Genomic DNA, 68,932 nt, shown 5'->3' with positions numbered 1-68,932 from the left:
TGCAGAAATGATTCATGGGCTTGAGGAATTTCCCATCAAAACCTCCCAAGGGAAGCGTTGCTAAATACGAATGATCAGGTGTGTTACAATGGGAACTTCTGAATTATACAAGAATAGTAACATGAAAATGGAAGCATGATGCAGGAATCAAGATCCAATGGCTACATTCCTATCGAAACTGGAGAATATAGACAGCGGAAAAATACTTCACCAACTATTCGACTCAATCACTGACAGGTTTACACTAGGGGCCAAACATAGGCGTTTGGATTGACAACTCTCAAAACCAGAATCAGATTCTCTGTTCAGATCAAAACCCGAACCACACACAAACTATTTTATAATAAACATTCGTTTAGGGAAAAAAAAAAATTTGGTCGTCTTAGATACTTCATGGAAATAATTTTAAAAAATGATCGCAACATTCGATGGAAAAGAATCAAACAGAGAGTACTACCGGTAAGTACAGAACGCAGTGAACAATCAAAACCCTTCATAAACCCTTGACAAGAGCAATAAAAACGAAAATCAGCGTTTGCACGCTCGTATGTGGAAAACATGGCGATTCCAAATGAGAAACTGAAAACCCAGATGAGCTACTCACCTGACAACCCCGAACAATCGAAAATCCGACATGGAATTGAACAGGGAGAAAAGACGTTGGCCCAGTTTAAGTCTACTTGATAGTAACTTAAAAAGAAAGACAGATAAACCCAGCGTTTGGATCGTGTGGAAAACGCCAAAGGCGAACAGGAAGCATCTGCCAAGTGCGAAGAAAAGAACAAGATGACAGCCAATTTGATTTTCACGTGAGAGAAATGCAAGTGGGAATTTTATTTTACTTCGGGGAAGAGACAATTCCTAATCTGAAATTATTTTCCACTTTCCGATAGCTGATGTGACATGGTGACTGTACGTTACCCATTTTGGCATGAAAATTCCAGGTAACGCCTCCGATCATGTCCATCCAAGTATCCATGCAATGCATTCATGGGTGCGTGGGGTGGGAAGAAACCAGTGACTTTCATTGGCGAGCTACTGTTTTGTTTCCAACTCTCCCCTGAATTTCCAAAACAGAGGAAGAAAAGAAAAATAAGAATTTTATTTATTGTGTTTGGTTATTTTGAATTTAAAAAATATTAAAACATATATTAAATTAATGAATAAAATTTGAATACATACGATATCAGATTTTATTTTTTCTTAAATATTAATTATGCTAAAATTAATTTTTATTCTTGATGGTATTCAAACAAGGATAAAATAAAGTTATATTTTTTATTTTTAAGTTCAAATCTTTAATCCAAAAGGAAATATTCTATCAAAAAGCACGAAATAACGATTTCTTTTGTTCTAAAATTAAAATAAAAACATTATTTAAAAAATCAATGCACCCTTATTGTATATTTGGGATCATAGATTTCGATTTTTTGGATTTATATTTATGAAAATTTCAACAAAATATAATATAAAGTTATGTCAAACTTCTTCCAATTTTATATAAATTTAAAACTCAAAACTCAATTTCACTTAACCTTATCCTTAGAATGTTTTTTAAAATGGTCCAGTATTCTTACAAATAACAATTGAGATGTGTTTTTTTTTTTAAATCAAACATTAATTTCTACTTTTAACTAAAAGAAGCTTAGGCAATTTTCAATCTTTTTTTTCTTCAATCGTCTTTTGAAAATTACCCTTATCCAGCATTTGCAAACATGAATTCAAAATTTAAATTTAAATTTATATAAATTTAGACAAATCATATTATAAAGTTGCATTGATTTTCTGTGAAAAAAAAGTATATAAATATATCCTAATCCACTCTTGAAATTCATAGTACCTTAGTTTACAGTTGATCGTATAATTATAATATTTAAAAATCATTGGTATCAAATTAATTTATTGAATTATTTTTTATTTTGAATTTTTAAATAAATTATTATTTTTTTTAACTCTCCTAAAACTAATAAATTTAAATGTGTGGTGCACATAGGTAATGTGTGCCCACAAAAAAAATATAGAATTATCAATTTCTCTTTTCCTCCCCTTTGTTTCCTAAATTTTTTCCTCCTCCACTTCCGCCAAAAACAATGTTGCGTTCAGTTCACAAATACAATAATTATTGGAATGAATAAAAATATTTTTATATTCATCAATTATTTCCCCTTTACCACATGGACCCACCCAATATATTTTTAATAAAATAAATTTTTAGCATCGTGTTACATGTCACACGCCTATAATAGAACGGACCCACCTTGCTCAATTAGATAATGCAGTATAGAGATAACATTGCTCATGTCATCATGAATTCGTGATTCTAAATATTTTTGAAAATTTTAATAATTTTTTTAATAGAACAGGACTATTATTTAATTTTTTAAAAATATTTTTAAGTGCATAAAGCTATTTGTTGAATGGTAACTAGTCATGGGTATGCTTTATGATTTTCTATTTTTTTAAAATAAGAAAATTAAATAGTATAAGAATATTTTGAATAGTTGCAGATAGTTATATGAATCGTTTGAAATAATTATGAGTAGTTATAAGGATAAATTTGATATAATTATAAAAATATTTTAGAAGAGTTGTAAGTAGTTAAAGAAGTATTTTGAAATAATTATTAGTTGGTAGTAGAATAAATTTGACGTCAAATAGGGAATCCTTTTACGGGAGGAGAATTTCTTGTGGGGTGTGTATTTGCCAAGAACAACAAAACAAAGAGACATGCCATGTGGAACGCATGGGAGAGATGCTCTCCACGGCCGTACTATTCTAAACTTTCTCGTCGCTTGTAACTTCTAAGGTCCATCCAAAAGATGCTCAAGTCCAATGGGTCATGGAGGGAATTTATCTTCTTTTTTATTTTTGTTTAAATGTACTATTTAGTTATAAAATTTTACTTTATTTGTTATAATTATTTAAATATACTTATTATACTTTTAAATTATTGTAATTTAAGTATAAATCTAATGTAATTGCTGATACTAAAATTTAATTATCGAGCATTAATGAAAATTGAAACTCTACTCTAAGGGTTTATTTGATTTACAGTATCAAAGATATTTTTACGAAATGATACTTTTGGAAATCTCATTTCTAATAATAAGATGTTTGTCTGAAAGGAATATTTTTGTTTTGTTTAATTTATATGTTTTCATTATTCTATAGTAAATCAACTATTACAGTATAATATTTGTTCAAGTTATATGTTTCATAATTTTATTATTAACTTTTAGCTATTTTTTACAAAAAATAAGAAAGAATTTTATGATTTCCAATGTTTTAGTATGCTATTGTCACAATTATTTAACATTTGAAATTAATTAGTGTTTGTTAAATCATCTATTATATATATTATCTTTAATTAAAATTAAAATAAAATTTGTAAATTTAAAATGTAGGTTAAATGAAAATATCATAACCTTTTTTAAAAAAATTTAAAATTATTAGAAAAATAATTATATTAATTTCATGTACAACAAGGTTGTTCTTACAACACTAAAAGTGAGATTTAAAAATTTAATAATTAAGTAAAATAATTATAAGAATTTTATTGTTCTTTTTTTATCTAACCCGTAACTCTAACCTAGGTATGTCTTACGAACCCGCCTTGGCGGCACCAAACTAGAGGAATGAAAATATTGCCACTCCCACATTGACGTATCCCTGGTAAGGCTTATTTCATTTAATTCCATTTAAAATTTAGGATCATTTTCAATGTTCCCTCTAAAGTTCCAAATTAAACATTGCCAGTAATAATTTTAAATAAATTGTCAAATTATTGGAGAATAAACTAGAGCAGCACAATAAAGGATGTTGATGCTGAAGAATAAAATCCCGCCAATTCTATTTTCAACATTCCTCTTTAATTTCGTTTGTTATTTGTAAAGGGTAACAATGTCTTTCCGTGTAAAATAGGAAGTTATAATATTCTTTGATATTTTTTATATAAATTCATGCTTGTATTTTGCCAAATGCAGAATTCAATACAGAGAATACATTTTTCTCTTCTTCCAGAATTCTTGTTCTGCTGCGAGTTCTTCTTGCTTTCTATTTCTAACATGGTATCAGAGCAGGACACAGCTACCTCTGATCGATATCTAAAGTTCTCCGACCCCTTTAATCCATTTCGAATTGAGAATGACGATAACCCTACTACTATATTGGTCCTGACCTCTTAACTGCTGATAATTACGTTAGCTAGTCGCGTGTTGTTAGCTGAGCTCCACGTGCGAAGAACAAACTTGGATTCATCAATGGCACACTTCTTATATCTATTGATTCCTTAGATCCCCTTCTCGAAGCTTGGGAGAGGTACAACTATTTAGTTTGTCTTGGCTACAAAACTTTGTAAGTGCTTCTGTGAAATCAAGTCTTGCTTTAGTTGATGATTCCAGAATTTTGTGGATGGAACTAAAGGATCATTTCACTCAGCAAAATGGTCCTCATATTTTTCAACTTAAACATGATTTAGTTGGTTCATTGCAGAGTCAGAACTCTGTTGCCATTTATTTGGTCGTCTCAAAGGTCTGTCGGATGAGCTCGTTGTGTGTGATCCTCTTCCCAATTGTGACTGGCAAATTGAAAGTCCTCCATGATCGTTATGATCGAGACTGTGTCATTCAATTTCTCATGGAATTGTCTGACTCTTACTCAAACACAAGAGACCAGACTATGCTCGTTGATCCTTTACCACCCCTTAACCGAGTTTTCTCTATGATTCAACAGCAAGAATGACAACCCCAAATGATCTCCACCTCTACCCCTACTAACCTTATGGCTATGATGGCCAAACCTACCCACAATCCCATAAAAAATCCTACCAAGTTCACTAACTATAATAACCAGAAAAACAAATTACCATATTGCTCCCATTGTAAGATTTCAGGCCATTCTCTTGATAATTGTTTTAAGATTGGTAATGTTGAACCTCCAGTGTGTACACATTATCACATGAGTGGCCACAATGTTGAGAAATGTTACGAAGTACACGACTATCCCCTTGAACACAAGCTCCATGAAAGAACCAGAAGTTTTGATGCAACTGTCGCCCGCTCTCGTGCTCTTCCAAAAGGTGATCATAAGGATGAACCAACTTAATCTATGGCAATTACTAAGAGCCAATATCAACAATTGCTTGCTCTTTTACATCCCAAGGAAACCAGCTTACCTATGGCTACCCTGAGGATATTCTCTCCACACCATGCTTCCCCCCATGGTTGAGGTTGTGCGACCCAAAGGTTGGATCTAAACCATAGTTGGCCTGCCCCAGTTAGAACAAAATAGGAAATTCATCCATACGTCTGTAGTACAATTGGCCTGCCATATCCCTGGTCTAGACCCAGAGGAAAAAACTACCTTTCTCACTGACTCAATTGATTGCTCATATCACACTCACCACGAGACCGTGTGGTTGCACTAACACCTCACTAGCAATGGTATCGTACTCAATATCAACAATCATCCATCAGGGTTCTTATTTCCACATTTCTCATTCACATTTCACATTCACATTTTAGTATTCACATTGCAATGTTCACATTTCCAATACTCACATTTCAATATCCACATTTCAGTATTCACATTGCAATAGTCATATTTTCATTTTCACATTCCAGTATTCACATTTCAACTTTCACAATTGCAGTATTCACATTACAATTTTCACATTTCATATTCACATTTCAATTTTCACATTTAAACATTCTCATTGCAGTATTCACATTACAATATTCACATTCTCATATTCACATTTCAATATTTGTATCTCATCTCATAATGGTATATATCACATTTCATTCTCATAATAGTACATATTTCTCATTTCATGAATTTCCACATTTCTTAATAAAACGTATCATATTCTCATATTTCCCCATTTATCATAGAAAACATTTCTATAATCATATTTCATATTCCAAAACATCATAATTCAGTATTACTCATATGCCACACCATTTCGTCTGTTATTCATATCATAATACATACAGTTAAAATATCATATCTCCATTTCACATATTTATTCAATCCATAATTTTAAAAATACTGTTATGATTTATTTCCTTTACCTTGCTTACTGAAAGGTCCATTAAAAGCCCAAATCCTATGTCAGTGGCGTCCGAAACTCAAAATCCTAAAAATCACATTTTTCCTAAATTTATCAACTCATCTCCCACAGTAATTCTTATTAAACACATTCTAGGTTTCGTATCACATATGTCCCTATAGGAAATGGTTTTCTAATTTTTAAAAATTATATGGTGAGGTTATTTTTATGGGAAATGATAATATCTGTAAAACAAATGGAATAGGTTCAAAACAGTTGAAATCTCAAGATGGAAATGTCGAAACCTTGACTGATGTTAGATATGTTCCAAACCTAAAGAAAAATTTGATCTCATTGAGTGCCTTATAATCTAAAGGGTTTACTATTACTTTAAAAGATGGAACCTTAAAGGTTAAATTAGGTGTGCTTGTGGTGATGAAAGGTATTAGGAAAAAATAACTTGTATTATTTTTAAGGTAGTACATTTATTGGCTTAGCAGTTGTTGTTTCTAAGAAAGATGAAGGTTCAGATATAACCAGGTTATGGCATATGTGATTAGCATATGCGGGTGAAAAATCTTTGCAACAATTGGTTAAGCAAGGCTTGTTGAAGGGTGTCAAGGTATGTAAGCTTGAATTTTGTGTACATTGTATTATAGGAAAATAGACAAGAGTGAAATTTGGTTCTACAACCCACCAAACTGAAGGTATTTTAGACTACATTCACACAGATGTATGAAAGCCTACCAAAACTGCTTTATTGGATGGTATGCATTATTTTATTACTTTTGTTGATGATATTTCCATAATAGTTTGAATGTATGCTATGAAAAATAAAAATAAAGTGTGATATTTTTTTTAAGTGAAAAAAATTGGTTGAAACTCAAATTAGCAGAAATATCAAACGGATCGGATCAGATCAGATAATGGTAGTGAATACACGAATGATCTATTTATAAAGGTATTACTCAACACTTTACAATTACAAATACACCACAACAAAATGAGGTAACGGAGTGCATGATTCAAACTTTGTTGGATAAAGTTCGATGTATGTTGTTTAATGTTGGGTTGGACAAAATGTTTTGAGCTGAGGTTGTTAGATATGTGTGTTATCTCATCAACCATCTACTGTTATCTATGATTGGAGAAAAAGAATACCCTATGAGGTATGGTCTGGAAAATGTGCTAATGATTATGATTATTTACATGTATTTGGTACTATTGCTTATTATCATGTTAAAGAATCTAAGTTAAATCCATGAGTCAAGAGAGCAATATTCTTGGGGATTAGTGTAGGAGTCAAAGGATATCATCTTTTGTGTCTATAGACGAAAAGATTGATTCTAAGTAGGGATGTGACTTTTGATGAACTTGTGACGATAAAGAAAACAATATGTAAGGAATCACCATTTGAAGAAAGTGGTACTCAACAACAGGCAGAGGTTGAGACAATTTTGGAGAGACCTAGTCAGAAATGAGGCCACACAATATAACTCTCCAGCTACAGTGGAGAACAATGTACAAGAAGAGGAGATTTCAATCCAAGAATCTCCACAACAACAAGAATCAATTGCTTTTCAGAGGCCAATAAGAGAAATTCAAAAACTTGCTTGGTATGTTGACATGATGGCCTATGCATTTTCAATAGTAGATAATGTTGTTCCCTACAATTTCAAGGAAGCAGTGAGGAACTCTGAATCAGACAAATGGAAAAAAAGTGATGAATGAAGAAATGCAATCTCTTCATCAGAATCAGACTTGGGAGCTAGTATAGTTGCGCAAAGGTAAGAAAGCAATTTGTTGCAAATGGGTTTATGCAAAAAAGAAGAAGAAGGATTTCCTTATGCAAATAATGTTCGCTTCAAAGCTTGATTGGTAGCTAAGAGCTACACACAGAAGGAATGTATTGATTATAATGAGGTATTTTCTCTAGTTGTTAAACATTCTTCCATTCGAATTTTGTTGGCTTTGGTAGTACAATTTGATCTTGAACTAGTTCAACTCAATGTAAAAACTGCATTTTTACATGGTAATTTGGAAGAGGAAATTTATATGACTCAGCCAGATGAATTTAAGGTTGCTGGAAAAGAAAATTGGGTTTGTAAATTGGAAAAATCGTTGTATGGTTTAAAACATTCTCCAAGATAGTTGTACAAACAATTTCATCAGTTTATGATTGGTCACAAGTACATTAGAAATAAACATGATTGTTGTATTTATTTTCACAGACTACAAAATGGGTTTTTATATATTCACTTTTGTAAATTGATGATGTTGATAGCTTCAAAGAACAAGGAAGAAATCAACAAACTAAAAGGTCAATTAAATCAAGAATTCAAAATGAAAGATCTTCGTGAAACAAAGAAGATACCTGGTATGGAGATATGTAGAGACAAAGTGAGAGGGTGAGTTAGTTTGACTCAGAAACAGTATTTGAAGAATGTAGTGAAAAGTTTTGGCATGTTTACGTAGTCAAAACCAGTTAACACTCTACTTGCTCCTCACTTCAAACTTAGCGCATCTTTATCTCCTAATTTAGATGAGGAATGTAAGTATATGTTACACGTTCCTTACGCAAGTGCAGTTGGTAGCCTGACGTATACAATGTTTTGTACAAAACCCGATATTTCATAAGCTATTAGCATGGTAAGCAAGTCTATGCATGATCCGAGTAAAGGATATTGGAAAGCTATGAAATAGATTTTATAATACATTATGAATACTATTGATGTTGGTATAGTATTTGAAAAAAATAATACTATTGATCAACATGTTGTTGGATATGTGGATTCTGGTTTTACAGGTGATCTGGATAAACGTCAATCAACTAATAGATATGTATTTACATCTGCTAATGGTCCAGTGAGTTGGAGATCTACCTTACAGTCTATTATTGCCTTGTCTACGACAGAAGCAGAGTACATGACAGCTTCAGAGGCTGTTAAGGGAGCTATCTGGTTGTAGGGTTTACTTGAAAATTTGGAAGTTGTTCAGACACACATTATCGTGTTCTGTGATAGCCAGAGTGATATTCATTTAGCAAAGAACCAAGTCTACCATTCACGAACGAAGTGCATTGACGTTCGATTTCACTTTATGCAGGATATAATTGATGTAGGCAAAATACTTCTTTAGAAGATTGCTACAATTGAGAGTCCCACAGATATGTTAACCAAGGTTGTGACAAGAATAAAGTTCAAAAATTATTTGGACTTAACCAATATCGTACAAGCATAAATATTTTGTAAGACATCGATGATGTGGAACTCCAGAGAATATTTGTGACTAAAATTTTTTTGAATATATCGTCAAGGTGACTATTTATTTGTTTTTAGTCCCATATTGGTGGGAATGTTTTTTTAAGCCTTTAGCTTCAGGGTATATAAGGAGCCTCCCTCACCATTTGTCTAGATATCTCCCATTTTGTAGTGTTACAAATAGTATTTTTACTCTAGAGTATTTCTAACTACAATTGATAATTTGAAATTTGCCCAAATTGTAATTTTTTGGAAATAGTAGATTGATTGTTGGCACCCGAGGACATAGATAATTCTTTACCAAACCTTGTAAATTCTTGCGTTGTTCTTTATTTTTTTCTTTGAATATTAGTTTCTGCATTACTTTAGTTTGGTTATATATTCAATAACAACAGTTGTAGTATAGGTGTTTGGCACAAGGGTGGTGCTCGACACAACATGTAACGACCTGCTTAATTAACTGATTTTTTTTTCCACTATAATAATTATCATACTCTGATACCATAACATTATCCTAAGCAGTAAGAAGCATAATCATATAAACAAAACCTAAACCATTACATACAATACCAGAGTTCTGAAATGTTTTGCGAAATATACAACATAACTGTATCCCCAAAAATTGCCCTCAACTAGCTAGGGTAATACAAAAATGCTCCCAAAAAATGATACTCACTCTTTGTCAGGGCACTACTGAAGCCCTTCTATTTGCTGGCCTGATCTGCTCGCCAACCTGGATCACCTGAAAAATATATCAACACTGGGATGAGCCAACGCTCAGTAAAAGAAAATATGCTATTACTAGTGTGTGGCAAATGAGCTACTACATATCATGAAATCTGTTTCATATAAACATGAATAACTGAGTACAAAAGTACAGTACAAATAATAAAACACACCACCCCTTTTCCCTATTGCTTAACATATCAATATTATGGTTATAATTCAAAATACTTCTAGTGTATATAGTAGGATCCCTGTTTCTGTAAATCAATACGTAAGTAGTAGTAACTGAAACTGTTCCCTATGGCTATCTGTGTCATGACATGCCCCTCATGATGAGGTTGTGCGGCTCATAGGCTGGATTTAACCTGGCTGGCCAACTAGGAATAAATCACTGAACTCCGTTAGTCGACCTGCCCACCTTAACCTATATCTGGATGTGGGGCCTAACCTCTTCAAGGGCCTAGGTGGTCGACCGTACCACGTATATCTGAATAGGTGGTTGCACTCGTAAAGTAACATAATATCTGTAGCAATGGTACCGTGCTCTGTAGCTGCAATTTCAACAGGGTCTGATATCGTATAATATATTCCTATTACATGTCTATCTGATTTACCATGATTCTGAAGTACTGAAATAACCATGATACTGCATAACATACTGAAATTTGAATAATCATAACATGTAACTGCATATTCGTAATACTGGAATCGTGTTATCATGGTACTGAAATTCATAAGATCATGGTACTGAAATATCATAAAATCATGGTATTGAAATTCGTATAATCATGGTACTGAAATGCGTATAATCATAATACTGAAATTCGTAAAATTATGAAACTAAATTCATAAACATATCCCCGTACCATATACATAATCATAAGCCACACCATACTAAAATACGTAATTTTCGTAAATAAATAAACTGCATAATATTCAGAACTTTCCTAGCATAGCATATTTCCCTTACCTTATCTCTGAAAAGCCCCTACTGTACTCTAGCCTGATACCCGCAATACCTTCTACAAAACACCCTGAAACCAATATTTGCCAGAACTAAACATCAGTATTTTTCTGTCTGTATCATTTCCTATAACTACCACAAGGCCAAAAGGAGACTAAAAGGCCTTACCCTGAATTTGGGATGATTTCCAACTCTGATTTCCCGACGATCCGCTCCGGTAGATGAGTAGAGAACTCCGCCAGGAGCATCGTGATAGATTCAGATCGTCGTAGGAGAGAGAGAGAGAGCGGCGAGAGAAAATGAGAAATATCTTGGTTTCCCGCCTTTTATAGGGCCAGGTTCGTCGACGAGCCCTTCACAAAATTCGTCGATGAAACCCTGTGTTCGTCGACAAAATTCAGAGCATTCTGAACTGTCTCTCGGTATTTTCTCGTCAACGAAGCCCTGTGTTTGTCGATGAAATTCTGAAGACCTTCGTTGATGAAGTCTATGGCCTCCTTCTGTTTCTGTTTCTATTTTCTCTCCCTCTTATTATTAAAAACGCTATTATTCTTCGGGTCACTACACAACATTAAGACTAGCCATGTACATAAGCACCAATCCTTTACAATATTTTTCAACATGGGATAAACTCATAAACAAGAATTTCAACAATTTTTCTCTCACTTGTGATTTCCAATTACTCCTCCGTGAGTGAAAATTGTCTTGTGGGAGTAGACTCAATTCTCAAACAGTTGTTTAAGTGGATTTTACCCCCGGATCTTACGTGTCTCAGTTTGCATTCCATATGCCTCCAAACCAATCTTACCTCCTGTCATGACTTGATCATTTTCCACATTTTTTTTTTTTAATAATAACATCAACGTCACACATCCCAACTTAGCAAATCACCATCCACTTGGACCCGTGGGTACCAGGGATATACCAGAACATACAGCAGAAGCCCTAGCAGTAGAAAACATATAATAATGTACATCTCAATACCATATATTATAATATACCAAAGTTGCTATAGTCCACAATATTTCCATATATATATATATATATATATATATCCCAAAATAAATCTAGGGACATTTCCCACAAAATCTAACTATCCCTAAAAAAAGAAACTTACCCTTCAAAATGGCAGATACCCAGCACTAGGTCAGCGGGGCTTTTCCCGCTCTCCTATCAGGGGCTCCTGAAAAGTTTATAAGATTTAGGGGTGAGACATCTCTCAATAAGGGAAATAAACTAATACCAGTGTGTGGCAACATGAGTATTCTGTGTTCAACATATATCATATTCAGTACTGTTTATCAAATCTAAGAAAACATATGTATATCAAAACATGGCAGAACATACTGCATTTTCATAAACATTTCTCATCTCATATCATGATATTAATAATAACATAAAAAAACATCTGTGGTAGGTTAGTTGGTTGTTGTCATGTTTTACCCCCACATGACTGGGTTGTGTGGCCCGAAAGCAGAACCCGACAATGGTTGGCCGACCACTGTCAAGTCAAACAGTAGTTTGTAGGTCCGATGGGTTTGCTAGACCTGGTCCGTACACTAGGGGCGATAACAGCACACTTCTTGAAAATAACCACATCGACCATCGAATCTCACACCACTCCATACAGCGGCGTTAACACAAATATTATGATCACGAAGACCATGGACACATAGTAATGGTACCGTGTCAATGCTAGCCTAGACCAAACCAACCAGGTTCTGATATCATACACATATACTAAAATCGTGATACATGAATATCTCATATCATTAATTATCAAATCAATCATATCATTTGCACATATACGTATATCATGAAAATCAACGGTCCGTACGCCGGTATTACACATTTTATCATAGCTCGGCCTGTACGCCGGCAAAACATAACACAGCCCATACGCTGGAAAATCACAGTCACATAGCACGGCCCGTACGCCGGCAAACATAGCACAGCCCGTACGCTGGCAAATCACATCACATAGCACGTCCTGTATGCTGACAAACATATCATAAAAATCTCGGCTCGTACGCCGATTTTTCCATCATAAAAATCCATATATTTCACATCCCAGAAAGCAGTATTTCATAACATTTATACTCATGCCACACGAATAGGTTTTTCACATATTCAATATATCATCATTTTAACAATATTCTCCAAAACATAAATCATACATATAAATATATTTATTTTCCTGAAACCAAATGATATATATATATATATATATATATATATATATATATATATACATGCGTTTTCTCAAAATGAACTAACTTAGTTTATCTCCTTACCTGATTTCTGCAAAGCCCCTAAGAAAATCTTCCCTGCACCCACAGGGTTCCCAACTTAAAAACCCTGGAAACACAAACTCTCAGTATTAAACTTCAATATTTCTACATGCATAACATTTCTTATAACTACCGTTAAGTCAAATTCGGCTTAAAAAGCCTTACCTCAACTTAGGGATGATTTCTAACGTTCCCAATTCAACACCCTTGGAAATGAAAACTCCCAGTATTAAAGTTCAGTATTTCTAAGCGTATAACATTTTTCTCAACTGTCACAAATCCAAATATTGAGTAAAAAGCCTTACTCTAGATTTGGGATGAAATCTAACTTCGTTTCCCTAACGATCCGCTCCGGCAGACTTGTAAAGAATCTCTCCAGGAGCGTCGTGGTGACTTCGGATTGTCGATCCGACATAAATCTGGCCCAAAATCGATGAAAGAAAGAGGGAGAACCGAAGGGGAGAGAGAGAGAGAGAGAGAGGGAGATTTAGCTTCTTAAAGAAGCTTAAAATTCGGATTTTCATATTTATAGAATAGGGGATTTTGTTGACGAGACACGTCACCTTGTCGACAAGTCCTTCATTAAATTCGTCGACAAAATTCAAGCTGCCCCAGAACCTCTCTCGGTATTTTCTCGTCGACGAAGCCTTGTGTTCGTTGACGAATTTTTTGATGCACTCGTCGACGAGGCCCTGTATTTGTCGACGAGTCCTGGCCATTTCCTTAAAATTATGGTTATCCCCCAAAATTCCATGTCGTCGACGAAGTCTACGGCCTCCCTCTGTTTCTAGTTTCCATTTCCCTTCCTTTATTATTTAAATACCATTTTTATTCGGGTCGTTACATCCTCCCCTCCTTATAAAAATTTCGTTCTCGAAATTTACCGTTCACATAACTCGTCATCCCTTAATAAGAAAAAGGGTCTACTTATTTTATTACCTACCCTCACTTATGGTGGAGGAATACCGTGGTTACATTTCGAGTCTTGGGAGATTACATATACAAAGGAAAACCATTATCTCAAGACTAAAATGCTACTCTGATTAACCATTACATGTACCTACAAAAGAAAACTACCTAACCACTTACATTTTACCCAATTAAACTTCTTGGAACAAATATGGATACCTCTGCCTCATTTGCTCCTCGGACCCCCAAGAAGCCTCTTCTACTGCATGATTCCTCAATAAAACTTTTACCTAAGGAATCTTCTTGTTACGTAACTCTTGTACTTTTCTATCCAAAATCTGTACTAGCACCTCCTTATATACCAGTGAATCACTAAGCTCAAATTCATCATGACTAATGACATGAGAAGGGTTTGGGACGTATTTCCTCAACATAGCAACATGGAATACGTTGTGGATCCTAGATAACACAGGTGACAAAGCTAGCTTGTAGGCTACCGGGCCCACTTTACCTAGAATCTCAAATGGACCAATAAACCTAGGACTAAGTTTACCCTTCTTCCCAAATCTCATAACCCCTTTCATCGGAGCTATCTTCAAAAATACGTGATCACCCACATCAAATTCCAAATTCCATCGGCGATTATCAACGTAACTTTTATGTCGGTTCTGAGCTGCACTAATCCTGTCCCTAATGAGCCGAACCTTATCACGCGCTTGCTGCACAAGCTCAGGCCCTACTACTCGCCGCTCACCCGCTTCATCCCAAAACAAAGGAGAACGACATCTCCTACCGTATAGAACCTCAAATGGTGTCATGCCAATGCTAGACTGATAACTCTTATTATACGCAAACTCTACCAGTGGTATGAACTGAGTCCAACTACCCCCAAAGTCTAATACATACGCTCGGAGCATATCCTCTAGTATCTGTATCGTCCTCTCAGTCTGCCCGTCTGATTGAGGATGGAATGTCGTACTAAACGATAACTGAGACCCCATAGCCTCCTGCAAACTCCTCCAAAATCGTGACGTGAATCGCGGGTCTCAGTCTGACACAATCAATACTGGAACCCCATGAGAACGAACTATCTCCTGAATGTAAATCTCCGCTAAACGGCTGAGGGAGTAGCTGATCTTGATAGGAATAAAGTGGGCGCTCTTTGTCAAATGGTCAACAATCACCCAGATGGCGTTCTGGCCATGTAATGTCATCGACAGTCCTGACACGAAGTCCATCGATATATGATCCCACTTCTACTCTAAGATAAACAACGGCTGCAACTACCATGCCAGCCTCTGGTGCTCAGCCTTTACATGCTGGCACGTCAAACACTAGGCTACATACCCGGTGATCTCTCTCTTCATACCACTCCACCAGTACGACTCTCGCAGATCTCTGTACATCTTTGTACTACCGAGATGAACTGTATACAAAGATCTGTGAGCCTCTTCTAAAATAGTATTCCTAATCTCAGTATTAGCAGGAACACATAATCTGGAACTGAACCGCAAAGCTCCGTCATCTACAATATTGAAATCCTCCCCCTGACCCATCTGTACTTTGTCTATCACCTCTACTAATTCTGGGTCTTCCTTTTGGGCGGCTTTAATTCTCTCCTGCAGAGCAGGCTATACCACTAGGCTGGCAATACATACTGGGAGATCACTCTCTACTAACTCTATGCCGAGTCTCTCCAGATCCATCATGATCGGATGCTGGATCCCCATAGTTGCCAACATTGGCTCCCTGGATTTCCTGCTCAACGCATCAGCTACCACGTTCACTTTCCCCGGGTAATAACTGATGGTACAATAAAAATCCTTTATCAGCTCCAACCACCTTCTCTGCCTCATGTTCAGTTCCTTCTGCGTGAAGAAGTACGTTAAGCTCTTGTGGTTAGAGAAAATATCACACTGCTCGCCGTACAGATAATGCCTCCAAATTTTCACTGCGTGTACCACCGCAGACAATTCAAGATCATGTGTAGGATAGTTCTTCTCATATTCTTTCAACTGCCTGGATGCATATGCCACCACCCTGCCATGTTGCATCAATACACAGTCAAGTCCTTTCAAGGACGCATCACTGTAGATAGTATAACCTTCTCCCCCATATGGGATGATCAATACAGGCGCTGTGACTAATCTCTGCTTCAGCTCCTGAAAACTCTGCTCACAGCTGTCGTCCCATTCTTCCTCGTCTGTCGTGTCAAAGGTCCACACAAAGCTAAGAATCCCTCAACGAAACGATGATAATATCCAACTAGCCCCAAGAAACTCCTGATCTCCTGGACATTTCTCAGTCTAGCCCAATTCACTACTGCCTCAATCTTCCTAGGATCCACAGAAATACCATCTCTAGATATAATATGCCCCAAGAACACGACCTTCTTAAGCCAGAATTCACATTTATTGAACTTGGCGTAAACCTGCCTCAAGTGCGTCTCATACTCCTCATAGCTCCTCGAATAGACCAGTACATCATCAATAAAAACAACAACAAACTGATTTAGGTATTGGTGGAAGACTCTGTTCATCAAGTCCATAAATACACCAGGAGCATTCGTCAGACCAAACGGCATAACAAGGAACTCGTAATGCTTGTACCTGGTCCTGAAGGTCGTCTTCAAGACGTCTTGCAACGACCTGCTCCTTTTTCACATATATATATTTTTTTATAAATAAATTATCATCACATTATACATTCCAGCTCAGCAGGTCACAATCCACCTGGGCCCGTGGGCACCAGGGATATAACAAAACATACAGCAGAAGCCTACGCAGCAGAAAGTATAAAATCATATACATCTCATCATATTGTGCATAACACATACCAGAGTCACTACAATTACTATCTCACAGTATATACATCTCAAAAATGAAATCTAGGGACAATCTCCCACAAAACCTAACTGTCCCTACCAAAAACTTACCCTTCCAAAGAGGGCAAACAACTGATCTAGATCAGCGGGGCTTTTCCCGCTTTCCTATCAGGGGCTCCTGAAAAATGTATAAGATTTAGGGGTGAGACACCTCTCAGTAAGGGAAATAAACTAATACCAGTGTGTGGCAACATGAGTATTCTGTGTTCTACATATACCATACATAACATATTCAATACTGTTTATCAAATATGGGAAAACATATGCATATCAACACATAGCAGAATATACTGCATTTTCATAAACATATCTCATCTCATACACTAATAATAACATAAAACAATCCTGGTAGGTTAGCTGGCTGTTGTCATGTATTACCCCCACATGACTGGGTTGTGTGGCCCGAAGGCGGGACCTGACAATGGTTGGCCGACCACTGCCAAGTCAAATAGTAGTCTGTAGGTCCGATGGGTCTACCCAGACTAGTCCGTACACCAGGGGCGATAACAGCACACTTCTTGAAAATAACCACATCGACCATCCAATCTCACACCACTCCGTACAGCGGCGTTAACACAGATATCATGATCACGAAGACCATGGACACATAGCAACAGTACCGTGCAAGTGCTAACCTAGACCAAGCCAACCAGGTTTTGATATCATATACATATACTAAAACCGTGATACATAAATATCTCATATGATTTATTTTCACATCAATCATATCATTTTACATATATACGTGTATCATGAAAATCATCGGCCCGTACGCCGGTATTACACATTTTAACATAGCACGGCCCATACGCCGGCAAATCACATAGCACAGCCCGTACGCTGGCAAACCACATAGCACGGCCCGTACGCCAGCAAATCACATAGCACAGCCCGTACGCTGGCAAATCACATAGCACAGCCCGTACACTGGCAAATCACATAGCACGGCCTGTACGCCGGCAAATCTCATCCACATAGCAAGGCCCATACACCGGCAAATCACATATACATATAAAAATATCTCGGCTCGTACGCCGGTTTTCCATCATAAAAATCCATATCGTCCCCATTCAAAAAAAAAAAAAAGTATTTCACAACATTTTTATACTCATGCCACACTAAACAAATTTTCTACGTATTCAACATATCATCATTTAAACAGTATTTTCCAAATATAAATCATATATATAAATATATTTATTTTTCCTGAAACCAGATGCTATATATATATACATACATTTTCTCAAAACAAAACTAGCTTAGTTTATCCCCGTACCTGATTCCTGAAAAGCCCCTAAGAAAATCTTCCCCGTACCCACAAGGTTCTCAACTCAATACCCTGAAAATGAAAACTCACAGAATTAAAGTTTAGTATTTTCATACGTACAATATTTTCTATAACTACCACTAAGTCAAATTCGACTTAAAAAGTCTTACCTCAACTTAGGGATGATTCCCAACGTTCCCAATCAATACCCTGGAACTGAAAATTTCCAGTATTAAAGTTCAGTATTTTTACGCGTATATTACTTTCTTCAATTGTCAAAAATCCAAATATTGAATATAAAGCCTTACCTTGGATTTGAGATGAAATCCAACTTCGTTTTCCTGACGATCCGTTCCGGTAGACTTGTAGAGAACTTCGCCAGGAGGGTCGTGGTGGTTTCGGTTTGTCGATCCGGCGTAAAACTAGCCCGAAATCGAAGAGAGAGAGTCGTAGGAGAGAGAGAGAGAGAGAGAGAGAGAGAGAGAGAGAGAGAGAGAGAGAGAGAGAGAGAGCACATCCAAAAAAAATCCAAAATTTGATTTCCAAAGCTTTTTAAAGAAGCTTGTGCTAATTTAATAATATATATATATATATATATATATATATATATATATAATAAACCTTAAATAAAGTAAAGTAAAGTAAAGCTTCTTTAAGAAGCTTTCATACCTTTTATATATATATATATATACACACACACACACACACACACACACACACACATATATATATATATATATATATATATATATATACATGCTTTAATATTTATATATATATATATATATTTGTTCCTTATCATATTGTTCATTTTACTTATTAATTTAATTAATTAATTTTATTTTATTATTTTATTATTATTATTATTATTATTATTATTATTATATATATATTTTTTTTTCCGGTTACTACATTCCTCTCCCCTTAAAAGAATTTCGTCCTCGAAATTTACTGTTTCCGTACTCGCCATCCTTTAATCAGGAAAAAGGGTCTACTCATTTTATTACCTATCCTCACTTATGGCAGAGGAATACCGTGGTTACATCTCGAGTCTTGGAAGATTACATATACAAAAGAAAACCATTCTCCCAAAACTAAAGTACTACACTATTCAACCATTACATGTACCTGCAACAGAAAACTACTTAACTATTTACATTTATTCACTCAGACTTCTTGAAATAAATGCGGATACCTCTGCTTCATCTGCTCCTCAGACTCCCAAGAAGTCTCTTCTACTGCATGATTCCTCCACAAGACTTTTACTTGAGGAATCATCCTGTTACGTAACTCTTGCACTTTCCTATCCAGAATCTGTATTGGTACCTCCTTATATCCCAGTGAATCACTAAGCTCCAACTCATCATAATTGATGACATGAGAAGGGTCTGGGACGTATTTCCTCAACATAGCAACATGAAATACGTTGTGAATCCTGGATAATACAGGTGGCAAAGCTAGCCTGTAGGCAACCGGTCCTACTTTATCTAGAATCTCAAATGGACCGATAAACCTAGGACTAAGTTTACCCTTCCTCCCAAATCGCATAACCCCTTTCATCGGAGCTATCTTCAAAAATACGTGATCACCTACATCAAACTCTAAATTCCTGCGGCGATGGTCGGCATAACTCTTCTGTCGGCTCTGAGCTGCACTGATCCTGTCCCTGATAAGAAGAACTTTATCACATGCCTGCTGAACCAGCTCTGGCCCCACTACTCGCCGCTCACCCACTTCATCCCAAAACAAAGGAGAACGACATCTCCTACCGTACAGAGCCTCAAATGGTGCCATGCCAATGCTAGACTGATAACTGTTATTATACGCAAATTCTACTAATGGCATGAACTGAGTCCAACTACCCCCAAAGTCTAGTACACACGCTCTGAGCATGTCCTCTAATATCTGTATCGTCCTCTCAGTCTGCCCGTCTGACTGAGGATGGAATGCCGTACTAAACGATAACTGAGACCCCAGAGCCTCCTGCAAACTCCTCCAAAATCGTGATATGAATCGTGGGTCTCGATCCGATACAATAGATACAGGCACCCCATGAGAACGTACTATCTCCTGAATGTAAATCTCCGCTAAACGGCTGAGGGAGTAGCTGATCTTGATGGGAATAAAGTGGGCGGTCTTCGTCAATCGATCAACAATCACCCAGATGGCATTATGACCATGTAACGTCGTCGGCAGTCCTGACACGAAGTCCATCGATATGTGATCCCACTTCCACTCCGGGATGAATAACGGCTGCAACTGCCCTGCCGGTCTCTGGTGCTCAGCCTTTACCTGCTGGCACGTCAAACACTGTGCTATATACTCAGCAATCTCTCTCTTCATACCACTCCACCAGTATGACTCTCGCAGATCTCTGTACATCTTCGTACTACCGGGATGAATTGTATACAAAGATCTGTGAGCCTCCTCTAGAATAGTCTTCCTGATCTCAGTATCGGCAGGAACACATAATCTGGAACGGAACTGCAAAGCTCCATCATCTGCGATACTGAACTCCTCCCCCTGCCCACTCTGTACTCTGTCTATCACCTTCACTAGCTCTGGATCTTCCTTCTGGGCAGCTTTAATTCTCTCCTGCAGGGTAGGCTATACCACTAGGCTGGCAATACATACTGGGAGATCACTCTCCACCAACTCTATGCCAAGTCTCTCCAGATCCATTATGATCGGATGCTGGATCCCCATAGCCGCCAACACTGGCTCCCTGGATTTCCTGCTCAACGCATCAGCTACCACGTTTGCTTTCCCTGGGTGATAACTGATGGTATAATCAAAATCCTTAATCAGCTCCAACCACCTTCTCTGCCTCATATTCAGTTCTTTCTGCGTAAAGAAATACTTCAAACTTTTATGGTCGGAGAAGATCTCACACTGCTCACCGTACAGGTAATGCCTCCAAATCTTCAGTGCGTGTACCACTGCAGCTAACTCAAGATCATGGGTAGGGTAGTTCTTCTCATATTCTTTCAACTGCCTGGATGCATACGCCACTACCCTGCCATGCTGCATTAATACACAGCCAAGTCCCTTCAAGGACGCATCACTGTAAATGGTATACCCTTCACCCCCACATGGGATGATCAACACTGGTGTTGTGACTAGTCTCTGCTTTAGCTCCTGAAAACTCTGCTCACAACTATCGTCCCACTCAAATCTAACATTCTTCCTCGTCAGTCGTGTCAAAGGCCCTGACAAAGCTGAGAATCCCTCAACAAAACGACGGTAATAGCCTGCTAGCCCCAAGAAACTCCTGATCTCCTGGACATTTCTCGGTCTAGCCCAATTCACTACAGCCTCAATCTTGCTAGGATCCACAGAAATACCGCCTCCAGATACAACATGCCCCAAGAACACGACCTTCTCCAGCCAAAATTCACATTTACTGAACTTGGCGTACAACTTCTTTTCCTGAAGTGTCTGCAAAACCTGCCTCAAGTGCGTCTCATGCTCCTCATAGTTCCTAGAATAGACCAGTACATCATCAATAAAAACAACAACAAACTGGTCTAGGTATTGGTGGAAGACTCTATTCATCAAGTCTATAAATACCGCATGAGCATTCGTCAAACCAAACGGCATCACTAGAAACTCGTAATGCCCATACCTAGTCCTGAAGGCCGTCTTTGAGACGTCTTCTGCTTTCACCTTCACCTGATGGTAGCCAGATCTGAGGTCAATCTTCGAATACACCCGTGTACGCTGGAGCTGGTCAAACAAATCATCGATACGGAGTAGAGGATACCTATTCTTGATTGTCACTTTATTTATCTCCCTATAGTCTATACACATCCTCATAGTGCCGTCTTTCTTTTTCACAAATAAAACTGGAGCTCCCCACGGAGATACACTGGGCCGTATGAAGCCCTTATCTAGCAAATCTTGTAACTGATTCTTCAATTCTGCTAACTCCACTGGTGCCATTCGATAAGGTACTTTAGAAATCGGCGCTGTACCGAGAGGTAGATCAATAGAGAAATCCACCTCAAAGTCGGGTGGCAAGCCTGGTAACTCATCTGGAAAAACATCCACAAACTCCTTCACTACAAGCGTGCTAGCAAGTTTCGACTCATTCTCTGACATCTCTTTCACAATCGCCACAAACCCCTGACAACCACTCAGCAGTAGTCTCCTGGCCTGAATAGCTGAAACTAGCTGAGGCGGGGATTGTACATGTGACCCTACAAACTTGAATTTTGCTTCCCTCGGGGGTCTAAATATCACCTCTCGTGCACGACAATCTATGCTGGCAAATTAGCCGCTAGCCAATCCATGCCAAATATAACGTCAAACCCATGCATGTCTAACACTATCAAATCAACAGACAATGTTTTTCCCTGAATCTCTACTGGGCAGTTGCGGAGTACCCTACCACACCTCACTACCGACCCAGTCGGTGTAGATACCAACAATTCAACATCTAATGATTGTGTTTCAGCCTCAAATAATTTAATACACCCCAAGGACACAAACGAGTGTGTAGCTCCTGAATCAAATAATGCAATAACTTTAAAAGAAAGCATAATGACCATACCTGTCACCACGTCACCTGATGCCTCAGCCTCACCCGGTGTCAGAGTAAACACCCTGGCTGGAGCCGTATTCCTCTGCTGGCCTCCCCGTGGTGCCTGATAACCTCCCCGGTATGGTCTAGGAGCTGGAACTGCATCTGGTGGAGTAGGGCAGTCTCGTACCATGTGCCCCGATCTACCGCAGCAATAGCACACCGAAACTGCATCTGGTGGGGTAGGACAATCTCGCACTATATGTCCCGATCTACCGCAGCGGTAGCACACTACACCACTAGCTCGACACTCTCCCCAGTGTCTCCTACCACAAGTCTGACAAACTGGAGGACCCTGCCCTGTCTGCACCTGGCGTCCTCCTATCTCCTGTCTCCGCCCTCTACCATGATTACCTCTCCTCCACTGACCCGGCCTGTGACCCTGCTGGTAGCTCATAGATGCAGATCTCTTCCTTTGTCCCTGCTCATCCGCATCAAGACGCTCACCAATCTCTGCCAAGGCCGCCCTGTCGACCAACTCAGCGAAGTCCTAGATCCGTAGCACCACCACCTGCCTAAATATACTCCGCCTCAAGCCTCTCTCAAACTGCCTCGCCTTCTTCACCTCATCAGGAACAATGTATGGGGTGAATCGAGAGAGCTCGATAAAACGTGCTGCATACTGCTGGACGGATAGCTGTCCCTGCTTCAGACTCAAGAACTCTTCTACCTTAGCCTCCCTCACAGTAGCTGGAAAATATCTGTCAAAGAACAAATCTTTAAACCGGTCCCATGTCATAGCTATTGGAGTCACCCTCTGCTGCTCTAATAGTCTCACCGCAGTCCACCACCTCTCAGCCTCTCCTGTCAATTTATAGGTGGAAAAGAGGACCCTTTGTTCCTCAGTACATTGCAGCACAGCCAAGATTTTCTCAATCTGTTGCATCCAGTTCTCAGCGGCTACTGGATCAACTCCACCTGTGAACACCGGAGGATTCATCTTTGTAAATTTCTCTATAGTGCACCCATGGCCTGTAGATGGACCACTCTGCTCCCTCGAGCTCCTAGCAATCTCAGCCATAACTTGCTGAGCCACGCAACGTAATACCGCATCAGAGTCGGTCCTAGCTGCACCTGATGGTCCTGCTCCATCACTGCCACTCGCATGGGCACTATTTCCTTCTGGATCCATCCTGAAAAATAGCAGTTGCAATTTAGTAATCCTATCCTCATAATTTACCCACCTATCCTCACCACTCATCTCAACATTTCTAACTCATTGTTAATCCCCAGTCCTACATTCTAGGAACACAACCCGACAATAGCTTACTATGGTTTTCCTGAAATCGTCACCCCAGGAAAAACACAGAAACTACCACAGAAGTCCTACTTCTAGACTGTAGAACAAAATCTCAAATCATTTCCTAAACTCTGGTATTGTTCCTGCTGCACTCTAAAGTCTACAGAACCTAGCAACCTAGGCTCTGATACCAACTGTAACGACCTGCTCCTTTTTCACATATTTTTTTTTTATAAATAAATTATCATCACATTATACATCCCAACTCAGCAAGTCACAATCCACCTGGGCTCGTGGGCACCAGGGATATAACAAAACATACAGCAGAAGCCTACGCAGCAGAAAGTATAAAATCATATACATCTCATCATATTGTGCATAACACATACCAGAGTCACTACAATTACTATCTCACAGTATATACATCTCAAAAATGAAATCTAGGGACAATCTCCCACAAAGCCTAACTGTCCCTACCAAAAACTTACCCTTCCAAAGAGGGCAAACAACTGATCTAGATCAGCGGGGCTTTTCCCGCTCTCCTATCAGGGGCTCCTGAAAAATGTATAAGATTTAGGGGTGAGACACCTCTCAGTAAGGGAAATAAACTAATACCAGTGTGTGGCAACATGAGTATTCTGTGTTCTACATATACCATACATAACATATTCAATACTGTTTATCAAATATGGGAAAACATATGCATATCAACACATAGCAGAATATACTGCATTTTCATAAACATATCTCATCTCATACACTAATAATAACATAAAACAATCCTGGTAGGTTAGCTGGCTGTTGTCATGTATTACCCCCACATGACTGGGTTGGGTGGCCCGAAGGCGGGACCTGACAATGGTTGGCCGACCACTGCCAAGTCAAACAGTAGTCTGTAGGTCCGATGGGTCTACCCAGACTGGTCCGTACACCAGGGGCGATAACAGCACACTTCTTGAAAATAACCACATCGACCATCCAATCTCACACCACTCCGTACAGCGGCGTTAACACAGATATCATGATCACGAAGACCAAGTACACATAGCAACGGTACCGTGCAAGTGCTAGCCTAGACCAAGCCAACTAGGTTTTGATATCATATACATATACTAAAATCGTGATACATAAATATCTCATATCATTTATTTTCACATCAATCATATCATTTTACATATATACGTGTATCATGAAAATCATCGGCCCGTACGCCGATATTACACATTTTAACATAGCACGGCCCATACGCCGGCAAATCACATAGCACAGCCCGTACGCTGGCAAACCACATAGCACGGCCCGTACGCCGGCAAATCACATAGCACAGCCCGTACGTTGGCAAATCACATAGCACAGCCCGTACGCTGGCAAATCACATAGCACGGCCCGTACGCCGGCAAATCTCATCCACATAGCACGGTCCATACACCGGCAAATCACATATACATATAAAAATATCTCAGCCCGTACGCCGGTTTTCCATCATAAAAATCCATATCGTCCCCATTCAAAAAAAAACAGTATTTCACAACATTTTTATACTCATGCCACACTAAACAAATTTTCTACGTATTCAACATATCATCATTTAAACAGTATTTTTCAAATATAAATCATATATATAAATATATTTATTTTTCCTGAAACCAGATGCTATATATATATACATACATTTTCTCAAAACAAAACTAGCTTAGTTTATCCCCTTACCTGATTCCTGAAAAGCCCCTAAGAAAATCTTCCCCGTACCCACAAGGTTCTCAACTCAATACCCTGAAAATGAAAACTCACAGAATTAAAGTTTAGTATTTTCATACGTACAATATTTTCTATAACTACCACTAAGTCAAATTCGACTTAAAAAGTCTTACCTCAACTTAGGGATGATTCCCAACGTTCCCAATCAATACCCTGGAACTGAAAATTTCCAGTATTAAAGTTCAGTATTTTTACGCGTATATTACTTTCTTCAACTGTCAAAAATCCAAATATTGAATATAAAGCCTTACCTTGGATTTGAGATGAAATCCAACTTCGTTTTCCTGACGATCCGTTCCGGTAGACTTGTAGAGACTTCGCCAGGAGCGTCGTGGTGGTTTCGGTTTTGTCGATCCGGCGTAAAACTAGCCCGGAATCGAAGAGAGAGAGAGTCGTAGGAGAGAGAGAGAGAGAGAGAGAGAGAGAGAGAGAGAGAGAGAGAGAGAGAGCACTTCCAAAAAAAATCCAAAATTTGATTTCCAAAGCTTCTTAAAGAAGCTTGTGCTAATTTAATAATATATATATATATATATATAATAAACCTTAAATAAAGTAAAGTAAAGTAAAGCTTCTTTAAGAAGCTTTCATACCTTTTATATATATATATACACACACACACACACACACACACACACACAGATCTATATATATATATATATATATATATATATACATGCTTTAATATTTATATATATATATATATTTGTTCCTTATCATATTGTTCATTTTACTTATTAATTTAATTAATTAATTTTATTTTATTATTTTTTTATTATTATATATTTTTTTTTTCCGGTTACTACACGTCTTCTGCTTTCACCTTTACCTAATGGTAGCCAGATCTGAGGTCAATCTTCGAATACACCTACGTACCCTAGAGCCGATCAAACAAATCGTCGATACGGGGTAGAGGATACTTATTCTTGATTGTTACTTTATTAATTTCCCTGTAGTCTATACACATCCTTATAGTCCTATCTTTCTTCTTCACAAATAGAATTGGAGCTTCCCACAGAGATACACTAGATCGTATGAAACCCTTATAAAGCAAATCTTGCAACTGATTTTTCAATTTTGCCAACTCTACTAGCGCCATCCGATAAGGTACTTTAGAAATCAGCGCTGTATCGGAAGGTAGATCAATAGAGAAATCTACCTCACGATCGGGTGGCAAGCCTGGTTACTCATCTAGGAAAACATCTGTAAACTCCTTTACTACAGGCGTGCTAGCAAGTTTTGATTCATTTTCGGACATCCCTTTCACCACAGCCACAAACCCCTGACACCCACTCAGTAGCAGTCTCCTGGCCTGAATAGCTGAAACTAGTTGAGGCGGGGATTGTACTTGCAATCCTACGAACTTGAATTTTGCTTCCCCCGAAAATTTGAATATCATTTCTCGTGCTCGGCAATCTATGCTAGAAAAATTAGCTGCTAGCCAATCCATGCCAAATATAACATCAAACCCATGCATGTCCAGCACTATCAAATTGGCAGACAAAGCCTTCCCTTGAATATCAACTAGACAACCTCGGAGCACCCTACTACATCCCACTATCGACCCAGTCGGCGTAGATACTAACAATTCAACATTTAATGACTATGTTTCAGCCCCACATAATTTAACACACCCTGAAGATACGAACGAGTGCGTAGCTCTTGAATCAAATAATGCAATGACTTTAAAAGAAAACATAACAACCATACCTGTCACCACGTCACCTGACGTCTCAGCCTCCCTCGGCGTCATAGTAAACACCCTAGTTGGTGCCGTATTCTTCTTCTGGCCCTCAAGTGGTGCCTGATAACCTCCCCGATATGGTCTAGGAGCTGGAACTGCATCTGGTGGGGTAGGGCAATCTCGTACCATGTGCCCCGATCTACCGTAGCGATAACACACCGGAGTTGCATCTGGTGGGGTAGGACAATCTCGCACTATATGCCCCGATCTACCACAGCGATAGCATACTACACCACCAGTTCGGCACTCTCCCCAGTGCCTTCTACCACAAGTCTGACAGACTGGAGGACCCTGCTTTGCCTGCACCTCATGTCCTCCCGTCTCCTGTCTCTGCCCTCTGCCATTGTTTCCTCTCCTCCACTATCCTGGTCTATGACCCTGCTGGTAGCCAGTAGTTACAGATCTCTTCCTCTGTCCCTGCTCCTCTACATCAAGGCGCTCACCAATTTCTGCCAAGGCTACCCTGTCGACTAACTCAGCAAAGTCCTGAATCCGCAGTACCACCACCTACTTAAATATGCTTCATCTCAAACCTCTCTCAAACTGCCTAACTTTCCTCACCTCATCAGGAACAATGTATGGGGCGAAGCGAGAAAGCTTGATGAAACGTGCTGCATATTGCTGGACGGATAGTTGTCCCCTGCTTCAGACTCATAAACTCTTCTACTTTAGCCTCCCTGACAGTAGTTGGAAAATACCTATCAAAGAACAAATCTTTATAACCTATCCCATGTCATAGCTATCAGAGTCACCCTCTGCAGCTCCAGCAGTCTCACTACAGTCCACCACCTCTCAGCCTTTCCAGTCAGTCTATAGGTGGCAAAGAGGACCCTCTGTTCCTCAGTACACTGTAGTACAACTAAGATCTTCTCAATCTCCTGCATCCAGTTCTTAGCGGCTAGAGGATCAACTCCGCTTGAGAACACTGAAGGATTCATCTTTGTGAACTTTTCTATGGTGCCCCCATGGCCTGCAGATGGACCACTCTGCTCCTTAGAACTCTTAGCGATCTCAGCCATAAACCTGCTGAGCCATGCTACGTAATACCACATCAGAGTCGGTCCCAACTGCACCTGATGGTCCTGCTCCATCACTACCATTGGCATGGGCACTATTTCCTTCCGGATCGATCCTGAAAACAATAGATGCAACTTAGAAATCCTATCCTTATATTTACCTACCTATCCTCACCACTTATCTCAACATTTCCAACTCATTTCTAATCCCCAGTCCTACATTCTAGGAACACAACCGACAATAGTATATGGTTCCGAAAATAGCACCCTGGAAAAAACACAGAAACTATTCGGAAGTTCTGCCTCTAGGCTGTAGAATAAACCAAAATCATCGCTTAACTCTGGTATTGTTTTATTGCATTTAAGTCTACAAACCTAGAAACCTAAGCTCAATACCAAAACAAAAACTGTCAGACTTGCTCATTTTCCAATTTTTTTTCATACTAACATCAAGTCACACATCCAACTCAGCAGGTCATCATCCACCTGGACGTGGTACCAGGGATATTACCAGAACATACAGTAGAAGGCCCTAGCAGCCGAAAACATATAATAATGTACATCGCAATACCATTATTACAATATCCCAGAGTTGTTGTAAGTCCCAATATTTCAATAGAACATCCCAACATAACATCTAGGGAACATTCACAACATCTAAACTATACTTACAAAAAGAAACTTCCCCTTCCAAAAGGCAGATACCCAGCACTAGGTCAGCGGGTTTCCCGCCTCTCCTATCAGGGCTCCTGAAAAGTTTCTAAGATTTAGAGGTCAGACACTCTAGTCAAGGAGATAAAACTAATATTAGTGTGTGGACAACATCAGTATTCTGTGTTTCTTACATATATCCTATTCAATTCCGTTTATCAAATCTAGGAAACATATGTATATCAAACATGTAGAACTTATGCCATTTCATAAACATTTTATCTCATATCCATGCTTTAATAATAAATTAAAAAAAACAATCTCTGGTAGTTAGCTGCGGTTGTATTGTATTCTACCCAGATTAGGTGTGTGGTACGAAGGAGGAATGACAATGGTTGGCTAACCACTTGCAAGTCAAACCGTAGTCTGTAGGTCCATGGGATATTAGGGCTGGGTCCGTACACAGGGGCGCTTAATAGCACACTTCTTTGAAAATAAACCATATGATCATCCAATTCTCACACCCACTCGTACAGCGGGCGTTTACCATGGAGATCATGATCCCGAAGGACCATGGACACATAGCAACGGTATCCGTGAAAGTTGCTAAGTTAGACCAAGCCAACCCGGTTCTGATATCATATACATATACTAAAATCGTGATACATGAATATCTCATCATTAATTCTCAATTCAATCATATCATTTGCACATATATGTATATATGCACATCATGGCCCGTAAACGGCATTACACATTTTATAATCGTCGCCTGTACGCCGGCAAAAACATAGCACAACCCGTACGCTGGAAACTCACAGTACCTAGCACGGCCGTAGCCGGAAGACATAGAAAGCCCGTACGGCAAATCACTTCAACATAGCACGGCCCGTAGCCGGGAAACATATTCCTAAAATCTTGGCTCGTATGCCGAATTTTCCATAATAAAAATCCATATCTTTCACATTCCAGAAGCCGTATTTAATAACATTATACTCAGCCACACGAAGAGGTTTTCACATATCAATATATCATATTTAACAATATTCTCCAAAACAAAATCTACATAGAAATATTTTATTCCTAAAACCAAATGACCACAAACCCACCCACCCCACACACACACACCACACACACACACACATATATTATATATTATTATTATATATTAAATATATATAATATATATATATCATACAGCATTTTTTAAAATGAACTAGTTTGGTTTATCCCCTTACTTGATTCCTGCAAAGACCTAGAAAATCTTCCCTACACCCACAGGGTTCCCAACTAAACAACCCCTGGAAAAACAAACTATCAGTATTAAACTTCATATTTCTATGTGCATAAACATTTTATAACTATGTTAAGTCAATTCGGCTAAAAAGCTTACCTCACCTTAGGGATGTTTTAACGTTCCCAATTTAACACCCCGGAGAATGAAAACTCCAAGTATTAAAGTCCGTATTTCTAAGCGTATAAAATTTTTCAAGGCAAAACCAAATTTGAGTTAAAAAGCCTTACCCTAGATTTGGGATGAAATCTAATTTCGTTTCCATGCACGATCGCTTCCAGCCGACTTGTAGAGGAAGTATCGCCAGGAGCGTCTGTGTGACTTCGGATTGTCGAGTCGACGTAAAATCAGCCCACATCGATGAAAGACCAAAGAGGGAGAACTGAAGGGAGAGAGAGTTAGCTTCTTAAAGAAGCTTAAAAGCCAGATTTTCATATTTATAGAACACGGAACTTCGTGACGAGACAAGTCACCTTGTCGACGCGCCTCATTAAATCGTGACGAAAGCTGTATTCATCAGACAACAATTCAGGCTACCCTAGACTCTCTCGCTATTTTCTCGTCGAAGAAGCCCTGTGTTTATCGGACGAATTTTTCTGAGGTAGGTCTTTACACTCTTACATTCTAAACCTATTGGTTGTCCAGCTCAGGATTTATATAGTCTAGAGGGGTGTGAATAGACTCTTTTGCGGAATAGTATTTTCTACAAAATACAAATTCTTGGCAAGATACAAGAAAATTATATCGCAATATAAATATAAATAATGCACAAGATATAAAAAAAAGAGTGTAAAGGAGAGAAAGAACACCCACTGATATTTTTACGTTGTGCGGCACCAAGCATATGTCCTACGCCTAGCACGAAGCCAAGGATTCCACAATCCATAAAACGATTCTTCCGCAGCGAGCAGTCTTACAAACTTGGGAACAAATCCATACTGCTCACAAAAAGCCTTTAACGTATTCGGTTCACAAAGAACCTTACCACATGGTTCACAAAGGAACCCTTTCACACGGACGAGGGAAAGATTACAAAGACTGATCCTTTACAATGAGCAAATACGATTACACTCAAACCTCACACATTCTCTCAAGAATTGAATCAACACCAATAAGTGAATAAGAGAGAATGAGCACATGTTAGGAAGAACTAATATGCAATGTGCTAGGTTTTGTATGAAATGATGTGTTTACTAACAATGAATCAACGACCCTGCCAAAACCATGTTAATACAAGTCTAATAGCTTGTATTTATAGTCAAGAGCCTTAGGAGCCGTTAACTAGCCGTTGCGGGGAAGAAAAGATATTTATTTGGCAAACTAGCCATTTTCGGCCCGTTAGCCTCAATTCTGCCCGTTGGACTTGTCGGAATCCCTGGTTTGTTGACCGATAGCGTCCTGAATAGAAAAGTCATCAAAATTCAAGTTGTGGAATTTTGACTTTCAATAAAACGTTATGCCCAAAATACGGAAAGGTGTTTAGGATAAGGTTGCACTAAGGAGTGCCGATTGCTTTGTTTTTACATCGTTCAAAAAGTGTTTTAATGAATCAAAACATTTTTGGACAAAAGTATATGAAATATATAGTCTAAGGAAGATTAAAACTTGTCCAAATGATTTATTTGATATAGATATCTTAATTAATAAACACGTTTGAAAAACCTTTTGATTATTTATATGCTAGTATATCCTTTATAAATAACTTGACTTTCTTGAACCTTAGGAAATAAAACTTGTTTTAACACACTGAGACTAGGTTATAAAAAATGTTCTTAAAACTAAGCTATAAAAACTTATCCTTGAAAAACTATTGAGTTTAGGATCATTGACAAACTCTTGTTTAATTAGAAAAACTAGGAATTGTGAGTTGTTAAAACAAGAGGTTTAATCCCATTAAATAATGATGGTGTAACTACTACGGCTAACATCCTCCCTCTTTTGATAGGTCTAACCTATACTAATTACTAATCTTTGCATTTTGTATTTATTACTAATCTTGGCTGATAGCAAAGATAGCTTACTAGAACCACTAATGACGTTGTTATCATCAAAACGGTGTAGTAAGCTCACATAGCCCTAAGGCTACATTCTTACCCTTTTTGGATGATGGCAAACCCATTGGTGTTCTCCTCGTAAGGTGCAATAAACCTCCCCGTAATTTATGCATATCGAACATGGTAGTAAATATGACTTGTAACGAACCTATTGAACTTAATATAAAATGAACTATAATAAAATAAAAGGCCAACCTGAACACGTGGGTAACGGGGCGGGGGGGGGGGGGGGGGGGGGGGGGGGGGGGGGGGGGGGGGGGGGGGGTTTTTTGTGGGGTCACCTGTCAATCACAGCAGAAATATAACAACAATAAGTATAAAAAATCTCAATAATCAACCATAAAAAATAATGACTAGAGTCTTAACTTATACAAGTTAACATATATATTTATATTTCAATCTCCCATAACAATCCAAATCAACATAGATCTCACAAACAAATAATCCCGATCCTAGACAACTCTTACCCCTCGATAGGAGTAACTTTACAAACTCAACGGGCGGCCACAAACCCGCCCAGTCTCTAAGGGTCTCCCTGAAAAATTTAATTAAGTTCGGGGGTGAGACAACTTCTCCATAAGGGAAAAGAAACTAATATATCTGTGCGGACAAACCCGAATAAAAATGAAATTTAAATAATAAAGAAGAAGGGGAAATGGAAACAGTAATGAAGGAGGAAGTCAACTTCGTCGACCGAACGCGAAATTACCACTTTGGGACGGAATAACCGAGGGAAATCATCAGGCTTCATCGATGAATACAGGGGATTTCGTCGATGCAGGATAAGCAAATTCGTCGACGAGCAGGGATTGTCGATGCGGGTTAAGAGTAATGCGTGACGAAGACTGAATTTCGTCGACGAAGAAAAATACCGAAAGAGGTTTGAGTAGACCTGAATTTCGTCGCCAAGGACTGAATTTTGTCGACGGAAAATTATTAAAGGATCGTTGACAAATGATGGTGATCGTCGATTGAAATCTTAGTTCATAAAGAGAGAAAAAGACCAAAAGGGACATGAAGAAGGAAGCAACACACAAAAACAAGAAGAAAACACTCGAGAGAGAGAGAGAGCGCGCAGCAGACGGAGAGAGCGACCCTCAAACGGGGTGGCGTTATTTCTAGACATAGAAGTTCTAATCTTCATTTTTTGTAGAAAGACGTTATGCTGGATTATGTGGGAACCATATCAGAAGTCAACATGATGATCAAGGGGAAGTTCTATAAATATAGAAAAATCCGGAATTGAACTTCATAATTAGCAACACTCGCTCTCTCACTCCCACACCACCCCTTCGGTTCTCCCTATCTCATACTTATCTCATAGTATTAATTAGTGGGGCAAGAGTATGGATGTGATTGAAAATCACGAAAGTAAGCATGAAGCGCCTGGGAGGACATTTATCTACAAATCTGAAGAGAGATCATTGGTGAAAGCAAGTGGAAATCCATTCCTAAGTTGAGGTTTAAAACGTTTTTGGAGAACACAATTGGTCTGCAGTCGAGTGATAAAGAAATGATGGCTCACACGTAGGAATACTGAAGTTTAACATTGACAGTTTTCAGTTTTAGGGTATTTGATTAGGAAATCTACGGGGGGTAGACAGGATATTTTAAGGGCCTTTCAGTATCAGGTAAGGGAAATAGATTAACGCAGTTACTTTTCTGCAAATGACTATGCCGTACCTGAAGGAGAAAAAGTTAGTTTTAGGAAAGGAACGAAATTTTAGCATTAGGTACGAATGACGAACGGAAATGTAATGTGACACGAAACTAAGTACAAAAAAGGGTAATGTACAATGGAGTAAAGAAAGAGAAAAGAAGAGCGGAAATAAGAAAGGAAAGAAGTTAGCACCTTCGTCGACTGATAACAGGGACTCGTCGATAATGAGGTACCGAGGAGGGGGGTTTTGAGCCGACTAAATTTCTCGACGAGGACGAATTTCGTTGATGAATTAATGAAGGATTCATGACAAATGACATGGCTCGTCAACGAAATCCCCGATTCTATAAAATTTGGGGAAAATTCGGATTTTACTTCAGGATTAAGAAATTTATCCCCTCTCTCTCTCATCTCGTTTTTCTACCTTCGTTCTTTCGTCGATTCGGGCCAGATCTTGCCGGACGAAAAGATTCGAAGTCCACCACGATGGCTCGTGGGGAATTCTCTCCAAATCTGCTGGAGCGGATCGTTGGTTGAAAGCAAGTTGGAAAACATCTAAATCAAGGGTAAGGCTGTTACTCAATCTTGGATTGTGATAGTTGAGGAAAAGTGTTATACGCTTAAAAAATATTGAACTTTAATATGAAAAATTTTCCATTTCCAGGGGTGGTGAATTGGGAACGTTGGAAATCATCCCTAAGTTGATGTAAGACTTTTGAAGCGAATTTGACTTAAAGGTAGTTATTAAGAAGTGTTAGGCATGTAGAAATATGAAGTTTAATACTGGGGGGTTGCATTTTCAAGGTGTTGTTGGGACCATGCGGAGTGCGGGGTTAGCAATTTCTTGGGGCTTTCAGGAAGCAGGTAAGGGGATAAATAACAAGCTAGTTTCGTTTTGAGAAACGCTGTATATGTGATATAACATCGGTTCAGGAAAAAAATATTATATATATATATAATTATATTTGCAAAATTGGATGAAATTTTCGTTCTATGATTTGATATGCGAAAATCCATTAGTGTGGAATGAGTTAAAACAATGTGTGAAATACTGTTTCTGGGAATGGGATTGATATGGAGGTTTATGGATGGAAAAAAATCGGCGTTACAGGCTGAGATATTATATGATTTGCCGAAGTATGGGCCGTGCTATGTGGATGTGATTTGCTAGCGTCGGCTGTGTTATGGATTGCCGGCGGACGGGTAATCTATGTGATGATGATTTACCAGCGTAGGACTGTGCGATGATGTTCCGGCGTACAGGCAAAGTTATGATAAAATGTGTAATACCGACGTACGGACCGATGATTTTCATAAGATAGTATAATGTGCAAATGAATGATTGATTGATAATAATAATATGAGATATTCATGTATTCCCGATTTTAGTATATGTATAGATATTAGAAACTGGTTGGGCTTGGTCTAGGGCTACCACTTGCACGGTAACACTTGATATGTGTCCAAGGTCTTTGTGATCAATGATATTTTGTGTTACGCCACTGTATAGAGTGGTGTGAGATGGCTGGTCGATGTGGTTATTAAAGAAGTTGTGTTGTGATTTCCCCTGGTGTACGGACCAGGTCTGGAGACCCCATGGACTACGGACTACGTTTGACGTGGCATGGTCCGACGAAACATTGTCAGGTCCGTTTTACGGGCCACACACCAGTCATGTGGGGTAATACATGACAAAGCAGCCTAACTCCAGGAATGTTTTTATGTTTATTATTATTATGATATTGAAATGAGATATGCTTATGATGTAATACAGTATGTTTCCTGCCATGTATTGATATACATATGTTTTCCCTAGATTTGGATACAATATTGAATAGTTTAATATGATATACGTAGAAACATAGCATACTCATGTTTTTATTGGAAATGCATTATGTAAGTCTTAAATGATAAATTATGATGCATTGTTTTTTAAGTTAGGATACGGGAACCAAAGTCTAAAATCGTAATGGATTCTAGTTCTTTTTTTTTTTTTTTTCTTTTTTTTTTTTTTTATGGATGTCGAGGCCTCGTCAAGAGATTCACGAATGGAAGTAGCACATTGGAGGAGCAAAAAAATAGAAATAATTTGACTTGCAATTTTTGTGCTAAAGTCACCAAAGGGGAGGAATATTTCGAGAAACAACACATTGTCGGAGGATTTCGAATGTGAAAGAATGCTCTAAGTTGCCCTACTCATTACGTGAGGAGAGTAAAGAGTATATGTTGAGAAAGATTATGGAAAAGGAGGAAAATGAGTTATTGCCGATTTGATGATATAGATCATTACTGGTGAAGTGGAAGAAGATGAAGTTCAAGAAATTGACCTTGTGGCAAGAGAGTGTTTATAGTGATGGAAGTTAAAGATCATACCAATCCAACTTGAAGAAACCAAAACAGAAGGGGCCTCTAGACTTGTTTTTTACTCCGATCCAAAGAAAGCGAATCAAGCTAGGAAAGAAGGGAAGATTTGAAGCAAAACACAATCAAATGAAGAGTGCAAAAAAGAAAAACTTGAAAAAAGGCATGGCGAGATTTGCTAGGTGGATGTTGATTGCTTGGGGAATACCAATTTAATCTTACGTTTGAGAAGCTTTGCAGTGGCAATTGACTCGATTGGACATATGGTCCTGGAATAAGCAATTAGACTATCATGAAGGTGAGAGTTCCTTACTAAAGGAGGAAGTCAGTCAATGAAAGGAGTGTGGAAGGTCATACGGAGGAATGGAAAAATATGGCTGATCAAGATGGTATGATGGTTGGAGAGATTCAGTTGCTATAAAGACATAAACATTTAGTGAACTCTCCACGGGGATCAGTATTGTCAAGGTCTATTGATGTTTCTAATATTGTCAGAATGCAGATAGAATGTATAGATTACTTGATGAGAGGGTCCGAAAGAAATTGGAGAATCAAGTGATTTCATAAGTGGTAAATGAAAATGGTAAAAAAACATGTTGCAGCAGGTAGAACTTATTTCTAGAACTAACTTTCTATAGTGTATTATATTGTTTTATTTTAATATTTTATGGCTTCATTCCTTGATTTTCAACAGGGAGAAGTTGGAAGCAAAGAGGCCACATTTAATTGGACACGTGTGCTGCTCATTGCATTGATTTAATAATTGGAGGATATTGGGAATGCCTTCAATTCATGCAACTTTGAAAAGGGCAATTTTTTGAATGGCTATATCTATAATAGTGTTGGCGTGTGTCAACTTGATGAGACAATCACTGGAGAAAGGAGTTGCCTAAGACCTGCAGGCTACAAGATTGCAACTGCCTTAGCACTCTTAGTTCAATCCATCTCAAAGAATAAAACTTGAGGAGATGTTGACTTCGGAAGATTGGAATACTACTAAATGGGCAAGGACGGCGGCTGGCAAAAGAGCAGCTACTTTTGTTTTTTTTTTCTTGATGCCTACTTTGTGTTGGAGTACCATCGTTTATGCTTTAAGTTAACAGGTCCACTGTTATTCTGTACTCCGTTTGGTTGATGGGGAAGAAGCTGCAATTGGGATAATTATGAAGCAATGGATGGGCTAAGGAAGCCATAGCTAAGGCTGTGGTGAAGAGCGGATAAATCAAGGAGGAATTTGAAATTACTGATACGAGGTGGGGATGCCAATCCATCAAAATTGCTGCAGCTGCACCACTACTCTGAATCCAGAATTTTGTCTATTTCAAACCCCAAACATTTTGCAGATGAAGAAATTATGGCGGGTTTGTACAAATGGTTGGAAGGTTACTGCAACTATTGAAATGCAAGATAAGTTTCAAATGAGTTGGAAAATCATGCCGCCAGTGGCGTTTTGGAATTAGTTTGGCAGGAGACAAACGGAAGACAAAAAGCACCAGAAAAGTGGCATTTGTACTAATCTTCATTTTTGAAAAGTATTTTTGCCATTTACTAGTAGTATTCATTAAAATTATTTAAAACAGCGCAATGGTGGATCATATGGATCAACAACTCCAAACTTGCAAAAGGTTGTGTGAAAATTCTTAGCCTCACGTTGTAGTGCTACTGGCGGCGAAAAGAAAATTGGAGCAATTCCAACATAGTAAGTCATTAGTATATCATGGATTAATTATAAAGAACAAGAACTACCACTATGACTTTTAGAAATTCATTATAACCATATACTGTTAAACTTTTTGCAGCTTCATTAACAAAAGGAGAAATAGGCTATCCCAGCAACGCTTGAATTGATTTGGTATTTGTGAACATATAATCGAAACTCTAGGCCGTCGATAGGACAAACGTGACACCATTGATCCCATCCTCCGAAGGACATTCGATGATAGTAATGAGTGGTTTGATTGTGGATGGATGGTGATTCTGATGAGGTGTGAACTTGTGTTTGAAGATGATAATTTGATTGGGATCTGTTGCTAGAAGCCGCTGGACTAAATAACCCCGCATCACACTAGATAAAGGAATAAGACACAATAATGCCATAATAGTCTAAAGGAGAGGGAAGGGGCTTCAATCTGTAGTGCAACCACTGTAGGGGGTAGGACCACAATCAGGTTGGAAATTGTAGATGAGGACGGAAAGAAAATGGGGTGAGGGGAGAGGAGAAGGAAGAGGAATAACAGAGGGGGGGAGAAAGAGGGGAAGTGGGGAAGGATTCTCTATCCCATATCTCATTTTCCAATACGCCCCCGAACCCCTACGCTCCAATCCCCATCCCGGAAGATGATGATATCTTCAACGAACTAGTTGATGATGAGTGATGAGAGATGATTGAGAGGATTTTTCGATTTATATTTTGAAATCTTTTATTGTACTCTTTTCTTTTGATGTTGAACTATGTTGAATCGTTGAGGCTTTTGGGCTTTGTCTTGCATTTTATAAATTTCCAATTTTTTTATTGAATGTTTGACAGTGTAAATTCTAATATGACTAGATATTCATATGTTCATAATAAATTACCCCAAATAGATATTTTACACCATTAATAATTGTGCGCCTCACATTCGTGAGGCTGAGCGCCTTCGCCTCCGAGCCTGCGCACGGCTCAAAGACCCTTTGCGCCTCGGCTCGCCTCGCGCCTCTGACTACTATGACTGTGACACCATGTGATGTCTTTATATTTTTTGAGCTGATGCCTTACTTCATAAACAACCTTCGACTTTGGTGAGCTAGGTGCATGGACCAAATGAATGCAAATGCTCTTTCTGTAAAAGGAAAAAAGGTGGTAGTGGCACAATGCAACCCTAAGAAAGCATTCTACGCTCGTCCCCCATATTCAGTCAACTAGGACAAAAATATCCTTTACAATACAGTCTCAACACACTTTTCAATATTTACAATAATAAATTACTAGAATATTAAAAACAGGAAGCGTGAAATAGAAACCAATATTATTATCATGTAATATAGTATAATATTAAATTATATTATAATATATGTACATGTTTGCTGCTGTTATATTCATAAAATGATATAATATATATTGTATCTTGTAATATTTGATCATCACATGCCATTATGATATTTACAATAGTAACTTGTTATGATATTAAAAATATAAAGTAATATTATATTATGTTATGATATGGTATGAAAAAATATGATGACATGACTACAATATCATATAACATTATAATACGATACGATACAATATCATAACACTGTCATATTTAAAATAATATCTTTATATATTGTTGGATAGGTCGAGAGATTTTGACAATCTCACTAAAATGCTTGGTGAGATTTCTATATTGATATAAGCCTAGGTAGAACATGGAATGTGTATATTTCCAGGTTAACAAAACAAAGCATCCCCATGGGAAGAAGAAACCTCTCCTACTTTCGCTCTCCACCTAACTACACACCACGCTTCCTCCCCCCCCCCCTCTTTCCCCCCATCCCTGTCCCTTTTTTTTACTTCTCCCCTCCCAATTCTCCCTTTACTCCCCCTCCTTTTCGATTTTTTGAAATGTCACTCAGGGAGCATTTGAGATATTGGGAACCAAGTGCCCTCTTTATGAAATATGACAAAACTTGGACTGTTGCTGTGAAGAAATTATGACAATTTCTTCTCCGTAGAGAACTTGAACTTGAACCCATATTTGTCTGCAGAAATTCCCATTCCAATGGTGTGGAGGGCGATGACGACGATGGAGCTGATGGAGAACTCTGAATCGGCTCTGATCTATTATTGTTTCAGCGACAGCAAGAACAGAGTTGCTGTGACCAGTTGACATTGTTGCGGGAAGAACATCATACCTGTGATTATTTAGGAAAGGAGTTGGGGGGGTTCACTGCTCTTTTTGTAACTTTATAAATTTTGAATCTAATTATTCTGCTGGTCACAATGCAATTTGTTTTTCATTTCCATAACAATTCAACTCATTTGAGATTGTCTATATCTCAAATTTGACGCAGTACTATGCACATTTTATGCATTATAAAAAAACCATAATCAAAAGACATAAAAGTTCTCCAGTTGTCATCTCCATACCATACATTTGATGCATTATAAGAAAAACAACAAATTTGGTTCGAGTGGGTGGGATGCCTGCACCAGAAAACATTGTCTGAATCTGGCTTTACATCAGTTCTTTATTTTAAAAATATTTGGATCAAATCTTAAGCTTCACATTTTCATGGTCATTACATCAGAAAGACACTTTCACAGACTTTATTTCATCGAGAATCCAACCCCTATTAACTGGCTATTTAGTATTTAGTTTGAAAGATGAAACTTCAATTTGCAGTGAAGCTTCAATCTTTGTATGATAATGTCGACCAAGCATGAAGAATAAATAAATCAATCAACTAATTCAAACTGATCATGCATCAATTCCAACTACGGAAAGAAAATTTAATCCTACAACAGAACCAGGGAGGTAAAAAAATAATTACAGGAAGTAGGGCTACGCCAGCTAAGGAAAAAATGCTAAAAAAAATACTACTTGCAATTGATACAACATAAGTTATCTCAAATATACAAAAACAAGAATTCAAAAAAATAATACAGCCTACACAGAATAATTTTTACCCCGGTGAGGGCAAATGGAAAAAAGAAAAAATCCATTGAAGGCATCATACATCCTATCCTTCTATTGATCGTGTGTTACTGTCCATCCAGTACACCTTTGAGGAAGTTCAGGCCTTCTGCGGAAATACTCCGACGAACTCGGGACTGAGGCATTTCTATCCGAGGAGGAGGCTCTGGGGAGAAACAAACCACGATAACCGTAAGATTATCGCATGTGTTGCGCTTGAGAGCTTCCCTTACCAATTCTCTCGAGCACCTCTCTGGATCATTGTGAAGCATTAGTTCCTTCCTTGCCATTGTCACAGCACACTGGCTGCTCATGACATCCCAGAGTCCATCACAGCCCATTATCAGGAATTCATCATCCTCAGCCAAAAGGGTTTCCTGCAGCTCTGGCTCTGCGCTTAGGGGGCAGGCAGAACCTTTTGGGCCCTTCATGTGCCAGTCCCCAAGTGCTCTTGCCACAGATAACTGCCCATTGAGGTAGCCATCATAGATGACTCCACCAAGGTTCTCAATCCGTAGTCTCTCGGATGCACAATTAGGCTTGTGATCTTTTGACAGCTCGATTGCTTTGCCTCGTTTCCCTAGCACTGCTCGACAATCCCCAGCATTGGCAATCAGCATCGTCCTGCAAACAGTAAAATAACAATCACATTCAGACAATCCCAAACCCCAATGACACTAGTGCTTCATTTGCGATTTGGAAAATATTAGGGGAAGGAAAAGAAAATATCAAGGAGGTTATCAAGGACAGTACGAGAGAATGAAAAATATACTAAATTTATGAACAAAATTTTAATTTTAGATATCATTAATATTTAATTTTTCTTAATTTTTAGTGACGTTAATAGAAATTAATATAAAAGAAAAATATAATGGAAAATGAGTTTCCTCTTCATTTTCCTTTTCTTTTCTTTTCCCAACTAAAATCTTTGATCCAAATGGACCCTAAATAGTTATGGCTCTACTTGATATTTGAAAACATGAAAGAAAAGAAAATATGAAGGAATCTATTTTATATTGTTGCCAATCAAGAAAAATGAAAAAGAAAATAGTGTCTATGTTGTCATGGACAGAAGTTTTATTTTACAAGTCAGTAACTTCAATTTTTCTTAATTTCCAATCGTATTTGAATAAATGCAATATTTTTTTTTTCTTTTCTTATTTCTCACAAAATCCTCAGTTTAAATTGAAGGAACACATCAAATATGAAGGAACAAGATGCAATCCCATCCAAACTCTAGAGTACAAAATAGTCCAACCTCATTCTGAGGATTAAACATGACAAATCACAGTATTGCATTGGACTGTACCAATTTTAGTACTACCCTAAGTTCCTATTAACAGCTAGAATTTCTATACCACCTCAGCTTCTTAAGAACCCCTCCCCACTCCCCTCGCCCAAAAAAACAAATAATAATAATAATAATAATAATAATACATTATCTCCTCGAAATATTTTCAATTTTTACTAAGTTTATAGCAACGTTAACATACTAGGCACCTCATTAGTACTACTCACAAAAGAGTTCTGACGCAATATACAATACAGAGAATAGTAGTGCCAATGTGCAAACAATAGTAATCAAAAAACTTGAATTACAAGTGGAAACAGGTCTCGTTTACCTTCCAAAGATAAGGGCAGCAAGAGCTGTAGTTCCAGAGGAGATGTCAAGAGAACTATCATCTGCAAATGCATGATCAGCTTTCACAAAAGCACTCTTAATTGCCTTCTCCACACTAACAGGGAAATGGGAATCCTCAACTATGAACTTAAGGATGTTCTTCCTAATAAATGATGCTGCATCAGTACCACCATGGCCATCAAATACCTATCCGCATAAATGAAGGATGACAAATTAGTAAATTCATGCAGCTAACGTTAACACTAGTCTGATGAAGGAAGTTACATGAATTAATAAATGAAATTTCTTAATTTAGAGTCATACTGAATGTATTACACACCCCATAGAATGCTCCAGGAGAAGGGAAGTCGACCAGTGCATCTAGATGTTCAAGAAGATTATCTATACATATATGTTCGTCCTCCATGTAATGTTTAGGTCCTCTCTCAGCGCAGCTTCCTGATCGAAACACAGGTATGAACCTTGACTTTCCATCTGAAGATGACTTAATGCCACCAATACCGCTACCCAATTCCTGGATAGGAGTTAATAAGAAAATTAGTTGCAGGGAACTTCTTGAAGCATCATATCAAAAAAGAAAGATTATAGTAGAGGACTGAGGAGAAAATTTAAAAATGCCTTTTGATTGCCACATAAACCAAGGAAAAGAAAGAAAAATTAAAAAAAATTACAATGCTTAAGAGTTTGGAATGGCCATAATAGGATTCCAAAATTTACATTTCCATCTTGTTTGGTAACCAAACAGAGCATCAATGAAACATAGAAGTATTTGGCCAAAAAATAATGATATGCATGATATCATTGACCACTGACAAAATATGATAATGTCCTGAAAAAAAAAAATATTTAAAAAAACATTGTTTCTAGTTGGAAACAACAAAAGATTATTAGTAATTAAGTTTTTGAACACCAAGTTTATGATGGATTTTGAAGTTGATACAAGTTTTACGGGTGTTTGGATCCATCTTAAAGGAAAAATGAATTGCCTTTGGTTTGCAGAATGCCTATACCTAGGAATAGATTAGTTATCATAAGTTAGTTATAATTAGTTGTACAAAAAAAAAAAATGTTTTTGCTTTATAATAGGTTTGCTACAACTGGTTATACAAAATATACGTTCTCACCATAAAGTGAGACTTTTTATGAATTCCAAACAAGGAATAACTACTCTCTAATTTTATCATGGGAATGTCTATTTTTTTCTTATTTCACGTTTGATGAAATACCGAGGAGTATGCAAGGAGTAGCTATTATATCTATTCCCAAATTTCTCATTGTATTCCATCTTATTCCAAGGAATAGCTATTCCATGAACCAAATGTGACCTTCATTTTTTTGTATAACTAAATGTAACCAACCTATTGTAACTAATCTATTCTTAGGAATAGGCATTTCGCAAACCAAACATAACCAAAGTGTATACAATGTCCTAAATTGCATCCCAAATAAAAACCTCAAAACACAGGTATACAATGTCCTTAAATCTGAACTTAGAAATAAGCTTCTTTGCTGGATAAAATTTACAATAACAACTGCCTACCAAGAGCAAAACATGAAAGTAACTTAAAAAAATACAAGCAAACCAATATCTTAAGCAAACATGGATTGCAAGGGTTCACAATTTTCCGAAGTGGATTTTTTGTTTGCTTCAGAATTCAGAAAATGAATTAATTTGGAAATCCAGTGGAAGTTCTGGCAAACTAATTGAACTTAAGCATCAAATACGCACAATTAAAATGGCTAAGTATCAGGCTGACTTACTAAATCAGCTGTGGCTACCAACCCAGCAGAGCTCATGCAATGCCGCATAACAGAGAGGTGCCGCGGAGGTTTCCCATTTGGTTTCGGTTTCAAGTTATCCAAATTTCCCAAATTGTCATCTTTAATGGGAGAGACAGGGATATCCTCTTTGTTGTACCCACTTTCTAATATGGTAAATGGAGGCGAAAAATCAGTAACTGCAGCCATGTGAATGTTCCCTTCCAAAACATAAATCAAGTTCACCCTTCACTCAAAAGACCCTAATATTTTTCTAGAATCCTGCAACCCAAAATCACAGTTCTAATTCTCTATCAAGCTAAGTTCCTTAACAAAAAACCTTCACTCAAATAACCCCCTTTTTCTACAATCCTGTTGCTCCAAATCACAGTTCTAATTCTCTATCAAACTTTGATATTCTCCCAAACAACAAAATGGAAAGTTCTGTAGATCAGGAGTTAGAGAATGCCACAGCCCACGCTAACCCTAATATGGGAGCAAAGACAATCTGTAAAGATGCAAGATCCACGGAAACAAGAACTACCCAAAAACCCTTTACACAATTTTCAGAACCCACTGATTCTCAAAATCTCCAATGAATTCTGAGATCGCACTGTCGAAATTTCAAAAAATTACGACCTTCAATTATACAAATGAATGATAATTATCCAAAAACTCTCAACACAATTTTCAGAAAGCACTGATTTTCTCAAAATCTCCAATGAATCCAGGTATCAAACTGCAAAATTCCAGAGTTACGACCTCCAATTACCACTCATGAACAAAATGAACAAAAAACAAAGTACTCAGGAGGTTCAGCGAAACAACACGATACACCCGAGAATTGAATAAAAAGATCTCAGATAAAACCGCAATCAATGAATCGATTCAAGAAGTGTAATAATTACAGAAGTTGAACAAACACAGTACCCAGATTCAATTCCAAATCCTTCAAAGACCCAGATCGACGCTCATGAACTTCACAAAACCCAGAAGCCAAAAAATGAAAATGCACCCGATAATTGACAGAAAAAGATCTCAGATATCACCGTAACAATAATAAACGAGGAGATTCATGAAGTGTAATAATTACAGAAGTTGAAACCCTTTTCTCACAGATGACGATGAGGATTATTTTGCTTCTTTTTTGCTTTTTCACGTCTCTTGTAGAGAGCCCTGAAAAAGACGTCCGAAAGAGAACCCAAAAGAAAGCGAACGAGAAAATACGCACATAGAGATGGACAGACAGAGACAGAGAGGAAGAGAGAGACAGAGAGAGAGAGAGAGAGAAGAGGGAGAGGGAGAGAGGATGCTAACTTGCGCCTTTTGGCTGGCCACCGGTGAATCCAGGTAAGAACCGACACGTGGTGAAGACACATTGGGGAATTCGCTGGTCTAACCACTGGCTTCTCAGAGTGTCAAAGGGTCAGTGCTGCCGTCGCGTCCTATCCGTCGGATCACCACCAGGTGGCGGTGCTGGACCGTGTCGATCGCTGCTCCATCTACACACGCTCCCCCTTTAGAACGAGAGGGGTAGGTTCGTCCAACGGCGTTAAACGAACGCTGCATGTGGTCCTCGTGGCCGCGTGGCGAGCTATAGTTGGTTTACATGGGAAGGATTAAGTAGGGTCTTTCCTAGATTATGGCCTGTGCAACAGTGCGTGTCAACCGTCGGATCAGTGAATATTTGATGCTGCGGTTTCTCTTTTTTTTTTTTTTTTCTTTTCTTTTAATTTCTCTATTTCATTACCATTACTTCGAGTTTCTTGTTCGATAATTACTTTCAAAATTTTTTAAATTGTTCTTGTAACGATTGATGAAGGGTATAATAATAAAAATATTTTTAATGATACAGTTATAATCTAAAATTAAAAAATTAGAAATTAAAATTTTTGTCCATTATTAATCCATCACTATTATGTGAATTACCTGTATTTCTTTACTTCATAATTTTATTTTTAAAAATATAATTATCATGAGATGTGTAAAAAATACACATCACATATGTATAGTATATGTGTAGATTTTATAATTAAAATTTTTAAATATTTATATTTAAAAAATTTAAAAGTTTTAAAAATAAAAAAATACAAATAATATTACTGACCTGAGGTTGAAACTTTTAATTCAAACTTTGAAGTTTGAAAACCGCACAGTAGATAAGTTATCTTTAAAATCTCCAATAAATAAAAATAAAAGATTTTAAAATAGTTATATTGTTGTTTATTTATTTTTAACTGGTGAAAATGACAAAAAAAAAATGTATATATATAAAAGTAGAGCACGTCTGCTTTAGGAGTGGCGTAGTGAAAACTTTATTGAGTTAGTTCACCACGTGCCCGGCTGCCCCATGTGAATTGATCATGTGGTAGTTTTTACAGTTGGTTACAGTTGTTGGAATGTATGGGCCTTGACTCCTAATATCGGGTTACGTGGGCCTTGTTAGCGGACCTGAAGGAACGAAGCCCATAGAATTGCGCTTTCAGTGGTCACAATTTTAGGGCAGTTTTATATCACTATAAAAAATTATAAAAATAAAAATTAGAAACAAAAATAAAAAATCAGAAATAGAAACTAAAAATTAGAAGCTAACCACCTGTATGATTAACATTTATAAAAAAAATACAATTTAAAATCTTAATTAAAAAAAGTACTTTTTACATTTTCAGATCAAATAATACTATAAAAATATGATTAAAATTATAAAATTATAAATAATGCACATTAAAAAATTATTATAATAAAAATAAAATTTATTATAATTATTTTACTTAATTGTTCTACTTTTAAAATTTACTTTGCAATATAAATTTTTTTTGACATAACAATTGAAAAATATTTTAAGTATTATGTAATTGATTTTGTCATTATTTTTAAAAAGTTCATGTATATATATATATATATATATATATATATGTATATATATATATTATATTTAAATTCATATGATTATTTAATTTTAAATTTAATTTTAAAGTGTATGAAATTAATAATTTAATCCACAAAATATATTTTTGCATACTAATTTTTTTTGCAACAGGTTGTCAAAACAACTGAAAATTATAAAATTTAATTTTTAATTTTTTAGCAAACAATTAAAAACCAATAACAGAAACAAAAAACTGACAACATAAACAAACACATTTCAAAAATATATTCTAATTAATAAGATGAGTTTTAGTACATATCCCACACTTATGAGATGAATTTTTTTGTAAGTAGTCATTAATTTTTAGATCTTATGATATTTACAACAATATGTTTAAATTATAGTGCAATAATCTCACTATTTTAATTGTTATTATTAAAAGGAGGACAATTTCAAAAGACAGCAAAATTTAATCAGCAATAGAACAAGGTATAATTGCCCTTACAAAATCATAAAGTAGCAATGAAATCCTAGTGTTACAATATGAGTAAGTGATTTATTAATTTATACTAAACTCAATTAGTGATCGTTCAACACCTTTTTTTAGTTTATACTATTGCCAGATCATACTTATTTGATGAATAATGTTTTGTTACAACTCTTACCATAAAAAATAATGAATTGTGTCGTGAATTAATCTAAATCTACATCATTAATTAAGAAAAAGGAAGTGGCTTTTCTTTAATATCTTCTCTCATTATTCTTGAAAATGCCACAACAAGCACCTAAGAAGTTATTTATTTATTTTTTAAGACTAATGGTTTGAGAGCATAAAAGTATATAGGAAAGAAAGAAAGAAATAAAGACAGAGAAAAAAAAAAGGAATTTGGAAAGAAAAATTAAATTAATCGAGGCCAATAAAAATCATTTAAGTCTAATATATGAATTTGAATAGGGTTATGTTAGCTTTAATGGCTACACCATCATTATTTAATGTGTTTTGATGATATTAACCTATATGTTGTTCCTAATGTTTTCCTATCTTTGCAGATCTTATTTAGTACAGGTACAAAGTGTCGGATACATGGAAGTACCAAATTAGAAGCAAAGATCGGACCGAGTAGACATCAAATAGGAAAGATCGGAAGAATGCTGACTTGGAAGCACCAAAGCACATCCTGAAGTTTTTATTGTGTATAAATTAATTGCAATAAGGGTTGTGTGAGTGAGTGCATATTGTAACTCTTGCGGTGTGTGTCTTGCATGATTTTTGAGTAAGAGTTGAGTCATTGCATAAGCATACTAGGACACATGAGCATATAAGATCTGCACAAAAGTAACAAACTCACAATTCATAGTTTTCTAAGTTAAAACAAAAGTTTGTCAAATGAATCCTAAAACTCAAATATGTTTTCAAAGGGACAAGTTTTTAACATTCTAGTTTTAAGAACATTTTTATATCTAGTCTCCATTGTGTTAAAACAAGTTTTATGTCCTAAAGGTTCAAAGAAAGTCAAGTATATTTATAAAAGGATATACTAAGCATATAAGATATCAAAATGGGTTTTCAAACGTGTTTTATTAATTAAGATATCTTATATTCAAAAGGAAACTCATTTGGACAAGTTTTAATCTTAATGAGATTTAATATATTTCATATACTTTTGTCCAAGAATGTTTTGAGTCATTAAAACACTTTTTGATTATGAAAAACAAAGCAATCGTCACTACCGTAGTGCAACCTTGAGTCATGAACACTTTTAGGTATTTTGAGCATAACTTTTTATATAAAAGTCCAAATGGGATGATCTTAGTGTCCCTGGAAAGCTGAGACAAAATTTCACAACTTTCATTTTGATAACTTTTTTTTATTCAGGGACCTCGTCGACAAACACAGGGGATTCGTCGACGAGTCCAACGGGCAGAATGACGCTAACGGGAGGAAAACGGCTAGTTTGTCAAATAAAATATCTTTTCTTCCTCCCAACGGCTAGTTAACGGCTTCTAAGGCTCTTGGGCTATAAATACAAGTTATTAGACTTGTATTAACATGGTTTTGAAGGTCTTTGATCATTGTTAGTAAAAAACATCATTTTATACAAAACCTAGCACATTGCATATTAATTCTTCATTACATGTGTTCATTCTCTCTTACTCACTTATTGTGTTTGATTCAATTCTTGAAAGAATAGTGTGAGGTTTGAGTTGTAAATCATATTTGCAAATTGTAAGGAGCATTCTTTATAATCTTCCATCTTCGTGTGAAAGGTTCTTTGTGAACCATGTTGTAAGGTTCTTTGTGAACCGAATTGATAAAGGCTCTTTGTGAGCAGTAGGGATTTGTTCTCAAGTTTGAAGGGCTTGCGCCGCTGCGGAAGGAGCGATTATAGCGGATTGTGAAATCCTTTTCTTGGTACTAAGGCATGGACGTAGGCTTGGTGCCGAACCATGTAAAAATACCGGTGTTGTTCTTTCTTTCCCTTACACTCTTTATTTTATATCTTATGCATGATTCATATTTATATTGTGATATAATTTCTTGTATCTTGCCAAGAGTTTTTATTTTGTAGAAAAATATGTATTCCGCGAAAAGAGTCTATTCACCCCCCTTTAGACTATATACTCCCGAGCTGGGGCAACTAACAAGTGGTATCAGAGCTAGACGCTTGCATTTAACGATGTAAAATCCAGAGCGTAAAGATCAAATAGATTATTTGGCGAATACCTCCTCCCAAGGACAATCCGTGGCAAGACCGCCATTGTTCAACGGTTCAAACTACCCGGCTTGGAAAAATCGAATGACCATCTTCATCCAAGCACACAATCTCAAAATGTGGCGTGTCATCTCAGAGGGAAATTACGAATTCAAAAATACCAAGGGTGAACCAAAAAAACTTGAGGAGATGTCGAACACCAGAATAAGGTTAGTTGAGCTTAACTTTCAAACCAAAAATTTTCTTTATTGTGCTTTAAGTGATAATGAATACAATCGTGTTTGTGGTTGTGATACCGGTAAAGAAATAAGGGAAAAACTTGAAGTCACATATGAAGGTACTTCACAAGTTAAGAAGTCCAAAATTTACACGTTAGTCAATGAATATGAAATGTTTAAAATGGATGAGGGAGAATCCATCACATCCATGTTCACTCGGTTCACACACATCATAAATGAATTAAAAGCACGTGATAGAACTTATTCTATGGAGAATAATGTTCAAAAAGTTTTACGATCTTTACCCGAGTCATGGCATGCTAAATCCACTACCATTGAGGAGGCAAAGGATTTAACCAAAGTCACACTTGATAAGCTTATTGGATCACTTATGACTTATGAACTTAAAAAAAATATGACTTTGGATCCTCAAAAGCCTAGGAAGGATAAGTGTGTTGCTCTTAAATCATCTAGTCCAAAATTCAAAGAAATGCTAGAAAATGATGAGGATAGTAAGGATGATATGGAATCACTCATAAAAGAATTTAGAAAATTCCTTGAAGAAAAACAACACTTTAGGAAAGAAGAAATAAGCAAAAATGAGAAAAAAAACACATCCATGCTTAATAGCTAACGAACAAAAAGATGAGGTAAGTTTGAATGAGGAGGATTATGCACCTTCTTATGATGAAGTAATAGAAAATTGTGCTAAATTATATGATGAATTAGTTTTAGTAAAAAGAATGAACAAAAATATGGAGAAAGAACTTGCTTTGTCAAAACATTAATCCTCATTGTGACAACCTCCTTAATTTCCTTATATATTTTTTTCCAAAATATAATAAAATCAATATCACAAATCTCAACAAATCATAATCCACCTGGACCCGTGGGTACCAGGGATACATCAGAAACACATCACGGAAGCCTATGCAGCAGGAAACATAAATCATAAATACCTCATTATACCATACATCACAATACCAGAGTTGCTACAATCACTGTATTATAAATATGAAAACATCCATCAAATTACCATAAATACTAGAGTCACTATATCCACTGTATTTCAGTATATACATCCCAAAAACAAGATCTAGGGACACTTCCCACAAAATCCAACTGTCCCTACTAAAACTTACCCTTCAAAGAGGGCAGACAAACAACACTAGATCAGCAGGGCTTTTCCCGCTCTCCTTTTTTGGGCTCTTGAAAAGTTTATAAAATTTTGGGGTGAGACACCTCTCAGAAAAGGAAATAAACTAATACCAGTATGTGACAACATGAGTATTCCGTGTTATACATATACCGTACAAAACATATTCAGTAATTGTTATGTCAAATATGGGAAAACATATATATCATCAAAACATGGCAGAACATACTGCATTTTCATAAACATATTTCATATCATATAATAATAATACAAAAATATTCCTAGTAGGTTAGCTGGCTGTTGTCATGTATTACCCCCACATTACTGGGTTGTGTGGCCCGAAAGAGGGACCTGACAATGGTTGACCGACCACTACTAAGTCAAAAGTACAGTCTGTAAGTCTGATGGGTCTGCCTGACCTAGTCTGTACACCAGGGGCGCTCACACACTTCTTAAAAACCGCATCGACCATCCAATCTCACACCACTTCATACAGCAGCGTTAACACAAATATCATGATTATGATGACCATGGACACAACAACAGTACCATGCAAGTGCTAGCCTAGACCAAGCCAAGTAGGTTCTGATATCATATAACATATAATGAAACTGTGATACATGGATATTTCATATCATTAATTATCAAATCAATCATATCATTTTACATATATACGTATATTATGAAAATCATCGGCCCGTACGCTGGTATTACACATTTTACCATAGCTTGGCCCATACGCCGACAAATCATATCATAGCACAGCCTATACGCTGAAAAATCACATCCATAGCTTGGCTCGTACACTGAAAAATCATATACATAGCTCAGCCCGTATGCTGGGAAATCACATCCATAGCACAGCCCATACGTCGGCAAAATATATCCATAACTTAGCCCGAACACTGGCAAATCATACACATAGCACAGCCCATACGCCGGCAAAACATATAAAAATCTCAGTCTGTACGCCGATTTTCCATTATAAAAATCCATATCATTAACACATTTCCAGAAAACAATATTTCATAACAATTTCTACTCATGCCACACAAACAGGTTTTCCGCATATTTAACATATCATCATTTTTTTTAACAGTATTTTCCTAACTATAAATCATATATAAATATATTTATTTTCTTGAAATCAAATGCAATAACAATATACATATTTTTCATAAAATACTAGCTTAGTTTATCCCCTTACCTGATTTTTGAAGTCCTGCACCCATAGGGTTCCCTACTTAACACCCTGAAAACAACATTCCCCAGAACTATAGTTCAGTATTTCTACGTGTATAACACTTTCTACAACTGCCAAATAATCAAATACTGAGTAGAAAGCCTTACCCTGGATTTGGGATGGTTTCCAACTCAGCCTCACCAACGATCCGCTCCGGCAGATTTGCAAAGAACTTTCTTAGGAGCGTCATTATAACGACCCGAAGAATAATGATATTTAAATATTAAAAAGAAAGGAAAATAGAAACTGGAAACAGAAGGAGGCAGTCGACGAGGGTATAACAGGAGCTCGTCGACGAGGATAGGATTCGTCGACGAACTTTCTACAGGACTCATCGATGAGGTGGCGTGTCTCGTTGACGAGGAAATACCGAGGGGATGATTTTGGGGTTTCTGAATTTCGTCGACGAAGGGGAGAGTTCGTCGATAATTTTTCTCTTGGCCTCGTTGACGAGGTGACGTGGCTCGTCAACGAAGGCCATAGTTTAAATAGGCCTAAAATTCATTTTTGGCTTAAATTTCTTGCGCAGAACTTCTCTCACTCTTACCCTACTGTTTCTCCTCCTTCTCACTAAGATTTTGGGCCGGATTTTCGCCTGTTCGACGAATTGAAGCCATCATGACGCTTTTGGGAAAGTTCTCTACAAATATTATGAAAAATCAAATTGAAAATATTATGAAAGAAAAGACTCTCTTGAAAAAGATAAAGGAAGATCATAGTAAAACCATTAAAGGAAAAGAAAACTCCAAAGCATTTTTGGGAGTTAAGAAAAATAATTTTTACAAAAATAATTTTAAACCACATGGTCATGCCTTAACAAGAAAAAATAATACCAATAAGTCAAGACCCTCACATGAAAATAAAGTTTGTTTATATTGTGAAAGAAAGGGTCACATAATATATTTTTGCCCTTATAAAGGAAATAGAGGCAAACAAAAAAAGTTAAAATGGGCAGTGAAGAAAAACTCATTGGCACCCAAGGAAGAATGGGTACCCAAACGAAACACGTGATCTTTGAATTCTTGTTTCCTTAGAACTTAAGATTAGGAATTAGTTTTAAGTAGACTTTACTTTACCTAGGTAAAAAGAATTTGATGACTAAGATGTGCTTAAAGGAAAAAATCTCAATTAATGCATTCTAAATTGTTAAATTACTTTATTAGGAATTCTTGATGATCAAGCCAATGTTGATGAATGAAAAGACTAAAACCAATATGATTTCTTGAATTGTATTCATCTTGAAAACTGGTTTATTTCCTTTTATTGGCTATTATTTATGGGATGAAATAGCATGCAAAGCTTGTTAGTTAAAAATAAATTTTATGAGTGATAAATGGAAAAACCTTGTTTTTATCATGTGAATTGTTTTGATGATATATGCTTTAGTTTAGATATCTAAAACATAACATCCTTAAAAATTGAATTTTAGTAAAAATAATCATAACAACAAGTGGTATTATAAAATGAAGCATTTATTTGTAACATCTTATGTTTGAAGAATACTTTCCCATTAGTGGCAAATTAGGAGAACATGTCTCCTATTTTCTAAAGAATATTGTCAAATAAAGCCAAGTTTACATCTACATGCTCTTTGCCAAGTCGTTAGGACATATTTACCGTGCTTAAATTACAAGCATAAATATTGTGTGCTTATTTTGAAAATGTCCATTTTTGAATGATCATTGAATGATTGATTCAACATTAAGTGGTAATAAACCTTAGAAATCATCATTCATGAGTAAGTAAGGAAGCCAATTTGGGCATTTCACATGTTATAGTTTAGCACCAACAATTGGTTTATGTGTTTAGCACATACTCACCTCACCACCATGGAATCTTATATTAAGGGGGAAAATTAATTTTTAGCTAAAATGAATTGCATCTCTCTTTTTGATGATGATCAAAGGGGGAGAAGATTTTTTGTGTCATATATGTTAGGAATAAGATGTTTGAGGTTATGTGTGGGGGAGAAGGCTTTATCTTAAATGGACTATTTTATGGTATGCATGTTTAAAGATCTAATAGATATGAAAAATATAGTTAAATATTTTTACGCCTTATATGCATAAAGTAAGGGGGAGCATTGTGACAAACCGAATAATAATGGGATTTAAATAATAAAGAGGAAGGGAAATGGAAACAATAACAGAAGAACGAAGTCGACTTCGTTGAAAAACGTTTCGCGTTTGTCGACGACATTGCACTTTGGAAGGAATAATTGAGAGAAATTTTCAGGGCCTCGTCGACGAACACAGGGGATTCGTCGATAAAGGCAAGATTCGTCGACGAGAAAATACCGAGAGAGATTTTGGGCAGTCTGAATTTCGTCGATGAGGAGTGGGTTTGATCGACGAAATTATTAAAGGACTCGTCGACGAATCTAGTCCTATAAATATCAAAAACCCAGATTAAACGTCAAAATTAAGGAAAAATCTCACTCTCTCTCTCTCTCTCCCTACGGTTTCTCTCTCTTCTCTCTTCGATTTTGGGCTGGATTTTTGCTGGTTCGATGATTTGAAGCCACCACGACGCTCTTGGGGAAGTTCTCTCCAAATTTGCCGGAGCGGATCATTGGTGAAAATAAGTTGGAAATCATCCCCGAGTTGAGGTAAGGCTTTCTAAGCCAAATTTGGTCTTATGGTAGTTATAGGAAATGATATACACGTGAAAATATTGAAGTTTAGTACTAGAGTTTTCATTTTCAAGGTACTGATCAGGAAATCCTATGGGTATGAGACCAGAGTTTATAGGGGCTTTTCTCAGTAGTCAGGTAAGGAAATAAACTAAAACAGTTATTTTCCATACAAATTATTATTATATATAAGTAAATTCACTTTCATAAAAGCATGTATTATATATGTATATTGCGAAAGAAATTGTACATTGGGAAAAATACTATTATTATGTTGAAATGAATATGTATGTATGAGATGTCAAAAACTATGATTTTAGAATACAATATATGGTTTTATATAGCAAATGTGTGGCATGAATATTATTTTAAGTGAAAAAATATCATGATATGACAATGATATGAATGAAATATGTTTTGAGAAATTATGAAAGAATACAGTACATTATGATGTTGAAAATACTTGATAAATTGATTATTTTCAGAATGATATACATATATGAAATGATTTTGGCGCGAGATCATATTTATGTATGATTTCGACGCGATGCCGTATTTATGAAACGATTGGCCCGAGGCCGTATTTATGAAATGTTTGGCGCGAGGTCGTATTTATGAAATTATGAAAGATGCTATATTATCATGTATTATATGTTATCAGAACCCGGATGTTAGTTTAGTTCAGTTCAGGAGCTCAGTAACGTAGCTATATAGATCAGATATTTATGTTCAGACTTGTGCTAACCACCCCACGAGGGGGTGGGAGATGGATAGTCGATGTGGCTTTTAGTAGAGTGTGGACGTCCACCTGGCAGTCCGGACCAGGGTGTGGCGAGCCCATCGTACTTACAGACATTTTTGTCTCAGCAGTGGTTGGCCAGCCATTGTCGGGTCCCGCCTTCGGGCTACACAACCCGTCATGGGGGGTAATACATGACATCAGCTAACTATTCATCTTGGGTATATTTTCAGTATTATCAGTTATAACAGATGTTTTATGAACGATATGATTTATTGGTAAATATGAAAATATATAATTATTCAGTACGATATGATGAATGTTTACAGTTATATGAAATGTACTGTATATGTATAATTACATTAAATGTTCATGTTGCCACACGGTTGAAACAACCTCAATTTATTAACATAAAATGTAACATAATAAATAGAGAAGTTAACCTGAACTTGTGGGTAACGGGGACACCTGTCAATCACAGCGGAAATCTAAGCAACAACAAGTATAAAATCTCAACCATCCAACCATAAAACATAATACCAAAGTTTATTACAACATCATAATACTGTATTTATATACATCCTCATAGACATCAAAATCACGCTAGGATCAAAGAAAAAATAATTCTGACCCTAGTACAAAAATCTCACCCTCCTAGTGGGGTAATACCACTGACTCCACGGCGGTTACGACCCGTCAGTTACTTCGGGTCTCCTAAAAAATATATTTAGTTTGGGGGTGAGACACTTCTCAGTAAGTGAAAATAAACTAAATACAACTATGTGGCAACATGAACATTTAAGGAAATTATACATATACATACATTTCATATTTTCGTAAACGTTCATCATATCATACTGAATAATCACATGCTTTCATATTTTCTAATAAGTCATATCGTACATAAAACATCTGTTATAACTAATAATATTGAAAATATACCCAGGATGAATAGCTAGCTGATGTCATGTATTACCCCCCATGACGGGTTGTGCAGCCCGAAGGCGGGACCCCAATGGCTGGGCGACCATTGCCGAGTCAAATATGTCTGTAAGTATAATGGGCCCACCGCATCCTGGTCCGGACTGTCAGGTGGACGTCTACAACTCTACACTGAAAGCCACATCGACTATCCATCTCTCACCCCCTCGTGGGGTGGTTAGCACAAGTCTGAACATAAATATCTGATCTATATAGCTACAGTACCGAACTCCTAAACTGAACTAAACTAACATCCAGGTTCTGATAACGTATAATACATAATCGTATAGCATCTTTCATAATTGCATAAATATGGCCTTGCGCCAAATCTTTCATAAATTACGGCCTTGCGCTGAGCATTTCATATATCACGGCCTTACGCCGAACATTTCATAAATTACGGCCTTGCACCGAACATTTCATAAATTATGGCCTTGCGCCGAACATTTCATAAATTACGACCTTGTTCTGAACATTTCGTAAATTACGGCCTTGCACTGAACATTTCATAAATTATGGCCTTGCGCCGAACATTTCATAAATTACGGCCTTGTGCCGAACATTTCATAAATCATTCTGAAAATAAATCATTTATCATGTATTGCAACATTGTAATGTATTGTATTCTTTCCTAATTTCTCAAAATGTATTCCATTCGTATATTTGTCATATCATAATATTCTTCCATGTAAAATAATATTCATGCCACACATTTGCTGCATAAAACCATACATTGTATTCTAAAATCACAGTTTCTGGCATTTCATACATATATATACATTTCAACATAATAATAGTATTTTCTCAAACGTACATGTTACGACCTGCTCATTTTCCCACATTTTTTTTTTTTATAATGATAATATCAATAACACATTTCCCATATTCCAGTTCAGTAGGTCACAATCCACCTGGACCCGTGGGTACCAGGGATATATCAGAACATACAGTAGATGCCCTAGCAGCAGAAAACATATAATAATGTACATCTCAATACCATATATGACAATATACTAAAGTTGCTATAGTCCATAGTATTTCCATATATACATCCCAAAATAAATCTAGGGACATTTCTCACAAAATCTAACTATCCCTACAAAAAGAAACTTACCCTTCAAAAAGGGCAGATATCCAACACTAGGTCAGCGAGGCTTTTCTCGCTCTTCTATCAGGGGCTCTTGAAAAATTTATAAGCTTAAGGGGTGAGACACCTCTCAGTAAGGGAAATAAACTAATACTAGTGTGTGGCAACATGAGTATTCTATGTTCTACGTATATCATATATAACATATTCAATATTGTTTATCAAATCTGGGAAAACATATGTATATCAAAACATGGCAAAACATACTGTATTTCATAAGCATATCTCATTTCATATCATAATAATAATAACATAAAAACATTCCTGGCAGGTTAGCTGACTGTTGTCATGTATTACCCCCACATGACTGGGTTGTGTGGCCCGAAAACGGGACCTGACAATGGTTAGTCGACCACTGCCAAGTCAAACAGTAGTCTGTAGGTCCGATGGGTCTACCAGACCTGGTCCGTACACCAGGGGAAATCACAACACACTTCTTTAATAACCACATCGACCATCCAATCTCACACCACTCTATACAGTGGCGTTAACACAAATATCATGATCACAAAGACCTTGGACACATAGCAGTGGTACCGTGCAAGTGTTAGCCTAGACCAAGCCAACCAGTTTCTAATATCATATACATATACTAAAATCGTGATACATGAATATCTCATATTATTAATTATCAAATCAATCATATCATTTGCACATATACGTATATTATGAAAATCATCGGGCCGTACGTCGGTATTACACATTTTATCATAACTTGGCCTGTACGCCGGAAAATCATAGCACAGTCCATACGCTGGTAAATCACATCACATAGCATGACCCGTACGCCGGCAAATCATAACACAGCCCGTACGCTAGCAAATCACATCCACATAGCACGGCCCATACGTCGGCAAATCATATAAAATCTCAGCCTGTACGCCGATTTTCCATCATAAAAATCCATATCATCCACATTCCCAGAAAACAGTATTTCACAACATTTTTACTCATGCCACACGAATGGATTTTCGCATATTCAATCATACGATCATTTTCACAGTATTTTGCAAATATAAATTATATATATATATATATTTTTTCCTGAAACCAGATGTTATATATACATATACATGCATTTTCTCAAAACGAAACTAGCTTAGTTTATCCCCTTACCTGATTCCTGAAAAGCCCCAAAGAAAATTCTACCCCGCACCCGCAGGGTTCCCAACAACACCTTGAAAATGCAAACCCCCAGTATTAAACTTCAATATTTCTACATGCATAACACTTCTTATAACTACCGTTAAGTCAAATTCGGCTTAAAAAGTCTTACCTCAACTTAGGGATGATTTCCAACGTTCCCAATTCAACACCCCTGGAAATGAAAATTTTCAGTATTAAAGTTCAATATTTTTAAGCGTATAACACTTTTCTCAACTATCACAAATCCAAATATTGAGTAAAAAGCCTTACCCTGGATTTAGGATGGTTTCCAACTTGCTTTCACCAACGATCCGCTCCAGCAGATTTGGAGAGAACTTCCCCACGAGCATCGTGGTGACTTCGAATTGTCGATCCGGCGAAGATCTGGCCCGAAATCGACGAAAGAAAGAGGGAGAACCGAAGAGGAGAGAGAGAGGGGATAAATTTCTTAATCCTGAAGTAAAATCCGAATTTTCCCATATTTATAGAATAGGGGATTTCGTTGACGAGCCATGTCATTTGTCAATGAATCCTTCATTAATTTCATCAACGAAATTCAGTCCTCGTCGATGAAATTTAGTCGGCTCAAAACCCCCCTCTCGGTACCTCTTCATCGACGAATCCCTGTATTCGTCGACGAAGTCGACTGCTTCCTTCTGTTTCCAGCTTCTATTTCTCTTTCTTTATCATTTAAATACCATTTTTATTCGGGTCGTTACAGTACATTTCCTTCGCATTATACAGATATAATGTATGCTTTTCCTAAAAATAACTTTTCTCATAAATAACAATAATTTGCAAGAAAGTAACTGCTTTAATTTATTCCCTTACCTGACTACTGAGAAAGCCCTTAAAATATCCTGGTCTACCCCCCGTAGGATTTCCTAATCAATACCCTAAAACTGAAAACTGTCAATATTAAACTTCAGTATTCCTACGTGTACATCATTTCTTATAACTACCATAAGACCAAATTTGGCTCAAAAAGTTTTACCTCAACTTAGGAATGATTTCCAACTTGCTTTCACCAATGATCTGCTCTGGCAGATTTGGAGAGAACTTCCCCAGGAGCGTCATGATGACTTCGGATTGTCAATCCAGCATAAATCTGGCCCAAAAATGAAGAGAGAGAGAGAGAGAGAGAGGGAGAACCGAAGGGGTGGGGAGAGAGAGAGCGAGTGTTGCTTAATTATGAAGTTAAATTCCGGATTTTTCTATATTTATAGAACTTCCCTAGGAGCATCATGGTGACTTCGGATTGTCAATCCAGCATAAATCTGGCTCAAAAATGAAGAGAGAGAGAGGGAGAACCAAAGGGGAGAGAGAGAGAGAGAGAGAGAGAGAGAGAGAGAGAGAGTGTGTGTGTGTGTGTGTGTGTTGCTTAATTATGAAGTTAAATTTTGGATTTTTCTATATTTATAGAACTAGATTCATCGACGAGTCACATCATTTGTCAACGAATCCTTTAATAATTTCGTCGACAAAATTCAGTCCTTGTCGACGAAATTCAGTCGACTCAAAACCTCTTTCGGTATTTCTTCGTCGACGAAATTCAGTCTTCGTCGACGAATTCTCTTAAACCCTCATCGACAAATCCCCTGTCTTCGTCGACGAATTTTCTTATACCTTCATCGACGAATCCCCTGTATTCATCGATGAAGCCCTGATGATTTCCCTCGGTTATTCCTTCCCAAAGTGTAATGTCGCGTTCGTCGACGAAGTTGACTTCCTCCTTCAGTTACTGTTTCCATTTCCCTTCTTCTTTATTATTTAAATTTCATTTTTATTCGGGTTGTCGCACAGATATATTTAGTTTATTTTCCCTTATGGAGAAGTGTCTCACCCCCGAACTTAATTAATTTTTCAGGAGACCCTGAGAGACTGGCGGGTTGTGGCCGCCGTTGAGTTTGTAAAGTTACTCTATTAGGAGGGTAAGATTTTGTACTAGGATCGGGATTATTTTGTTGTGAGATCCTAGTTGTATTTGGAATGTTATGGGAGATTGAAAATATATATATATGTTATCTTGGTATAAGTAGACTCTAGTATTATGTTTTATGGTTGGATGATTGAGATTTTATACTTATTGTTGTTTAGATTTCTGCTGTGATTGACAGGTGTCCCCGTTACCCACGGGTTCAGGTTGGCCTTTCTATTTATTATATTTCATTTTTATATTAAGTTAAGTAGGTCGTTACAAGCATATTTTACTACCATTATAGAATATGCATAAATTAAGGGGGAGGTTTAAATTTCACCTTATAGGAGAACACCAATGGTTTGCCATCATCAAAAAGGGGAAGAATGTTAGCCTTAGAGGCTATGTGAGCTTAACTACACCGTTTTGATGATAACAACTCATTAGTGGTTCTAGGTAAGCTTATCTTTGCATATCAAGCCAAGATTAGTATAAATACAAATGCAAAGATTAAGTAAATTAGTAATAGGTTAGACACTATCAAAAAGAGGGAGAATGTTAGCCTTAGTAGTTACACCATCATTATTTAATGTGTAGTTAAACTCTTGTTTTAACAAACTCACAATTCATAGTTTTCTAAGTTAAAACAAGAGTTTGTCAAATGAATCCTAAAACTCAAATATGTTTTCAAAGGGATAAGTTTTTAATATCTTAGTTTTAAGAACATTTTTATACCTAGTCTCAATTGTGTTAAAACAAGTTTTATTTCCTAAAGGTTCAAAGAAAGTCAAGTATATTTATAAAAGGATATACTAAGCATATAAGATATCAAAATGGGTTTTCAAACGTGTTTTATTAATTAAGATATCTTATATTCAAAAGGAAACTCATTTGGACAAGTTTTAATCTTCATTAGACTTAATATATTTCATATACTTTTGTCCAAAAATGTTTTGAGTCATTAAAACACTTTTTGACGAGGAAAAACAAAGCAATCGTCACTACCGTAGTGCAACCTTGAGTCCTAAACACCTTTCCGTATTTTGGGCATAACTTTTTATTGAAAAGTCAAAATTCCACAACTTTAATTTTGATGACTTTTTCTGATTCAGGGACCTCGTCAACAAACACAGGGGATTCGTCGACAAGTCCAACGGGCAGAATGAGGCTAACGGGCGGAAAATGGCTAGTTTGCCAAATAAAATATCTTTTCTTCCCCCCAACGGCTAGTTAACGGCTCCTAAGGCTCTTGGACTATAAATACAAGCTATTAGACTTGTATTAACATGGTTTTGAAGGTCTTTGATCATTGTTAGTAAACAACATCATTTCATACAAAACCTAGCACATTGCATATTAGTTCTTCATAACATGTGCTCATTCTCTCTTATTCACTTATTGTGTTTGATTCAATTCTTGAGAGAATAGTGTGAGGTTTGAGTTGTAAATCATATTTGCTCATTGTAAGGAGCATTCTTTGTAATCTTCCATCTTCGTGTGAAAGGTTCTTTGTGAACCATGTTGTAAGGTTCTTTGTGAACCGAATACGTAAAGGCTTTTTGTGAGCAGTATGGATTTGTTCCCAAGTTTGTAAGACTTGCTTCGCTGCAGAAGAAGCGATTATAGTGGATTGTGGAATCCTTGGCTTCGTGCTAAGGCGTGGACATAGGCTTGGTGCCGAACCACGTAAAAATATCAGTGTTGTTCTTTCTCTCCTTTACACTCTTTATTTTATATCTTGTGCATTATTTATATTTATATTGCGATATAATTTCTTGTATCTTGCCAAGAGTTTTTATTTTGTAGAAAAATACGTATTCCGCAAAAAGAGTCTATTCACACCCCTCTAGACTATATACTCCTGAGCTGGACAACCAATAGGTTAGAATGTAAGAGGTGTAACGACCTACGCATCAGAAAATTCGTCGATAAACACAGGGCTTCGTCGACGAGAAAATATCGAGAGAGGTTCTAGGGTAGCCTGAATTTTGTCGATGAATACAAGCTTTCGTCAACGAATTTAATGAAGGACTCGTCGACAAGGTGACTTGTCTCGTCAACGAAATTCCTTGTTCTATAAATATGAAAATCTGGATTTTAAGCTTCTTTAAGAAGCTAACTCTCTCTCCCCTTCAGTTCTCCCTCTTTCTTTCATCGATTTTGGGCTAGATTTACGTCGAATCGACAATCCGAAGTCACCACGACGCTCCTGGCGAGATTCTCTACAAGTCTGCTGGAGCGGATCGTCAGGGAAACGAAATTAGATTTCATCCCAAATCTAGGGTAAGGCTTTTTACTCAATATTTGGATTTGTGACAGTTGAGAAAAATTTTATACGCTTAGAAATACTGAACTTTAATACTGGGAGTTTTCATTTCCAGGGGTGTTAAATTGGGAACGTTAGAAATCATCCCTAAGTTGAGGTAAGGCTTTTTAAGCCGAATTTGACTTAACAGTAGTTATGAGAAATGTTATGCACATAGAAATATTGAAGTTTAATACTGAGAGTTTGTGTTTCCAGGGTTGTTGAGTTGGGAACCCTGTGGGTGTAGGGAAGATTTTCTTAGGGGCTTTGCAGGAATCAAGTAAGGGGATAAACCAAACTAGTTCATTTTAAGAAAATGCATGTATATATATATATATATATATATATATATATATATATATATATATATATATATGTGTGTGTGTGTGTGTGTGTGTGTGTGTGTGTGTGTGTGTGTGTGTGTCATTTGGTTTTAGGAAAATAAATATATTTATATGTATGATTTATGTTTTGGAGAATATTGTTAAAATGATGATATATTGAATATGTGAAAAACCTATTCGTGTGGCATGAGTATAAATGTTATGAAATACTGCTTTCTGGGAATGTGAAAGATATGGATTTTTATGATGGAAAATTCGGCATACGAGCCAAGATTTTTATGATATGTTTGCCGGCATACGGGCCGTGCTATGTGATGTGATTTGCCAGCGTACGGGCTGTGCTATGTCTTCCGGCGTACGGGCCGTGCTATGTGACTGTGATTTTCCAGCGTACGGGTTGTGCTATGTTTTGCCGGCGTACAGGCCGAGCTATGATAAAATGTGTAATGCCGGTGTACGGGCCTATGATTTGCATGATATACATATATGTGCAAATGATATGATTGATTTGATAATTAATGATATGAGATATTCATGTATCACGATTTTAGTATATGTATATGATATCAGAACCTGGTTGGCTTGGTCTAAGCTAGCACTTGCACGGTACCGTTGCTATGTGTCCATGGTCTTCGTGATCATGATATCCATGGTAACGCCGCTGTACGGAGTGGTGTGAGATTGGATGATCGATATGGTTATTTTCAAGAAGTGTGCTATTATCGCCCCTGGTGTACGGACCAGGTCTAATAGACCCATCGGACCTACAGACTACTGTTTGACTTGGCAGTGGTTAGCCAACCATTGTCAGGTCCCGCCTTCGGACCACACAACCTAATCATGTGGGAGTAATACATGACAACAGCCAGCTAACCTACCAGAGATTTTTTTTTTTTATGTTATTATTAATATCATGATATGAGATGAGAAATGTTTATGAAAATGCAGTATGTTCTACCATGTTTTGATATACATATGTTTTCCTAGATTTGATAAACAGTATTGAATATGATATATGTAGAACACAGAATACTGATGTTGCCACACACTAATATTAGTTTATCTCCTTTACTAAGAGGTGTCTGACCTCTAAATCTTATAAACTTTTCAGGAGCCCCTGATAGGAGAGCGGGAAAAGCCCCGCTGACCTAGTGCTGGGTATCTGCCCTTTTGAAGGGTAAGTTTCTTTTTGTAAGGATAGTTAGATTTTGTGAAATGTCCCTAGATTTATTTTGGGATGTATATATGGAAATATTGTGGACTATAACAACTCTGGTATATTGTAATATATGGTATTGAGATGTACATTATTATATGTTTTCTGCTGCTAGGGCTTCTACTGTATGTTCTGGTATATCCCTGGTACCCACGGGTCCAGGTGGATGATGACCTGCTGAGTTGGGATGTGTGACGTTGATGTTATTATTAAAAAAAAAATGGGGAAAATGAGCAAGTCGTGACAGTTTGGTATTAGAGCTTAGGTTTCTAGGTTATGTAGACTTTAGAATGCAATAAAAACAATACCAGAGTTTAAGAAATGATTTGAGGTTTTATTCTACAGCCTAGAGGCAGAACTTCCGTAATAGTTTCTGTGTTTTTCCTAGGGTGACGATTTTCGGAAAACCATAGTAAGCTATTGTCGGGTTGTGTTCCTAGAATGTAGGACTGGGGATTAGAAATGAGTTGGAAATGTTGAGATAAGTGGTGAGGATAGGTAGGTAAAATATAAGGATAGGATTTCTAAGTTGCATCTATTGTTTTCAGGATCGATCCGGAAGGAAATAGTGCCCATGCCAATGGTAGTGATGGAGCAGGACCATCAGGTGCAGTTGGGACCGACTCTGATGTGGTATTACGTAGCATGGCTCAGCAGGTTATGGCTGAGATCGCTAAGAGTTCTAAGGAGCAGAGTGGTCCATCTGCAGGCCATGGGGGCACCATAGAAAAGTTCACAAAGATGAATCCTTCAGTGTTCTCAGGCGGAGTTGATCCTGTAGCCGCTGAGAACTGGATGCAGGAGATTGAGAAGATCTTGGCTGTACTACAGTGTACTGAGGAACAGAGGGTCCTCTTTGCCACCTATAGACTGATAGGAGGGGCTAAGAGGTGGTGGACTGCAGTGAGACTGCTGGAGCAGCAGAGGGTGACTCCGATAGCCATGACATGGGATAGGTTTAAAGATTTGTTCTTTGATAGGTATTTTCCAACTACTGTCAGGGAGGCTAAAGTAGAAGAGTTTATGAGTCTGAAGCAGGGACAACTATCCGTCCAGCAATATGCAGCACGTTTCATCAAGCTTTCTCGCTTCGCCCCATACATTGTTCCTGATGAGGTGAGGAAAGTTAGGCAGTTTGAGAGAGGTTTGAGATGAAGCATATTTAAGTAGGTGGTGGTACTGCGGATTCAGGACTTTGCTGAGTTAGTCGACAGGGTAGCCTTGGCAGAAATTGGTGAGCGCCTTGATGTAGAGGAGCAGGGACAGAGGAAGAGATCTGTAACTACTGGCTACCAGCAGGGTCATAGACCAGGATAGTGGAGGAGAGGAAACAATGGCAGAGGGCAGAGACAGGAGACGGGAGGACATGAGGTGCAGGCAAAGCAGGGTCCTCCAGTCTGTCAGACTTGTGGTAGAAGGCACTGGGGAGAGTGCCGAACTGGTGGTGTAGTATGCTATCGCTGTGGTAGATCGGGGCATATAGTGCGAGATTGTCCTACCCCACCAGATGCAACTCCGGTGTGTTATCGCTACGGTAGATCGGGGCACATGGTACGAGATTGCCCTACCCCACCAGATGCAGTTCCAGCTCCTAGACCATATCGGGGAGGTTATCAGGCACCACTTGAGGGCCAGAAGAAGAATACGGCACCAACTAGGGTGTTTACTATGACGCCGAGGGAGGCTGAGACGTCAGGTGACGTGGTGACAGGTATGGTTGTTATGTTTTCTTTTAAAGTCATTGCATTATTTGATTCAAGAGCTACGCACTCGTTCGTATCTTCAGGGTGTGTTAAATTATGTGGGGCTGAAACATAGTCATTAAATGTTGAATTGTTAGTATCTACGCCGACTGGGTCGATAGTGGGATGTAGTAGGGTGCTCCGAGGTTGTCTAGTTGATATTCAAGGGAAGGCTTTGTCTGCCAATTTGATAGTGCTGGACATGCATGGGTTTGATGTTATATTTGGCATGGATTGGCTAGCAGCTAATTTTTCTAGCATAGATTGCCGAGCACGAGAAATGATATTCAAATTTTCGGGGGAAGCAAAATTCAAGTTCGTAGGATTGCAAGTACAATCCCCGCCTCAACTAGTTTCAGCTATTCAGGCCAGGAGACTGCTACTGAGTGGGTGTCAGGGGTTTGTGGCTGTGGTGAAAGGGATGTCCGAAAATGAATCAAAACTTGCTAGCACGCCTGTAGTAAAGGAGTTTACAGATGTTTTCCTAGATGAGTAACCAGGCTTGCCACCCGATCGTGAGGTAGATTTCTCTATTGATCTACCTTCCGATACAGCGCTGATTTCTAAAGTACCTTATCGGATGGCGCTAGTAGAGTTGGCAAAATTGAAAAATCAGTTGCAAGATTTGCTTTATAAGGGTTTCATACGATCTAGTGTATCTCTGTGGGAAGCTCCAATTCTATTTGTGAAGAAGAAAGATAGGACTATAAGGATGTGTATAGACTACAGGGAGATTAATAAAGTAACAATCAAGAATAAGTATCCTCTACCCCGTATCGACGATTTGTTTGACCAGCTCTAGGGTACATGGGTGTATTCGAAGATTGACCTCAGATCTGGCTACCATTAGGTAAGGTGAAAGCAGAAGACGTGTAGTAACCGGAAAAAAAAAATATATAATAATAAAAAATAATAAAATAAAATTAATTAATTAAATTAATAAGTAAAATGAACAATATGATAAGGAACAAATATATATATATATATAAATATTAAAGCATGTATATATATATATATATATATATATATATATATCTGTGTGTGTGTGTGTGTGTGTGTGTGTGTGTATATATATATATAAAAGGTATGAAAGCTTCTTAAAGAAGCTTTACTTTACTTTACTTTATTTAAGGTTTATTATATATATATATATATATTATTAAATTAGCACAAGCTTCTTTAAGAAGCTTTGGAAATCAAATTTTGGATTTTTTTGGAAGTGCTCTCTCTCTCTCTCTCTCTCTCTCTCTCTCTCTCTCTCTCTCTCTCTCTCTCCAACGACTCTCTCTCTTCGATTCCGGGCTAGTTTTACGCCGGATCGACAAACCGAAACCACCACGACGCTCCTGGCGAAGTTCTCTACAAGTCTACCGGAACGGATCGTCAGGAAAACGAAGTTGGATTTCATCTCAAATCCAAGGTAAGGCTTTATATTCAATATTTGGATTTTTGACAGTTGAAGAAAGTAATATACGCGTAAAAATACTGAACTTTAATACTGGAAATTTTCAGTTCCAGGGTATTGATTGGGAACGTTGGGAATCATCCCTAAGTTGAGGTAAGACTTTTTAAGTCGAATTTGACTTAGTGGTAGTTATAGAAAATATTGTACGTATGAAAATACTAAACTTTAATTCTGTGAGTTTTCATTTTCAGGGTATTGAGTTGAGAACCTTGTGGGTACGGGGAAGATTTTCTTAGGGGCTTTTCAGGAATCAGGTAAGGGGATAAACTAAGCTAGTTTTGTTTTGAGAAAATGTATGTATATATATATAGCATCTGGTTTCAGGAAAAATAAAT

At 37.2% G+C, this 68,932-nt stretch overlaps 2 protein-coding genes across 5 annotated transcripts in view; both read right to left on the bottom strand.

Annotated features, from left to right (window-relative positions):
• The window catches only part of LOC131162227 (glutamate receptor 3.3), a 9,858-nt gene extending 9,050 nt beyond the window's left edge, over positions 1–808 (bottom strand). For 2 of the 4 annotated variants that reach the window (XM_058118492.1, XM_058118493.1), the window contains exon 1: positions 1–661. This exon is cut by the window's left edge and continues 320 nt beyond it. The gene's annotated coding sequence lies outside the window, so the exon portion shown is untranslated. The other 2 variants (XM_058118490.1, XM_058118491.1) reach the window with 2 other exon arrangements.
• Positions 809–41,257: 40,449 nt separating this feature from the next.
• On the bottom strand, positions 41,258–46,123 carry LOC131162226 (probable protein phosphatase 2C 27). The gene is made up of 4 exons (XM_058118489.1): positions 44,766–46,123; positions 43,324–43,518; positions 42,985–43,190; positions 41,258–41,986 (listed from the first exon to the last, which is right to left on the bottom strand). The coding sequence occupies exons 1-4, from the start codon at positions 44,970–44,972 to the stop codon at positions 41,431–41,433; spliced, it is 1,164 nt and encodes a 387-aa protein (XP_057974472.1). The 5' UTR covers positions 44,973–46,123; the 3' UTR covers positions 41,258–41,430.
• Between the last annotated feature and the right edge of the window lie 22,809 nt (positions 46,124–68,932).

The sequence above is a fragment of the Malania oleifera genome, chromosome 8 (assembly GCF_029873635.1).
Source record: "Malania oleifera isolate guangnan ecotype guangnan chromosome 8, ASM2987363v1, whole genome shotgun sequence".
Classification (NCBI taxonomy): domain Eukaryota; kingdom Viridiplantae; phylum Streptophyta; class Magnoliopsida; order Santalales; family Ximeniaceae; genus Malania; species Malania oleifera.
This window is presented reverse-complemented; position numbering and strand designations above follow the sequence as displayed.

Bases quoted from the DNA above. Each gene is read 5' to 3' on its own strand.
- LOC131162226 (XM_058118489.1), bottom strand. From the start codon at position 44,972: ATGGCTGCAGTTACTGATTTTTCGCCTCCATTTACCATATTAGAAAGT. The intron at 43,519-44,765 runs GTAAGTCAGCCT...ACTCCTATCCAG, and splicing joins TGGTAGCCACAGCTGATTTA to GAATTGGGTAGCGGTATTGG. The intron at 41,987-42,984 runs GTAAACGAGACC...TACTGTTTGCAG, and splicing joins GCTGCCCTTATCTTTGGAAG to GACGATGCTGATTGCCAATG.